Source organism: Oncorhynchus gorbuscha, linkage group LG04 (genome assembly GCF_021184085.1).
Source record: "Oncorhynchus gorbuscha isolate QuinsamMale2020 ecotype Even-year linkage group LG04, OgorEven_v1.0, whole genome shotgun sequence".
Classification (NCBI taxonomy): Eukaryota; Metazoa; Chordata; class Actinopteri; order Salmoniformes; family Salmonidae; genus Oncorhynchus; species Oncorhynchus gorbuscha.
In genome coordinates, this window is record NC_060176.1 from 25,126,007 (window position 1) to 25,198,095 (window position 72,089).

The 72,089-nt window shown below is 43.6% G+C and overlaps 3 protein-coding genes across 6 annotated transcripts in view; 2 read left to right on the forward strand and 1 right to left on the reverse strand.

Annotated features, from left to right (window-relative positions):
• LOC124033876 (zinc finger protein 507-like) overlaps positions 1-6,138 on the forward strand; it is an 11,157-nt gene extending 5,019 nt beyond the window's left edge. Inside the window, exons 5-7 of the mRNA XM_046346257.1 lie at positions 1,143-1,247; positions 1,702-1,836; positions 1,998-6,138. Of these exons, the coding sequence (XP_046202213.1) occupies positions 1,143-1,247; positions 1,702-1,836; positions 1,998-2,400 (643 nt within the window). The 3' untranslated portion in view covers positions 2,401-6,138. The remainder of the gene's footprint in view (positions 1-1,142; positions 1,248-1,701; positions 1,837-1,997) is intronic.
• Positions 6,139-14,396: 8,258 nt separating this feature from the next.
• On the forward strand, positions 14,397-51,943 carry LOC124033878 (probable C-mannosyltransferase DPY19L3). 4 transcript variants are annotated; one of them, XM_046346261.1, is made up of 19 exons: positions 14,397-14,688; positions 15,873-15,993; positions 20,752-20,879; positions 28,188-28,278; positions 30,457-30,578; positions 30,815-30,960; positions 31,267-31,390; positions 31,603-31,737; positions 32,961-33,092; positions 33,259-33,360; positions 38,704-38,777; positions 39,123-39,281; positions 40,173-40,301; positions 40,929-41,040; positions 41,330-41,386; positions 41,673-41,755; positions 46,935-47,067; positions 48,112-48,270; positions 49,055-51,943. In XM_046346261.1, exons 2-19 carry the CDS (start codon positions 15,882-15,884, stop codon positions 49,265-49,267), a joined length of 2,211 nt encoding a protein of 736 aa, XP_046202217.1. In that variant the 5' UTR covers positions 14,397-14,688; positions 15,873-15,881; the 3' UTR covers positions 49,268-51,943. The 4 variants fall into 4 exon arrangements, with proteins under 4 accessions (XP_046202217.1, XP_046202215.1, XP_046202216.1 ...); XM_046346259.1 differs by having other exon boundaries at positions 14,398-14,675; XM_046346260.1 differs by lacking the exon at positions 14,397-14,688 and adding an exon at positions 14,695-15,108.
• A 3,204-nt stretch (positions 51,944-55,147) lies between these two features.
• The window catches only part of LOC124033879 (neural-cadherin-like), a 221,459-nt gene continuing 204,517 nt past the window's right edge, over positions 55,148-72,089 (reverse strand). The window contains exons 29-33 of the mRNA XM_046346263.1: positions 71,350-71,614; positions 70,567-70,747; positions 67,711-67,955; positions 59,433-59,587; positions 55,148-58,288 (exon numbers count right to left, since the gene is read on the reverse strand). Of these exons, the coding sequence (XP_046202219.1) occupies positions 57,770-58,288; positions 59,433-59,587; positions 67,711-67,955; positions 70,567-70,747; positions 71,350-71,614 (1,365 nt within the window). The 3' untranslated portion in view covers positions 55,148-57,769. The remainder of the gene's footprint in view (positions 58,289-59,432; positions 59,588-67,710; positions 67,956-70,566; positions 70,748-71,349; positions 71,615-72,089) is intronic.

Here is a 72,089-nt window from a genome sequence, read left to right on the forward strand (position 1 = left end):
TTTCCAGGTTTCTGAATTTGTTCAGGTTTTCACTCTCAAAATCACACTTCTTTTTTTTTTAAATTGAAAAAAAAAAAAAAACAATTCAATGTTCTAATTCCACAACAATGATTTAATTAAATCACATCAGTAGACAATTTTTTAGGTCTGGTAAATATTTTGGGGAGGGTGTTAGGCATTGTTTGCCTAGTGGTATTTCTGTACTGTACAATATAGGGTTTGAAAAACCAATGCCCTCCCGATTGATACTAATCATCATCATTTTTTTTTCATCATTTTTTTGTGATGACTGAATTGCGCAGCGCAAAGATTCAACCGAGACTTTGGACCGTGTCTTCATACCCATTGTTGCTTTAGTTAGCATTCACAGGTCTTACCTAAACGTCTTACCTACCGGCGTCGTTCTTCTGTGAGGTGCTTCACGCGACAACCAGTTGAGAGCTGCGTGCTCTTGCTGCCCGACAGATGATGCCGCTCAAACTAGGCTAGGTTAATTTTAGTCATCCAGAAATTCACCGCTTTCCATGTTTCCGATGACACAATCCTATTGCTCACTCAAACCCATTAATAAATTAGAATGTCAATGTTATGATGCAGATCTCCAGCAGGGGGCAGTGAGTGTTAGGTAAAGATGAACATTGGCCGCAGTCTACAGCTGGAGTATTTCTCACACCGCAGCACCCGTGTAAGCGGATCGGCCCTGTACTCGAGGCGCCGTCAGATGTCTGGGGGGGGGGGGGGGACACACACATCTAGTTTGTTTTGATGTTTTCCCACTATAGATCCTCAATAGAGCTCTTTCATACAAGGGAGTGCAGTCTTTCTACCCTTATGCTTTGGTATCCTTGACACACTGCAGACCGTTCCACAGAGAAGCGCACGCCTTTTTAACTAAGGCCATCTTATCCATTTGAGCCACACAGTGTATCGCATCTCTGAGCGTTGTGCTTCCAGTTACACTTTGAGCTTCGCAACAAAATAGCCGCCACGGCAACAATGTGGCCCTCCAGGCTTTTCCTGCTGTACCAGCCGAAACAGAATAGTAAGCCGAGCTTAAACAGCCGAGCACAACACAAACTGTCAAACAACAGTCCTGTACAGAGATATTCCCTCCAACTCTGGCCCACTCTCTGGTACCGTAGGTGCTGCAGCTGTGACTTTGCCACGACCAACATGAACAGCCTGAAGAGCCACATGAGGAGACATCCCCAGGAGCACCAGGCTGTCCAGCTACTGGAGCAGTACAGGTGAGGGTTCAGCTTCTGGAGAGGTACAGGACCGGCTCAGGGTCATAGAGGGAAGAGCTGGGCAGGGGAGTGGGAGAGGCAGAGAAAGTAGGCCAATGTGCTTCGAAAGAGTGTGGGGATGGCGGAAAAAGCTGAAGTTTAAGAAGAACCCATCGACCATCAGAAAGAACTCCTACTGAACTCTCCTTTTAGTGTCGATATGGAGGATGTCTGGGTATGTAGAGTTGGCTGGAGCATAATGTAGAGCAGTACAGATAAGCAGTATCAGAGCATGTGTGCCACAAGGTCTTTCCCTGCGGAGTCTTTAGTGCAGCTGATCCCTTTTGATATAATGGAGTTGAGGGGATTAAAGTGAACCCAGAGTAGCATATTAAATCAGCTGCTTCTGCTGCAGACTTGAGCCCTTTCCTTTCTCCGTCTTCCCCACTCTCACTTACTCCTTTTGGTTTTTCAGGTGTTCACTGTGTGGCTATGTGTGCAGTCACCCTCCGTCCCTCAAGTCTCACATGTGGAAGCACGCTGGCGATCAGAACTACAACTACGAGCAGGTGAACAAAGCCATCAACGAGGCCATCTCCCAGAGCGGCCGGTGAGTCGGGGGTGATGGGGATTGGAGTTTTAACGGTCTGCCTTTACCATCTGAAAAGCTTCTGGTCAGACTGAAGCCTGTGTTTGGGTCCCAGTGAACAGGGATATGTAGGGTCATGTGTTTGTCTTGATGGTGAACCTGCTCTCTCTCCCTGACTGTAGTTCCCCCAGTGCCCCGCAGAAGGTTCCAGTAGTGGCAGAGCAGTCAGGTGTGGTGCAGGGTGGGAAGGAGGACCCAGCCCCTCTAGCAGGAATCCCTGTGGACAGTGTGGGAGCTGGCTCAGGGGCATCAACAGAGCTCATCCAGTGGTCCTCCAGAGAGCCTGCCCCCCAGAGTGAAACCCCCCAGCACAGCCCCCTCGGGATGGAGGGGGTCCAGTCCCGGGCCGGCATGGAGTATTGTGTGCTGCTGTTCTGCTGCTGTATCTGTGGCTTTGAGTCTACCAGCAAGGAGAGACTGATGGAGCACATGAAGGAACATGAGGGAGACATCATCAGCATCATCCTGAGCAAGGAGCAGCAGCAAGGAGCAGCCCAACCAGCAGAGGGCAGCACAGCACAGTGAGACAGCATTTAACCCCGTACCCCAACAGAGAGCCAGGAACCTACCCCCTCACTCAGACTGACTTAAGTCTGACCTAACAGGGAAGTACTGTACCTTGCATCTTGTTTTCTGGTTCTTAATTTCATGTACTTAAACAGAAGGTTACAAAAAGTGTCTCTGTTGGAGCTCAGACATATAGAAAATTCCAATTTCAAGGATTTGCAGTAAAATGTTATACCTGAACAAGTTCAGACACGTTTAATACCTCAGCAAACAGACCTTTCCGTATTTACAAATGGAGCTCAGTCCATTTTACTCAGCAAACATATATTGACCACATGGCAGCTTTTCTATTCAAATATTTTAATATAATTTAATATATTTAATCCTTCACATCTATAGTTTATCTGTGGCACCTGCACTAGGCTGTACAGAGATGCCATCTACTTGCATGTTGTGTTCATCATAGCTATATTTATATTTTAATATGGGTTAATACAACCTGGTCTCAGAGCCTTTCGTATTATTCTGTATGTAAATCTGAGACAATCGATATTGTACATTTTGCAAATTCTTAACAGCTGTTAGCCACCTAGCGAGAATTCGTAACATAGCATATATTTAGCAAATTTCGTAACATATTGTATGTTTTGCAAATTCGTAACATATAATATGAATTGTAATTCATAACATATCATACGAAATGGATGGTGGACTTCCACAAATTAATACATACTATGAGAAACGTAACCTATCATACTAATTTGAGTGTCCTGGATTTACCTTTTACTATGTTACGTCTAGCCTATGAGACCAGGCTGGTTAATAATATGTATCAATGTAGGCGTGTTGGTTTCCATTATGTCAAAGCGAAGGAGATTCCTTGTTTTGTTCTATTCACTGTTTGATGCTATTTTGACCTATTGGACCTCTGGAAAGTTATGGTAATGATGGGTCACTTGAGGGTGGTTTCCTAAAGCTGTAGGATAGATAGGCTGGCACAAGTTGTTGTTTTACCAATATTCACCACAGCATCAAGGGCTCTTGAGGCAGAAATATGTTTGAGCGGATTCTTTAAGCTACGATCAGTCTATGGTGCATATTAGTGGTCGCGCTAGACCCAGGTGTAATGGTGGCGAGATGGTAAATGGACATCCATTGAACTTTGATTGCAGCCAACACCCAACTGTGTTTAGCTTAGGCTACTTATAGTTACTTTAGTGAAAGTATTACTGTTCTGATTACGATCATCTTTTCTAGATTCATGTTTTAGTCAAATAATTGCCAAGTTTATCACTTGAATATGTTAAGCAATTTCCAAAGTTTCTCCATATAGGCCTAGCACTTGTAGATAATGGATAGATGGAGTGATTGACATCCTAGCACAGAGCAGTGTGCTAGTATACTAAACCTTTGTGAGAACAAAGGAATAGCAGGTTCAATAGCAGGTTCATTAGTAGCCTGTCTCTAATCTGTGCTGTATTGACCAATAGCAGAGGTTGATATATGACCAGCTTTTCAAGTGATAGGCCTATAGGCTACTGTAGACTGACATTTGAATATGGTGTTTTCCGTTTGACTGCCTCTGCTAAAGTGTTTCCGAACTTCACTCACCTTTCCATTTAGTTTCACACTAAACATGCTTGGTATGCAGAGTGGTGACATGGAAATAATTTCCATGCCCTTACTGTTTTTACATAGACAGATGGGTGTAGGAAATGATGATCAAATTAAATATCCATAATTCATGGGATTTCCCGGATTTGCGTTTGTGTCGCTCAATGTATCAAATAAATGTAATCATTATCTTCTGCACGCTGAAATTCTCATTATAAGCGGCAGATTATTATTGTCTCACGTTCATTTACAATTCAAAGTACTAATGTTAGGAAGACCGTGACGGTCTGCATTTAAACCGCACTTAATTCCCCCACCCGCCATTTACATAGTTTGCATTTTAATGAGTGGTTGGGTGAATTAAAGCAAGCGACAACCAGGGAGAACCTCATGCTGATCATAGATTATACGTGGCAGAACGTGGCCTATCAAGGTTTATGGCCGCCGCTTTTTGTATGATTCTATTCGTGGACGTACTGTAGTGCAGCTTCTTGCTGTGTCTTTCTGGGGGCCTAATGATCTTCTTACCTATGCAGACCATGAGACAGAGGGGTTACAGTGGGGGGAAAGGGAACTGTCTATGGGCCTAAATGAATTGATTTGGTGGTTTTGGGTCAGATGTGCAAATGGTTTTGGATAGATCTGACATCATATTTCTTGTGGGAAAGCTTCAGGTTATTTTAATGTTAATTTTGCCCCATGCGGAGTTGGCTAAATGTGTCATTTGTGAAGCCAATTTGTTATTTCTGTAGAGCTTATCTTTTGTTTGTTGGTTCAGTATTTACATTGTCACATGTAGGAAATTGAAACCTTAGATCCAGGATGAAATCTCTTTTGTTTCTATGTGTCGAGTGTGAAAAACAAACCAGAGAGCCTGGAACCTACTACCAGACCCCGTTCGAACGCACTTAAATATTTTTGTCTTGCCCGTTCACCCTCTGAATGGCACACATACCATCCATGACTGAATTGTTCTAATACATTTGTTCAGTAGCTTATGTCTGGTCTGCTGGCAAGATTGTATACTCAAGTAGGTATACTACCATGCTTGTTTATCTCCTATACTCCTTGTTATTTGTCTATTTGAGTCGGGAAATGTTAGATTTCAGATGGAGACGCATCCGTGTGAGTCTACCACTCTGTCTCCCCCCCCGGCTTTCATTTCAGAAATTAGGCTATGAACTGACATGAGAACCTGGATGGGAGAGGAAAGTTCTTTATAGGGTATGTGACGTCTGATGTGGATGATTTGGACATGTTCTTAGTTTGACTAACCAAATCTAATCCCCAGCTCCCTACTCATTCAACTGCAGGGTGCCATGTGATGGGTAACCGTCAATAGATTGTGAAATTTTCAAAGACATTTTGCTGTGATATTAATGATCATCCTGTCAACGTTTGTTCCTTTTTGATTTGAGGCTCTTGTAGTCATTCGATAGCTATTTGTTACAGGCTATGTCTGCCCGTGGGTGCTGTTGTGCGCCCATCTGTTCAGAATGATGTTCCCAGGAGGTCGTGGGTGTTATTCAGTCAAAGCTGAATAGCCTCTGTAACACCTCCCCTTTCTCTGTGATGTATCCAATCACTTGGTACTGTAATTTCCCACTTGGTTGGATCAATGTTGTTTCCACATCATTTCTTAAAATGACATTGAACCAACGTGGAATAGATGTTGAATTGATGTCTGTGCCCAGTGGGATGGGTCTGTACATAAATAGTTGAAATACTGTAGTATTGTAAACTGACTTTTTTATAATCTATTTTTAAATATATTGTAAAGAAAAAACACTAAGTCCATTTAAAAAAAAATTATAATAATAAAAACAAATTTGCTAACAATTTGGAAAAAGGCTGTGCTTTTTAATTGACTGTAATGTATTTGAGGGGAGTGTTTGTGTTTTACACTGAGCTGCATGCATTTCATGCCAAAGGAGAAAATGTGATATCTCACTTACGCTGTTCAGTTCTTACCGTGTTTCAAGTTCAGTGTGATGTGTGGACACAGGATTCACTCCGTTAGGTCACACAGAGCGATGCTTGCTATCTATTTATTTTGGTCATCATAGACAATATTATGTCATGACTCAGCCAGTGTATTTTTTTGTAATAAATACTTTGTGGATAAACTGTGTTTTTATTGAACTAGTGTATGGGTCGTTCCATATGATTTGAATCACTTTTTGACTGCACCCCTTTTTGATTTGAACTAAACCTTCCATACATAGAACACCCTCAATTCGTCAGGGCATTGGACTCTACAAAATCTTAAGTGGGTTCCACAGGGATGCTGGCCCATGTTGACTCCAATGCTTCCCACAGTTGTCAAGTTGACTGGATGTCCTTTCTAAACTGAAAAACCCAGCAGTGTTTCAGTTTTGTAGAAAAACCCAGCAGGTATTCTACTTCATCAGAGGTGTTTGTTTTGTCCCCACCATTGATTTAGACACAGCGTACTCTTGAATACAGGGTGGGTGTCATGCTTTGGCTGATGGATACTAAAAATGTGAAATAAAATGTCACCTTTCTAAATGATATCACAAAGCTGGTTGGAGGTCAGATAATGTTGACTCGAGTGAGAATATCAATTGTTTAAATTAAACTGTCAATCTTCCTTGGAGACCTGTTGACATAATAGAAATATAGATAATAATAGAATACACATTTCTTTCAAGTTGACATTTGATGGTGGGTGGACCAGCAGCTATCTTTCTGGTAATAATTGGAAGTTTATATTTCGGTTAAAATTTCAACAATACCTGCTAAATTGGAGTGGTCTGAAGGAATATGTCCAACCAATTGAATTTACCACAGATGGACTCCAAGTTGTAGAAAGATCTCAAGGATGTTCAATGGAAACAGGATGCACCTGAGCTCAATTTTGAGTCTCATAGCAAAGGGGCTGAATACTCATGTAGGAGGATGTGTGGGGGTGCTTTCCTGGTGACACTGTCAGGGATTTATTTGGAATTCAAGGCACACTTAACCAGCGTGGCTACTACAGCATTGGTTGAGAGAATGCCAAGAGTGCAAAGCTGTCATCAATGTTGCAAAGGGTGGCTACTTTGAGGAATAATTTGTTTGACACTTTTGTGGTGACGACATGATTCCATATGTGATATTTCATAGTGTTGATGTCTTCACTATTATTCTACAATGTAGAAAATACAAAAAAAATAAGAAAAACCCTTGAATGAGTAGGCGTACAAACTTTTGACTGGCACTGTATATAAACTCTTCAAAGAAGAAACGTCCCTTTTTCAGTACCCTTTCTTTCAAAGATAATTTGTAAAAATCCAAATAACTTCACAGATCTTCATTGTAAAGGGTTTAAACTCGGTTTCCCATGCTTGTTCAATGAACCATAAACAATTAATGAACATGCACCTGTGGAACGGTTGTTAAGACACTAACAGCTTACAGACGGTAGGCAATTAAGGTCACAGTTATGAAGACATAAGACACTAAAGAGGTCTTTCTACTGACTCTGAAAAACACCAAAAGAAAGATGCCCAAGGTTGCTGCTCATCTGCGTGAACGTGCCTTAGACATGCTGCAAGGAGGCATGAGGACTGCAGATGTGACCAGGGCAATAAATTGCAATGTCTGTACTGTGAGAGGCCTAAGACAGCACTACAGGGACACAGGATGGACAGCTGATCATCCTCGCAGTGGCAGACCACGTGTAACAACACCTGTACAGGATCGGTACATCCAAACATCACACCTGCGGGACAGGTACAGGATGGCAACAACTGCCGAGTTACACCAGGAACGCACAATTCCTCCATCAGTACTCAGACTGTCCGCACTAGGCTGAGAGGCTGGACTGAGGGCTTGTAGGCCTGTTCTAAGGCAGGTCCTCATCAGACATCACCAGCAACAACATCACCTATGGGAACAAACCCACTGTCAGTTGGACCAGACAGGACTGGCAAAAATTGCTCTTCACTGACGAGTCGGGGTTTTGTCTCACCAGGGGTGATGGTCTGATTTGCGTTCATCATCGAAGGAATGAGCGTTATACCGAGGCCTGTACTCTGGAGCGGGATCGATTTGGAGGTGGCGAGTCCGTCATGGTCTGGGGTGGTGTGTTACAGCATCATTAGACTGAGCTTGTTGTCATTGCAGGCAATCTCAATGCTGTGCGTTACAGGGAAGACAGCCTCCTCCCTCATGTGGTACCCTTCCTGACATAACCCTCCAGCATGACAATGCCTCCAGCCATACAGCTCGTTCTGTGCGTGATTTCCTGCAAGACAGGAATGCCAGTGTTCTGCCATGGCCAACGAAGAGTCCGGATCTCAATCCCATTGAGCACGTCTGGGACCTGTTGGATCGGAGGGTGAGGGCTAAGGCCATTCCACCCAGAAATGTCCGGGAACTTGCAGGTGCCGTGGTGGAAGAGCGGGGTAACATCTCACAGCAAGAACTGGCAAATCTGGTGCAGTCCATGAGGAGGAGATGCACTGCAGTGCTTGATGTTGCTGGTGGCCACACCAGATACTGACTGTTACTTTTGATTTTGACCTCCCCTTGTTCAGGGACACATTATCCCATTTATGTTAGTCACATGTCTGTGGAACTTGTTCAGTTTATGTCTCAGTTGTTGAATCTTGTTATGTTCATACAAATATTTCCACATGTTAAGTTTGCTGAAAATAAACGCAGTTGACAGTGACGTTTCTTTTTTTGTAGAGTTTATATACAGTATATATATATTACTTAAGGTCCAATGATGCAGCCGTTTTTATCTCAATATCCAATCATTTCTGAGTAACAATTAACTACCTTACTGTAATTGTTTTCAATTCAAATGGTCCAAAAAATAAAATAATAGCTTCTTAGCAAAGAGCAATTTCCCAAGCAATAATTTTGCTATGACTATCTGGGAGTGGTCTGAGTGGGGAGGGGAAAACTGAAAACTAGTGTAACTATGTGTAACTCTTATTGGTCTATTAACCCATTTTTACTGCCTGGTGATCTCAAAGCTCAATCCCCCCAAAACAGGCTGAAATTTCAAGCAGTCTTTTCAAACAACTCTTACATTAAAATGGCATAATCCACATTTTCACAATTCCACAGTATTATTCCAACCTTATAGTGTGGAAATATCTTTTTATAAACAGAAAATCAAGTTTTTGACTGCACTGGGCCTTTATAAAAAATATTTCTTAAAGAAATTATTAAATAGTGTGACAACCCTATTTGTAAGTTTTCAAATGATATCATACTCAACTGTTTATATTTTCCAGTGATGAAGACATGGATGTCTCATGGTAGGGTGGGGTATGCAAAATGGGTCAATTTTGAGCCACTCTATCTCCTGACTGTTTTGATATCCACAATGTCACTTTCTGACCACTTCTACCATGGGCACACATGAATGGAAGATTTCATTGATCACTGGACCTCCTGCCTTAAAGTGGCAATCTGCAATTGCTACATCCATTTTTTACCTTTTAAATGAATGACATGTACCCATCGATTCTTAAATAATATGCACTATATATACAAAAGTATGTGGACACCCCTTCAAATTAGTGGATTTTGATATTTCATCTACAGCTGTTGCTGACAGGTGTATAAAATTGAGCACCCCGCCATGCAATCTCCATAGACAAACACTGGCAGTAGAATAGCCTCACTGAGGAGCTCAGTGACTTTCAACGTGGCACCATCATAGGATGCTACCTTTCCCACAAGTCAGTTAGTCAAATATCTGTCCTGCTACAGCTTCCCCGGTCAACTGTAAGTGCTGTTATTGTGAAGTAGAAGTGTCTAGGAGTAACAACGGCTCAGCCGCAAAGTGGTAGGCCACACAGAACGAGACCTCCGAGTGCTGAAGTGAGTAGCGTGTAAAAATCGTCTGTCCTCGGTTGCAACACTCACTACCAAGTGTAATGCTCACCACCATTGGACTCTGGAGCAGTGGAAACGCGTTCTCTGGAGTGAGGAATCACGCTTCACTATCTGGTAGTCCGATGGACGAATCTGGGTTTGGTGGATGCCAGGAGAGTGCTACCCGCCCCAATGCATAACGCCAACTATACAGTTTGGTGGAGAAAGAATAATGGTCTGGGGCTGTTTTTCATGTTTCGGGATGGCCCCTTAGTTCCAGTGAACGGAAATCTTAACTCTACAGCTAACAATGACATTCTAGATGATTCTGTGCTTCCAACCCTTTCCTGTTTCAGCAATGACAATGCCCCCGTACAGAAATGGTTTGTCGAGATCGGTGTGGAATAACTTGACTGGCCTGCGTAGAGTCCTGACCTCAACCCCCATCGAACACCTTTGGGATGAATTGGAATGCCGACTGCGAGCCAGGCCTAATCTCCCAAAGTCAGTGCTCGACCTCACTAATGCTTTTATGACTGAATGGAAGCAAGTCCCCGCAGCAATATTCCAACATCTAGTAGAAAGCCTTCCCAGAAGAGTGGAGGCTGTTATATAAGCAAAGGGCAGGCCAACTCCATATTAATGACCATGATTTTGCAATGAGATTTTTGACGATCGCGTGTCCACATACATTTGGTCATGTAGTGTAACTTGTAAATGCATCATGAGCTTAGGTCACCCCATCAGAACCCAAAATATAAGTTTGCTTTACTCCATTGTTTTTTAAACAATGTACTTGCATTACCTCAAAACATGGTTGAACCTATACTTTTGATACAATGGATTGTCAGTCTTTTCCTCTATAGCTCTGTCTATGAATTTGATAGTGGTTACATTTCTCCAGCCCCATCCCTCAGCTTTTCACCAAAAAGTTTCTACTGCAGATTGTCTTTTTAAATTCTACCACAGAAGCTACATGTTAGATAAGGAAATCCATCAACATGGGTGGTCCCCATCTCATAGTGGTAACAACAGTTTTGCAGTACTGAGGGAAGAAGCAAGCTGACTGTATTGCAAGCAGTGTTATTTTCAGGTTCACATATAGGCGAATTCAAGCCTGGGCTCACAGACAGTGTGGGGTATCCAGACAATATTAAAATGCAGATGAGCAGAGCAAATTGATCTGGAATTGGAATCAATAAGGTAAGGAAAGCTCTTTTTTCATATGGTTGTACTTCTCCCCTCGAAAGTGCTGTAACCCCGAGCTGCTAGCGTCGTGATAAGCAGAGGATGGGTTCTCCTCATTGGGAATCAGAATGTCTGCTTCTATAATCCCTTCATTTTACATGAAACCCCGACCGCTTCTCAGAACAGCTAAGAAAAATAATTTCACCAACTCACTCGTTTACAAGATCAAGCTTTTACCTAAAGCTTTAATGTGCCCCGTGAAAGTGGAGATCAAGACACAATTGAAAAAAAAGAAAGAAAGAAGGACTCTGGACTCACACTCAATTCAAGTGACTCTTAGGCCTTTACAGTTGTGTAACATTTAGATCCCAAGTTGCCAAGCTCTAAAAACCCTGTTTTCTGTTCAAGTAAGTAAAAAGAAGAAATCACTGAGAATTTTCTATCCCATGGCTTAAGAATTCCAATAGGGTCTTCTGGGAAAGATGGAGGCTTAACTTTAATAGGCCAAGGCCTCTCACTTTCAGTCTTGCTTCTTGAACTTCGCAGAGATGGCATGAGTGGGTTGGGGAATTGAGAGGAGAGGGAGCAGGGGAGAGAGTGTGCAACCTACTTTTCCTTTGTGCTTATCAAGAAATAAACCAAGACAAACAAGCACCTTCCATGAAAAAAAAGGATAGCCATTAAACATTTACGCTTTTCTTGCCCCATAATCCTATGCTCCTACAAGCGGCCTGCCAATTTATTTTCTTAAATCTCTTTGATAATCTTCAGCCCTTTCATGTCAGCAGCTGCACTTTCTATTTTTTCCATCTGAATGCCCAGAGATTTCTCCTTGTCCTCTACAATGTCTGATATCTCAAATAAATTCAATGGGGTCTCCACACAATGTAATGATTCAATTTGGACTTGTTTATTCCCCATCTTGGAGTGACAGGACTTGATCTTTGAAAATGTATATGACACAATAAATTATGGAGTGGTCATTATTTCCGATCGATGATAAAAGTAGGAGATGTGTTCTAATGGAGACTTTCAGATTCAAATAACAACCAGGTCAAAGAATAGTCTATGCGCTGTCCTGGTGTTTATGGGGAATTCATTTCCACCTACGCTGATGTATTCACTTTGAGTATGATAAAGATGACGTGCAATTGAATTCACTATTTTCATTAGGAAACTGGTATAGTATTTAATAATAACTATCCAACAAAAAATGTACAAATATCAAACCGAAAACCCACAAATCAATGTTTAAAAAATGACAGTGTGTGCGTGCGCGCGTTCTCTACTTCTCTACATAATTCTGACATTGTTAAAGCACCTAAAATTTAAAAAAAACATGCTCGCCCTGTACATTTAAAAAATATATATATAATAGTAGAGATTTATTGCGTTATTCATAAATAATTACTATCAGCATATGCATCACAACCATAAACATACAAGTATTTGCCACTATTATTGTCACATGTACAATATTAACACGTATAGTACCAGTCAAAAGTTTGGACATACCTACTCATTCCAGAGTTTTTCTTTATTTATTTTTTTACTATTTTCTACATTGTAGAATAATATTGAAGAAATCACAAATATGAAATAACACATATGGAATCATGTAGTAACCAAAAAGTGGTTTACAAATCAAAATATATTTGAGATTTTTCAAAGTAGCCACCCTTTGTCCTGATGACAGCTTTGCACACTCTTTGCATTCTCTCAACCAGCTTCATGAGGTAGTCACCTGGAATGCATTTCAATTAACAGGTGTACCTTGTTAAAAGTTCATTTGTGGAATTTATTTTCTTAATGCGTTTGAGTTAATCAGTCAAGTCTATATTATGGCAAGAACAACTCAAATAAGCAAAGAGAAACGACAGCCCATCATTACTTTAAGACCTGAAGGTCAGTCAATCTGGAAAATGTCAAGAATTTATACAATTTCTTCAAGTGTAGCCTCAAAAAACCATCAAGCGCTATGATGAAACTAGCTCTCACGAGGACCGCCATAGGAAAGGAAGACCCAGAGTTACCTCTGCTGCAGAGGACAAGTTCATTACAGTTACCAGCCTCAGAAATCGCAGCCTGATGGTCTGATGAGTGCAAATGTGAGATTTTTTGTTCCAAACGCCATGTCTTTGTGAGATGCAGAGTAGGTGAACGGATTATCTCCGTATGTGTGGTTTCCACCTTGAAGCACGAGGAGGAGATGTGATGGTGTGGGGGTGCTTCGCTGGTGACACTGTCTGTGATGTATTTAGAATTCAAGGCACACTTAACCAGCAGGTCTTCCACAGCAACAGGACAATGACCCAACACACATCCAGGCTGTGTAAGGTCTACAGTGGTTGCTAAACTACAAGTTTTGAGATTATGCTGTAGAATTTAGAGGTAATTTGTGGTTTAGTACAGTACCCTGTGTCACTGTTTCATTGCTCCAGACCAGCACAAGGGAGAGTTAGAGCACTGATTATGATTTTGGGTCCCAAGGCACTAATGTGTCTCTAACTCATAATGAAGGGGCAACATAAACCAAATAGAAACTGATAATTGTGCACAACTTCAAAATTGAATTTAATTTAACTGAATGATGAGGATGAAGAAGGTGATTGAATTTAGAACAATAGTGTAAAAATAGCTATTCCTCTGTCCTGCACGCGCACACCCTGAAAAAGACACTTGTTTTGTTGTTTCTACTCATCAGTATTATTTACTAAAACTGTTGTTACACTAAGGTTTTTATTCTTAAGAGAAACAAAAAATGTTCAATTATATTCCATGATATTCTTAAGATATATCTGTTGACTGATAATAAGCAAGTGATCTCTACTAAATAATCAAGTCGATGGCCTAGTGATATAGCCTCACACGACCTCAAGCAAATTGAGTAGTTTTGGATGAGTCGGATCACATAGTGAAGGAAAAGCAGTCAACAAGTGCTCAGCATATGTGGGAACTCCTTCAAGACAGTTGGAAAAACATTCCAGGTGAAGCTGGTTGAGGGTATGCCAAGAGTGTGCAAAGCAGTCATCAAAGCAAAGGGTGGATACTTTGAAGAATTACAAATATAAAATATATTTAGATTTGTTTAACACTTTTTTGGTTACTACATGATTCCATATGTGTTATATAATATTTTTGATGTCTTCACTATTATTCTACAATGTAGAAAATAGTAAAAATAAAGAAAACCCCTTGAATGAATAGGTGTCACCTAACTTCCCCGGAAGCTGATAGTGGTGGTGGTACATTTTATACATCCAGAATGTAGCCTAAGTGTTTACAATTGTGTGACTTGCTGTCTTTCTATAATTGATGATGACATTCAGGATAATAATAAGCAATTCGACGTGTGGCGCTGTGCTATTGTGTGTTCTATGTGTGGATTTTTGTAGGACCAGAATTATTCATATTCATTTATTTATTAATTTATACATAAAAAAGTATCCGTTTTTCATCTCTGCATATTAACCAAATATTGTATTTTTTCTCGTGGTGGGTGGCATAGAAGGCGCCGGGTCTGAAAATGTGCTACATTGTTTCAAGCCTTTACACGACTGAACTAGAGACTCTACGCATGTATCGAGTGTCGGTGGGAGGGAGAGAGGAGAAACCTTTGGACATCCGATAAGGGATTGCAAGCGCTGTCGAGGGTGAGGCATACATGTATGAACAAGTGTAATCAAATCATTTTTTGTTGCTATCAAAAACGACATTCACTATCGACCGAGCATGAAACCGATACTGAGGCTGTCCATTCGAAGAGACCGAGATTAGCGAGTGATGCGTTCTGATATTTCATGACATTCTAGCAGCGGCGTGAGTAGGAAATGCCGCTGCAATCCAGGCCTGTGTGATGAATGAAAACAGAGAATGAATGAAAAGCAAGACAATTGTGTAGTTTGTTTGCGGTTTTTTCATGGGTTATCACAACAACAACAAAATGTGTTTGTGTTTAGTTGTTTTTCTTTTTGCAAAACTGTAATGGCAGCATAGGATGATGGAGACGCGACACACTTTCGATAGACAGTCAGTCACTATTTGATGACATCAAGGGACACGTTGATGTGCAGTCTGTCCCATGAGGTAACGGTGAAAACATTGCTCTTTGCTGTTCAAATGAAGTCAATGGCACCTATACAATGACACATGGTAAATACGAAAGATGCTTTGCATTACACTGTTCGTGTCCATTATGATTCCAATTCCATAACCTATATAGGATGTAATACAATGGGACAATAGCCTACTGAGGGAGGCACGTACCGCCTCAGTCAAGCAGCATCTGAGTTGTTTTAACTGGTCATTTTCTAATTGTGTGTGAATGGATGGTTACTTCTTATGCATTTAAATGTACTTTCTACTCTCTCTCGTGTGTGTCTGTAAATTGTTAAACACTTACTGTGTACCTATGTTTGCCCTCTGTTGCGTGCCTTTCTTTGTTTGCTGAAATCCATACTTTTGAGTAAAATGTTAATCAAATACAACTACAGCCTTGTTTCCTTGTTGAGATTCAATTGGCAGACGTGCATCCGCGCTGAGTTGCCATTTTAGAGCAACAGCAATGAGGAAACAGTCTGTGATTTGTATTTGATTAACGGTTTTTTATAAAGTATGGATTTCAGCAAACAAAGAAAGGCATTCAACAGCAGAGGATATGCATAGGTACACGGTAAGGCTTTAACAATGAAACATGTTTATGAATCGGCGCATATGGATTAGAGAATCGGAGTCAGAAAAATCTAGTCTGCTCTCAACTCCGTGGAGGACTTTGTGGTCCTTGGCAGGGTGTGTGTGTGTGTAGGTCCCTATCTTGTGTGGAAGACTAATAGCTGCCCCTCCTTTTTCAGTGAGCCACCATGACTGCCCTTAGGCAGAGGAAGGGCAGCAAAGGAAGTAAGGAGCCTGGTCCAGAGGTCCTGAACCAGAGGTTCTACCCTTCAGCAGAGCCCCTAGAGACGACTTCAGACGGTTAGTGTTATGCTCAGTATTCACATCAACATATTGGACCAATCCCTGTGTGACAGCCGCACCGCGTGTTACACAGTAAAAAACTGCTTTACAGATAGCACATATGCACCTTAACGCTCACTTTAAACAATACGTAATGGAGTTAAGAACGTACAATGAGCTCACTCCACATCTATCTTGAAATGCTCTCGGATGGAGCCATCCAATTGGTATTTGGGTGGCTCAACCCATTGGAGCGTTGTCAAGAAGGACAGTTTAGAAGGGGTGAGTGTAGGGATGGGTACTGAAACCTGGTATTAAACGGGACCCCTTACCGTGTACCTTATGAAAGACTGTAGTATCGATAAGCTCTGACATTATTGGTTCTGCTTTCGGTACTGGAGAAATTTAAGAAAATACATTTCCTGTTTATTATTGCTACGTAAACGTTATCTTGCACATTTTATCTCATCAACCGTTTCTAATTTGCAATAAGATTAAGACGTTTGTTTAATGCTTTTTTCGCTATTCCCAATCCAGAAGAGAGATCTCTCTCTCACAGACTACAGCGTGCGCACACACACACCAGAAAGACCCTGCTCTTAATTAGTGACGATGTCCAAAAGTGTGGTTACTCTTCACCAGAGTCGATGCTGACAATGCTCGTTGCAACGAGACTTTTTTGCTTGTAAGGGCAGAAACACGAGCAATCTTTCCAAACATCGATTGAAAGTGCATTGTGTACAGGCAGAGAAATGCACACTTTTCGACTGCCTAGCTCGTAGTTAATCTCTCGTTGCCCGATCTACGCTAGGTATGTATGCTAGCAGCCTAGAGCCCACACACAGAGTTAACTAGATTATGCGAACATGGGTTCATGATCAGAAGGAACCATTAGACAGCTGAATGAATTTATGAATGTTAAAGTTGCAGCTACAATGAACCAAACCACTCCTCCCTCTAATACCACTGGTCCAAGCCAAAGACAAGCCCAAAGCCCCTTCACGCTGGCAGCTAGTGGGAGGATGACTGAGGAGAGGGTGAATGAGTGCCACCTAGCCATGATCAAGTGCATAGTGAAAGGCCTACACCCCTTTGCAACAGTGGAGTCAAAGGGCTTTAGGGAACAGTCTGTCAGTTTATATTGAGTTGTATTTGTTTTTAGGATATAGTAGTGTAAAATGGTTGTATGTTAGTCCTATCACTCAACAATACAATACACAACAACACAATAATTCAACACATGAAAACTATGTTTTTCTTTTACTGTAGAGAGATGAGCAAGGCACTCAACCCCAAATATACCCCTCCCTCCAGGAGTTTCCTCATTGACACGTTAATTCTTACCTGGTATGAGCTGAAGGATGTGCCGAAGCTGGCCATCACATCAGAAGGGTAGACCAGCCTCTGTCAGGACCACTTTCTCACGGTTACAGTACACTACACAAGCCAGGGCAGTGTAAAACAGAAGGTCCTCCACACCAGGGCAGTGTACAAATCACAAACTGGTGAAGTAGTGACAGAGGAGATCTCAGACATTCTGGAAGAGTTTGTGGTAGAGCCAAGCAAGATTGTAGCTTTGACTGTTGATAATGCTGGCGATATGGATGTTGCCATCAAGAGGCTACACTTTATAACAATAGGATGCTTTGCGCACACATTGAATCTGGCAGCGCAGGAAATCTACAAAGTGACTTCCATTGATAAATGGGCAGCTCGAATCAGAGCAGTGGTCGTGTGGTTCAAGAGATCCTCCATGTCCAGCCCCAATCAGAGCAGTGTTCGTGTGGTTCAAGAGACCCTCCAAGCAGCAGCTCCTTGGTAAGAAGCCAGTTCAATCTATTAAAATTATTATTTTGAAATTCCCACATTTAACATTTGAATTCAATATCCAAGTGTGCGGTAATGAAATGTATGTTGTTTTTTGTTGTAGTTTCAGGCCTTCCGCAGCACGCACTCATCCTTGATGTCAAGACCAGATGGAACTCTATCTAATGATAGAGAGATTGATGGAGCAGTATCCAGCCATCCAACCAGCAGCCTTGGACCCACGACTGCAAAAGGCAATGACCAAGGGCAACCTGGACCGTCTGAAGGACGAGGACTTCCAAAAGGCTGAGGAGTTTGTCCAGCTCATGAGAATCCTCTATACATCCACAATGTGTGTGTGACATGTGAAAAGAATGCCACCTGTGGACAGATCATACCCATCCTCGAAAAACTCGAAGAGCAATTCACTGTGAAGCGTGAAGATACAACGTTTGTGGCAACCATCAAAGAGAAGGTGTGGGAGAACCTCTCCGAGCGCTATCAGGATGAGGACATTCAAGCCTTCCTGCATGAGGCCACAGCAATGGACCCCAGATTTAAAGGGAGGTCGGTGAGTGACGCCACCTGGGACAGGCTGAGGAAGGCAACTGTTGAGGCCAATGTGACAGGAACAACACCAGGGCTGTCAGAGGAGCCGGAGCAGTCACACAGAGCACCTGCAACAGGAGGAGGAGTCTGAAGGAGAGGAAATGGAGGAGACAGTCCCTCCATTGTACAAAACAAGGAGTGCCTTGGAGGAGCTGTTCTCACAGGAGGACAGGGAGTTGAGGTTGACGATCCAACAGGACACCTCGTCCCTCAACCTCAGCGAGCGTGTTGACCTAGAGGTGGAGCTCTACGAAGGCCTGCCTCCCGTCCCCATGACTGAAGATTCTGTGATGTGGTGGTGGGAGAAGAGGGCTACTCTGCCCCTCCTCACAAACATTGCAACAAGATAGCTCTGTGCTCAAGCCTCCTCCACCCCTAGCGAGTGGGTCTTTTCGACTGCAGGGGACACAATGAGCCAAGAGAGGTCCCGACTTCTGCCAGAGAAGGCAAATATGTTGATCTTTCTCCAGAAGAACTGCTAGTCATTTTGCAGCCCACCTGCATCTCTCAATTATCTTTTGCTGGAAAATATTTTTTTTAAATCTAATTTGTTTTACATTTCCATCATCACAACATTAGTCTATAATAGTGATTTGTTCAAAATATTGCGGTTTCTTTTGCTGTAAATATTTTTTTCTTGTTCATTTTACATTTCATAAAATAAAGCAAAGCCATGTTAATTCTGTTCTTAATTTGTTTAGTTTTCCCCCCCCGTGAGAAATAACAAAAATAACCAATAAGAATACCGTTAAAGTACCGGATCGATAAGCGGTATCGGTAAGAGTAGTAAATACCGTTAAAATCTTAGCGATACCCATCCCTGGGTGAGTGTAATGGAGTTAAGAGTGTACCGTAAACTCACTCTGCTGCTAGCTTGAAATGTTGCAGACGAAGCCATCCAATTGGTACCTTTTTTAGGGGGCGCAACCCATTTGAATGTTGTCAAGGAGGGTGGTCACGTGTTGCGTAGCCGTGGATCACCGGTTCGAGCCCAGTATGGGGCAGTCAGACAGTGGAGGAAGCTACGCTGTTAGCAGCACAATGACCCCAGTCACATATATACACTAGCGATACACATAATATAGAAATGAGGACGTGATGACCCTTTGCTTTTTGTTTTCTAATATCCCGTACATAACTTTATTGCGGAAATACAATCTTGCCGTTTGATATCATCGTTTCTCTATGTTGAATGCATGCTTCATAGTTTAGCGACCCGCACAGACAGCTGTGTGTTATGTGTTAGGCTAGGAGGTGGTTGTGTTGTACTGACCAGTACCCGGTGTTCGCGGGGTCCGACCTGTCAATCAACCTGCTATCTGCCAATCACGGGAATGCCTGGAATGTTCTGATGCCGGGCATCCTGGTGGTTGGCGGAGTGGCGTGGAGGGGGGTTGGGCAGGGGGGTGGAGCATTGGAAGTTAAGACCAGGTTCAGCCTTTGTTCTCTCTCTCTTACGTCTGGGTTTCACAAGAGGAGGTCACGATTCGCTTGTGGGTTATCTGTCATCTATTTGGCGTGTGCTACGGCCCAAACAGTAGCCTGTGTAAAGTTGGTGTAATAAACCGTCAATTCGTAAACTCAAGCCTCTGTCTGGACAATTGTTCATTTATGATCTAGTCAGGTCATTACAATAGTTTTTACGTGGTAACAGTCACTTGTATACTTAACTCCATCTAACTTTTAATTGAACCATTTATGAGCAAACAGTAAAAGTTCTATATAATGTCTTGTTTACTGCCGTGTCTCTCGTCACCGGCACCATGTCTGCGCAGCATGGATGCCGGCTGTGTTCTGGTAAAGGAGGTCCGAGCGGATTTCCGATGCTCTATTCACCGCAGAGGAAAAAAAAATTGTGTTAAAATAGCAAAGTACCTTTTCATTCATTGATTTTTTGTTGTTGCGTACAGCTAACGCTAAAATAACTATGCATTTAACATATATTCTCTCTGTCAAACCGCTTCTTTTCAGGGTGACGTATGTGCGTTCTGTTCCTGCACCTTAGATCTGTTTTTTTTTAAGTTGAGACATTAGGACAGTCTGTTTTGTTTTTCATTTCAATTAATGAATAAATTTTGTCTTTATTAAAGCACTTTGGTTTATTTTCTCTAGTCATAATTTGTATTTTGCACATTTGATAAATAAAACCCCTACATTTTTCTTTGCACCCTATCTCAGTATATCCTGTTTCCTCCTTGGTCATCCCTAACATCCTGTTAGGCATGGTGTCACATTGGTCAACATAAGATGCTTATAGTTGCCTCATAACGCATACGTACGAGAACCTTGTTTAGCCAAAAGATTTATAGGCTATCAATGGAGACATGAATATAGTTTTGTGTTATGTTATTCTCTCTTCAGGCGTATGGACATGGAGGACAGTGCTGTGGGTTGCCATAGGTTGGACTGTGGGAATTAGTCTTGGCATGCTGTCCTGCATCTATGTGGCTACTCTCCATGAAAATGACCTGTGGTTTTCCAACATTAAGGTGAGAATCCCCACAGATGACCTCACTCTGTCACCATTGTTACTTGACTGTCCTGCACCCCACCCCTCGTCAAGTTCACATGTTGGAATCATATCGTCAAGTTGTTGGCAACAATGAATAGGGTATAGAAAGGAAGAGATCTTGATTACGTGTAACTCATATGACATATCGTGAGTTATGATCTATTTCCTTTGTTGGATTTCCTGAAGACATAAACACCTCAAGGTGAAACAGACGGATGGGTTCTCCACGCCTTTCTAAACAGATTGTTTTTCAGCCCTTTTATAACCAAAGTCCGGAAATTCTAGCCAGCGGTTGTTACCAAATCCACCCTGAGCCTTCCAGAACAGTAAAAAAGAACATGTGATTCTGCCCAAAGATATTATGTTCAGTCTGACGTGAAGTGCCTTTCCTGTAGTCTGGGACGTCATTAAATGGACCACATTTTGAGCTTCTTGTCAAGGCCTCCCTCCTCAATAATTCCCGGGTGTTGATTTTGTCAGGAGCAGTGGTAGTCGACAGTTTTTTTTTCCCCCCCTCACGGTGCTGTGTTTCCTCTTTGAGAGTCCAGGTGTATACCCCCCACACAAATGCACAGCACAACTCGGCCCACTCATCCAGGTCGCGAATAATTTGCCAGTGTGTCATGGATATCACAGCTCACACCGAATTGAGCTGACCTGCGTGGATGCACATATTTGATTCTATTCTGTTTCTTTTGTCTTTGTGTTGTGTTTTTGTCCCCCTTCTCTGCCTCTGTCTCTCTGCGAACGTAGAGAAGGTAGACAGATGTTCTCATTTATAATAAATGCGGGTAACTTTACAGAGCTGGCAGTAGCGACTCCCCTGTATTCAAACTCTGTGTGTTTATTTAACACAGTGTTCAAGAGGGTGACATCACTGCACATTGTGAGCCGAGCAGTTTCCCAGAAAAGTGTGTGTGTGTGTGTGTGTGTGTGTGTGTGTGTGTGTGTGTGTGTGTGTGTGTGTGTGTGTGTGTGTGTGTGTGTGTGTGTGTGTGTGTGTGTGTGTGTGTGTGTGTGTGTGTGTGTGTGTGTGTGTGTGTGTGTGTGTGTGTGTGTGTGTGTGATGCCTGATGCCTGTTAATGCAATTCTAGTCGTGGCTTTTAAATCCCCACTGTGGAAAAAGCAACAACACTGAACAGTGGTATCCTATGACTACCGGTACTACCTTGTATGATTCATGCTTTAGTTCAGACTTCGGGTAGAGATGACCATGACTGGAATAAGCAATGCTCTCCTTATGTTTCATCAGCTATCCTCAGGAACAATGTCTCTTGACTGAGTCAAGTGGGGACTGAGTGCAGGAAAACATGCTGAATATGAATTTCCTTGTCTCTTGGAGTCAGTGGTGATTGTTTGTTGCAGTTAATCTATTGGGACTTGAGGGCTGCAAGGGAGAATGACGGTCATGTCTGCTCTGTTTTGGGAGTCTGCTTGTTTTGTAAGAGACCGAATTGAATGATTCCATATTGTTTTTAAGCACCGTCCGCATGTTGGGTCAGTGTTGGCTCAGCGTTGACTGAATGTTACAGTAGCGTGTTTGAAAGGCAGACATGTCTCTTAGTTATTTCCTATGGGACATCTCTGTTCGCAGAGAAGCAGCTGCGTCCGGGCCTACTAAATTCACCACGTGTCATGTCCATGACAGTTATAGCACCTATCGACGCTTATTTCTGACCACTTCTCTCGCTCACTCCACTTTTAGAAATACTTAAGCGGTCTGACAAATGGTTTTCCAAACGATGTTCCAGGCTTTTTGTCTATGGCTTTTCCTCTCTCTCTCTCTTTTTTTAATAGATGTGCCCGAGAGGTCACCAGTTGTGGTTGTGAGTTGATTCACCTTCCCTATCCGGCGATTTCAGTTGTCTTCCAGAACACAGACCGAACTGGTCCCTGTTTGCTTCAGATTGTTTTGCTTTTAAAGCCTTTTTTTAATGGCCTTGTAAAACCAATGTGATTGCTTTCTTTTCTTTTTTTCCATCAACTGGTTATTAGACTGAGATTGGGCAGTTAAAAAAGAGCGACTGAGAAAACAGAAACGGAGTGAGGGGCCAGTTTGGTTTTTTTCAGACTGTTTGCTGGACCATGAGAGGAGCGAGCTTGGAAGTAAGCCTTGGTCACATGGAGAGGTTCTAATCATGACACCGCCTGGCTACTTTCTCATCAGTGAGTGACTGCTGGATGTTAGAGGCAAGACCTGTATGAGAAACCCTGCATCCAGACATGGAAATACGCAAGAGAGGACCGTGCAAGCTGGAGCGTTCCTGGGACATCTCTCAATATGATATGTCTGCTGAAAGTTGTGTTGAAGCACGAGGGGGTTTAAGGGTCAGTGAAAGGGAAGACTCTGGGAGAGATTCCCAGAATTGGTACCGTCTGAGCATTCCACCTCTGTGGCCTTGGCAGACTGTTGTCATGGCAGCAGGGTTGGTATTGGCTGTGCTAACTGGGCTGGCTCATGCGTGGTGTGTTTACTCCATACATGAGAACCTTCTGTGGTTCTCTCACCTCAAGGTAAGCTGTTATCTGCTAATGTCAAGAATCAAATGTTTTGGTCACATATACATGTCTAGCAGATGTTATGGCTGGTGTAGCGAAATGCTTGTTTCTAGCTCCGACAGTCCAAGTAATATCTAACCAGTAATATCTAATAGTTTCACAACATAATCCAAAAAACACACACATCTAAGTAAGGAATGGATTAAGAATATGTACATATGTCAGAGCAGCACTGGCCTAGTATAGAATACAGTATATACATATGAGGTGGGTGATGCAGTATTTACACACAATTAAAGTGACTAAGATACTGTAGAATGCAAGATACGGAAACATTATTAAAATGACTAGTATTTAATTTCCTTAAAGTGGCCAGTGATTCCTAATCTATGTCTATAGGCAGCAGCCTCTGATGTGCTGGAGATGGCTGTTTAACAGTCAGTGGTGTAGTATACAATACAGTATAAACAGTTGAAGTCGGAAGTGAGGTTTCGGGTAGCCTTCCACAAGCTTCCCACAATAAGTTGGGTGCATTTTGGCTGATTCCTCCTGACAGAGCTGGTGTAACTGAGTCAGGTTTGTAGGCCTCCTTGCTCACACATGCTTTTTCAGTTTTGCCCACACTTTTTCTATGGGATTGAGGTCAGGGCTTTGTGATGGCCACTCCAATACCCTGACTTTGCTGTCCTTAAGCCATTTTGCCACAACTTTGGAAGTATGCTTGGGGTCATTGTCCATTTGGATGACCCATTTGCGACCAAGCTTTAACTTCCTGACTGATGTCTTGAGATGTTGCTTCAATATATCCACGCAATTTTCCTTCCTCATGAAGCCATCTATTTTGTGAAGTGCACCAGTCCCTCCTGCAACAGAGTGCACCCCCATAACGATGGTCATTATGGCCAAACAGTTCTATTTTTGTTTCATCAGACCAGAGGACATTTCTCCAAAAAGTACGATCTTTGTCCCCGTGTGCAGTTACAAACCATAGTCTGGCTTTTTTATGGCGGTTTTGGAGCAGTGGCTTCTTCCTTGCTGAGTGGCCTTTCGGGTTATGTTGATATAGGACTCATTTTACTGTATATATCGATACTTGTGTACCCGTTTCCTCCAGCATCTTCACAAGGTCCTTTGCTGTTGTTCTGGGAATGATTTGCACTTTTCACACCAAAGTACGTTCATCTCTAGGAGACAGAAGGCGTCTCCTTCCTGAGCGGTATGACGGCTGTGTGGTCACATGGTGTTTATACTTGCATATGATTGTTTGTACAGATGAATGTGGTACCTTCAGGTGTTTGGAAATTGCTCCCAAGGGTGAACCAGACTTGTGGAGGTCTACAATTCTTTGGGGAGGATTTCCTTTGATTTCCCCATGATGTCAAGCAAAGAGGTACTGAGTTTGAAGGTAGACCTTGAAATATATCCACAGGTACTCCTCCAATAGGCTAATTGACATCACTTGAGTCGATCAGAAGCTTCTTAAGCCATGACATAATTTTCTGGAATTTTCCAAGCTGTTTAAAGGCACAGTCAACTTAGTGTATGTAAACTTCTGTCCCACTGGAATTGTGATACAGTGAATTATAAGTGAAATAATATGTCTGAAAACAATTGTTGGAAAAATTACTAGTCTCATGCGCAAAGTAGATGTCCTAACCTACTTGCCAAAACTATAGTTTGTTTATAAGAAATTTGTGTAATGGTTGAAAAACGTTTTAATGACTCCCAACCTAAGTGTATGTAAACTTCCGACTTCAACTGTACATATGAGATGGGTGATGCAGTATGTAAACACAGTTTAAAAGTGACTAAGATACCATAGAATAGTTTGCAGCAGGGATGCACGATATATCGGTGAACATATCAGAATCGGCCGATATTAGCTAAAAATGCCAACATCGGCATTGGCCCGATGTCTAGTTTAACGATGTCTAGTTTAATTTTGCGGTACACGTTCAACACAGCATTCCTGACCTAGCCCACAATGTCTGCCTTGTGGATCGAGCAGTCAACAAGTCGAGCAGTCATTTGAAAGAGTAACTCAAAGGCAAAATCCATTAACGCCAAGATAATGGAATTCATTGCACTTGACAATCAACCGTTCTCTGTCGTGGGCGATGGTGGTTTCGCACCGGTACACACTACTAAGTGTGCTATTTTTCAGATGTTGCCCTACAGGAGTTGCACAGTAATAGTGTCACTGCTATTAGCTTCACGACTGACATTTGACCAGCGATATCAACCCCATGAGCAAGCTGAGTCTGACAGCACAATGGATCATCGAGGATTTCGTACTGAGGAGAGTCGTATTGCATGCTCATGAATGTGCTGGTTGTCATACCGCTGCTGCCATTTCAATGGCATTTGAGAACATGTGTGAAACATGAACACACCAGCTAGGTCCAACTGACTGGAGAAATAAGCTCCTCAACTGCGCCTGCAGCAGACGTGATGCCCTCTGTCATGGCATTGAAACGCCTGCTCAACAAAACGGCTGACACAGGCTGTGAGTAAGCGATTTGGTGGTATTCTCTCTTTACTGTGTCACCACCCTGCTTTATGCTATGTTACTTTGATGCAGACAAGAAACATGGTTTACGTGAAATGTTACATACACAGTTGAACAAGATGGAAACGGACACAGTGACAGTGCGCACTGAGGGAGAGAGGCCACGGACAGACAGAGCTGAAACTTTACTGTTTGACATGTATGATGAAATCCTGGTTGAGAATGAAACGACTGAACTAATGAACAATGAAACAGCACAGCAAGTAAGTGAAAGTAGGTTTTGAATATGTTTTACTGGTAATGGGGACATATGTAAATCCCAACAAAATCACATTTTGGTGTGTGTAACTGTTTATTTAACTTGGCAAGTCAGTTAAGAACAAATTCTTATTTACAATGACGGCCTACCCCAGCCAAACCCAGACGACACTGGGCCAATTGTGCACCGGCCTATGTGTCTTCCAATCACTGCCGTGTGTGATATAACCTGGATTCGATCCAGGGACTGTATTGACGCCTCTTGCACTGCGATGCAGTGTCTGTGTGTTTTTTTAACTATTTAACTGTACTAGAATGCTTAAAAGGCCGCTAAAATTAAAAATATTGGTTATCGTATCGTGTTTTTTTTGTCAAGGAAAATATTGGATATCTGTATCGGACAAAAATGTCATATCACTAGTGCATCACTAGTGTGGAGTGCAGTTTACACATATGAGTAATGCTAGATACGGAAACATTATTAAAGTGGCTAGTGATCCATTTCTAAAAATGGCCAGTGTCTATGTCTATAGCCTCTGATGTGCTAGTGATGGCTGTTTAACAGTCTGATGGCCTTGAGATGGAAGCTGTTTCTCAGTCTCTCAGTCCCAGCTTTGATGCACCTGTACTGACCTCGCCTTCTGGATGATAGTGAGGTGAACAGGCAGTGGCTCGGGTGGTTGATGTCCTTGATGATCTTTTTGGCCTTCCTATGGCATCGGGTGCTGTAGATGTCCTGGAGGGCGGGAGGTTTGCCCCCGGTAATGCGTTGGGTAGACCACACCATCCTCTGGAGAGCTTTGCGGTTGTGGGCGGTGCAGTTGCCGTACCAGGCGGTGAAACAGCCCGACAGAAAAAGCCCGTAAATATTTTGGGGGTTTTAGGTGTTAAGACAAATTTCTTCAGCCTCCTGAGGTTGAAAAGGCGCTGTTGCTCCTTCTTCACCACACTGTCTGTGTGGGTGGACCATTTCAGTTTGTCAGTGTTGTGTACGCCGAGGAACTTGAAGCTTTCCACCTTCTCCACTGTGGTCCCATCGATGTGGATAGGGGGGTGCTCCCTCTGCTGTTTCCTGAAGTCCACGATCATCTTCTTAGTTTTGTTGATGTTGAGTGGGTAGTCATTTTCCTCACCTCCTCCCTGTAGGCTGTCTCATCATTGTTGGTAATTAAGCCTACTACTGTTGTGTCATCTGCAAACTTGATGATTGAGTTTGAGGCGTGCTCGGCCACGCAGTCATGGGTGAACAGGGAGTACAGGAGGGAGCACGAGTGTTGAGGATCAGTGAAGAGATGGTGTTGTTTCCTACTTTCAACACCTGGGGGCGACCCATCAGGAAGTCCAGGACCCAGTTGCACAGGGCGGGGTTCAGACCCAGGGCCTCTAGCTTGATGATGAGCTTGTTAAATTCAGATGTTAAATTCTGAGCTATTGTCAATGATCAGCATTCTTACATAGGTATACCTTTTGTCCAGATGGGACAGGGCAGTGTGGTGGCGATTGCATTGTCTGTGGATCTATTGGGGCGGTAAGCAAATTGTCTAAGGTGGCAGGTAAGATGGAGGTGATATGATCCTTGACTAGTCTCTCAAAGCACTTCATGATGACATAGATGAGTGCTATGGGCCGATAGTAATTTAGTTAAATTACCTTTGCTTTCTTAGATACGGGGACAATGTTGGCCATCTTGAAGCATGTGGGGACAACAGACTGGGATGGGGAGAGATTGAATATACAGTGGGGGCAAAAAAAGTAGCGTCATACCCAAGAAGACTCAAGGCTGTAATCGCTGCCGAAGGTGCTTCAACAAAGTACTGAGTAAAGGGTCTGAATACTTATGTACATGTGATATATATATATATATATATATATATGTAACGTAACAAAATGTGGAAAAATTCAATGGGTCTGAGTACTTTCAATGCACTTTACCTGTTGTTCATATGGAGAACTCATCTTTGTTTTTTGTCTGGTTTTTATTTTTTGTAAATTTATTTTCATCTCTACTTATATTTCAGGAAGTTGAGCGTGAAATCTCCTTTCGGACAGAATGTGGCCTGTACTACTCGTACTATAAACAGATGTTGAGAGCTCCCTCCATACAGCAAGGTATGGTACAATGGCAATCTACTCACAGTACATATAGGCTAGCCCCCCCTACTCCCACAATCCCCTCAGGTTATTCTACTAGTCATCTCAGGGAAAAGAGCACAGAGGCTACTGAGAATCATAACCTTTTATGGCCACAAGTGCTCTTTCAGAACTCAATGCCCTGGAAATGAGCCCATTCACTTTTAAAACATTTCCTTCTCTTGTAAACTCTGGACAGTCATCTTTTCGCCCTCATTAAATAAATGTATTTGAATTATGCAAGCATTTGCCAAAAGAGAGGTCCATAAAAATAGCGAGACAGAGGGCATTGACATACCCCTCGGTCCACTTGTCTGTCTGGTTGTGTCCCTTCATCATTATGTAATGAGGGAGGTATTTGACCAATGGCTTGTTATGTAACCATGGTAACAAAGCTAGTTAAAAGGGAGACAATGAAGAAAAGGAAAAAAAAAACTATGGCATTGTAAGTGACCTGTCATACTTGATCTTTTAACAGCACATCTCAGGATAGGGTGCTGTTGTATTTATGCATGGATATAGCGCAGTCATTTTGCCTGGCTCTAATCAAAGGCCTGGAGCGAAACCTCAGATCTTTTGTTGCTATTTTCGAGGTACTGTTTGCCCATACAAAACGTGATTCAATTAACGCTCTAGCCCAGCAGACTGGAAACATGATCACACTTTGTTTACATGATTCCATCTGCCCAAGTTAGCGTGATCTTATCCGGCTTCACAACTCAGCAGAGTTAATATGAGATCAGAGTGATGTGTCACCGTTTTTTAAAAATTGTTACGCAAATGTGGAATTAGTATCTCACACCCTATAACTCTGGAGAAGTTAGTCTGTTTAGGTTGAATGAGTAGCTGTATTACTCTATATACTGAAAGTGGACCAGTCACAGAAAGTTTAATGTAAGTGTCCAGTGAAAATCTCACTTTTTAAAAGTTAAAGACCGTTTAAAAAATATATTTTTTAAAGCTTGCTATTTCCTCATAAAGGATGATGACATCCTCCTGAGGAAGATGAGCTGGCCAATCAGTTGTCTATTCGCGTTAATATTTTTAATGACCGGTTACTCGCCTACACAATAAAGTAGTGAGGAAGAGGAGGAGCTCCGCTGGCTGTTTGTGTCTGGAAGTAATTTAGCCAGTCATTGTAGCCATTGGCACTCTGTAGCTGCAATTTTCTGTAGTTTTCTCGTGTCAATTAACTTTTTACATTCCTGGATTACTCATTATACCAATAAAGTCAGATTTAATCAACAAATACGATAGTCAGTTTAAAAAAGGTTAAGGGTGTAAGACTGTGTACATATCTGGCTGCGTTGGCAAAATCACTACATATCCCAGCGAGCCAAGCAGGGAGAGGCTGCCCATTGTCACAGTTCCACGACCAGTCAGAAACATCCAGCTAACCCTATGCCAATGATGCCAGTGGATCTCAAAACTGAACTTGGATCCGTGTTCAGTAGCAATGATATCCTTCGCCACCATTGTCTTACAACACGACAGATCGCTCGAACCAGTCAACAAAACCATAAAAAAAAAAAATCAAGTTTCTTTCCAGCGAATTTCTTAGTTACATGATTGTACGTCTAACTAACAAAGAAGTTTTAAAGTTGTGGGTGCAGTATTTATGAAGTTTGGCAATAAGGATGAAAACTAATTAGCGTAGTTCAGCTAGTTTAGCCAGGGAAAACCGGGGCAAACGAGCTCGGGGCAGGATATACTGTAGCTGGGCGCCCATGTGCACTAGGCTAATTAAGGGCACCGATTGTAGTTTTTATGCCATTATATCAGGAAAAAAGTTTGAACAATTCAGAGACTGAAACGAATACATCAGATGACTGGAGCAAGTCGATACCCAATCCCGAAATCAGCTGTCACTGCCAATAGTAAAACAAGGCTTAAAATGACGTTTGATTGAACCTGAATCTAGAAAATGAATGGTGAAGTCGATTCCGGACACGTTTAGGCTCCTCCTCCTCACGGCTCTGTTCTGTTGTTATTCCAACACAGAAAAAAAATGCATTTTAACATACATGATTACCAGTTTTTGGAAGGAGAACTATTTCACTTATATTGTAATTAATTATAGGTCATAATTCATAAATCTGGAAACATGGGACAGTTACCTTTTAAGAAAGAACCTTATTTCTGTCTGTATGTGATCAGGTCTTTCAGAGCTCATCAATGATAACGCCACTGAATCCAAGAGAACCATCAACCTCCTGCGACGCATGAACATCTATCAGGAGGTGTTCCTAGGTGTTCTCTATAGGATTCTACCCATACAGGTAACACAGAGAGCCCACGTCTACTAACGAGGCATTTCAAATAATAATGGAGATGATTGATAAGATGATAGGTCATTATTTCATGGTGTGTGTGTGTGTGTGTGTGTGTGTGTGTGTGTGTGTGTGTGTGTGTGTGTGTGTGTGTGTGTGTGTGTGTGTGTGTGTGTGTGTGTGTGTGTGTGTGTGTGTGTGTGTGTGTGTGTGTGTGTGTGTGTGTGTGTGTGTGTGTGTTTCAGGCCTACCTGGAGCCAGTGTATTTCTATATCTACACAGTGTTTTCCCTCCAAGCGGTGTATGTCATAGCCCTGTTCATCACCAGCTGGCTGCTCAGTGGTTCCTGGCTAGCAGGAGCTCTCACTGGAGTCTGGTACATCCTCAACAGGTATACATCTCACCATGCACACCCAACTAATGATTCATTATAAGTCTAAACTTATTGGCCTGGTCCCAGATCTGTTGGTGCTTTTGCCTACTTCATTGTCAAGTTAAACATGACACAAGTTCATACGGACTTGGCAAGAGAGCAGAAACAGACTGGCATACAGTTTATACAATTGTAGCTACTGGACAAACCTGATGAGCTACTGCAAGCTGTCCAATCCTAAAATCCCCCCTTCGACCTAAGATCTGAATGGATATTTTAAATGGTGGTGGTCTTGAGTGTTCCACGTGTGTGATTGTGTTCCAGAGTGGACACAACGCGGGTGGAGTTCACCATCTCGCTCAGGGAAAACTGGTCCCTGCCCTTCTTCGCCCTCCAGATAGCTGCCATCACTTGCTACCTGAGGCCTCACCTCAAACCCATCCAGCAGGTAGACACTCGCCTAGCAGAGGACACCATCATCTCCTCTGTTCTCTACACGCATACAATTAGACCAGAATAGGAGAATGAAGAGAACATCTGTGGAAATAGACAATGAATCACTATCGAATGAAGTGTCTAATCTTAGAAGTTGTTTTGAGGTCAAGTGGCTGATTTCTAATGGGATCTGTGGTCTTCTGTCCACTCCTTTCCTGTGAGCAGAAGGTGGTGTTGTGGCTGATGTTCCTGGCCACGTTGTGTTTCTGCCTCACCTGGCAGTTTAATCAGTTCATCCTGCTGGTTCAGGCTCTCATCATCTTCACCCTGGACTGTCTGGACCTCATCTCCACAGAACAGGTCTGTGACATCATTCCTCTCTCATCATGCACATTACCATCACAGCATTCAGCCAAACATATGTTGCTTTATTTTGTTCATAGGCCAGATTCAATCCGTCACAGATTTAAGGACCTGTGCATGATATTAGAGAGATCACGTTCGCTGTGGATGGCAGCTCAAGCAATCAAGGCTTGAGGGTTAAGAGTTGAGCCGGGATCTGCACATGAAGCTAGGTTCAGGGTTTTGGTTAAATACAATTTTATTTGTCACATGCGCCAAATACCACAGGCATAGATTTTTCTGTGAAATGCTTATTTGTGAGGCCTTTCCCTACAGTGCAGAGTAATAGTATATTCAAGGAGTACTGGTACCGAGTCAATGTGCAGGGGTACGAGGTAATTGAGGTAATATGTACATGTAGATAGGGGTCAAAGGGACTAGGTTATCAGGGTAGATCAAAAACCATAGTAGCAGCAAGGAATGTGAAAGTGTGTCTGTGTGTTGGACTGTCAGTGTACTGTGTGGGTAGAGTCCAGTGTGCAAGCGATTCAGTGATTTGCGGATAGAAGCTGTTCAGGAGCCTTTTGGTCCTAGACTTGGCGCTCCGGTACCGCTTGCTATGCGGTAGCAGAGAAAACAGTCTATATCTTGGGTGGCTGGAGTTTTTGGGGCCTTTCACCGCCTGGTACAGAGATCCTGGATGGCACACAGCTCAGCCCTAGTGATGTACTGGGCCTGACACACTACCCTCTGTAGCGCGGATGCCAAGCAGTTGCCATACCAGGCGGTGATGCAGCCAGTCGAGATGCTGTCGTGGTGCAGCTGTAGAACTTTTTGAGAATCTGAGGGCCTATACCAAATCTTTGAGGCTAGGGTTACAGTTGAGGTTAGTGTTTGTAGTAGGGGTTGAGGGTTGAGGTTTACAGTTGAGCCAGGATGTGGACATGAAGCTAAGGTTAGCGTTTTAGTTAGGGTCGAGCCAGGATGTGGACATGAAGCTAAGGTTAGCGTTTTAGTTAGGGTCGAGCCAGGATGTGGACATGAAGCTACGGTTAGCGTTTTAGTTAGGGTCGAGCCAGGATGAGGACTTTGTAGCTCAGTGGATAAACCAGGGTGCTCATAACGCCCGGGGTAGTGGGTTCTATTCCCAGGACCACCCATATGTAAAATGTATGCTCATATATGTAAGTCGCTTTGGATAAAAGAGCCTGCTAAATGACATTACCGGTACCTCTCTCCAGGTGACCTGCCTGTACCTAGTCCAGGTAAGCAGCCTGCTCTCCGTGTGGCTGCTGCAGTTCTGTAACTCCATGATCCTAGGCTCTCTGGCTCTCAGCTTTATTGTGGCCGCTCTCTTTGTCAAGCACTTCCAGGTGAGCCCAAGCACATACTGTATGTTCCTCCTAAAACCCCAGGGATTTGACTGGTTTATTTTACAGTCTTGGTATACAGTAAGTGCAACATCTGTGGTCATGATACACTGAAATGCTGTTTGTGTTTTTGAAAGCTCTTTGTCTTTTTGCCTTGTGTTCCATGGAGAGAGGGCTGAAGACTGGTGGTCTCACAGTGCGGCTGGGAAAGCTGCTCCTTCACACCGTCCTCGTCCTTGCACTAACATTCACTATTAATTATTTAGCCAAGGTGAGCCCTGAGACATGTACTACATCCTCCTCCTCCTCTTGTCACCAGGAATTAATAACAAGTCATCTATGTGTGTTATGGGCTGTGGAGAAGCCAGGAGAAAGGCACACAGGAATCGGAAGGACATCGTGAAAACATTTACAGTACCCGTCAAAAGTTTGGACACGCCTACTCATTCAAAGGGTTTTCTTTATTTTTTACTATTTTCTACATTGTATGAAGTCATCAAAACTATGAAACAAAACTAACATTTGGACTCATGTAGTAACCAAAAAAGTGTTAAACAAATCAAAATGTATTTCAGATTCTTCAAAATGATGACAGCTTGCAATGATGACACACTTTTTTTTGGTGTTTTTATTTTATTTTTATTTGACCCCTTTTTCTCCCCAATTTCGTGGTATCCAATTGTTTTTTAGTAGCTACTATCTTGTCTCAACTCCTGGGAGAGACGAAGGTTGAAAGTCATGCGTCCTCCGATACACAACCAAACCAAGCCGCACTGCTTCTTAACACAGCACGCATCCAACCCCGAAGCCAGCCGCAGCAAATGTGTCGGAGGAAACACCGTGCACCTGGCAACCTTGGTTAGCGCTCACTACACCCGGTCCACCACAGGAGTCACTAGTGCGCGATGAGACAAGGACATCCCTACCGGCCAAGCCCTCCCTAACCCGGACGACGTTAGGCCAATTGTGCGTCGCCCCACGGACCTCCCGGTCGCGGCCGTTTACAACAGAGTCTGGGCGCGAACCCAGAGTCTCTGATGGCACAGCTGGCACTGCAGTACAGCACCCTCAACCACTGCGCCACCCGGGAGGGCCAGCTTTACGCACTCTTAACATTCTGTCAACCAGCTTCACCTGGAATTAGTTTTAAACAGTCTTGAAGGACTTCCCACATAGGCTGCTTTTCCTTCACTCTACGGTCCAACTCATCCCAATCCCAAATCTCATTTGGGTTGAGGTCAGGTGATTGTGGAGGCCAGTTCATCTGATGCAGCACTCCCATCACTCTCCTTCTTGGTAAAATAGCCGTTACAAAGCCTGGAGGTGTGTTGGGTCATTGTCCTGTTGAAAAATAAATGATTGTCCCACTAAGCACAAAACAGATGTTAGTTTGTAGCGCCACCTTTTGTTGCGATTACAGCTGTAAGTCGCTTGGGGTATGTCTCTATCAGTTTTGCACATCGAGAGACTGACATTTTTTCCCATTCCTCCTTGCAAAACAGCTCGAGCTCAGTGAGGTTGGATGGAGAGCATTTGTGAACAGCAGTTTTCAGTTCTTTCCACAGATTCTCGATTGGATTCAGGTCTGGACTTTGACTTGGCCATTCTAACACCTGGATATGTTTATTTTTGAACCATTCCATTGTAGATTTTGCTTTATGTTTTGGATCATTGTCTTGTTGGAAGACAAATCTCCGTCCCAGTCTCAGGTCTTTTGCAGACTCCATCAGGTTTTCTTCCAGAATGGTCCTGTATTTGGCTCCATCCATCTTCCCATCAATTTTAACCATCTTCCCTGTCCCTGCTGAAGAAAAGCAGGCCCACCACCATGTTTGACAGTGGGGATGGTGTGTTCAGGGTGTTGCTTTTACGTCAAACATAACGTTTTGCATTGTTGCCAAAAAGTTCAATTTTGGTTTAATCTGACCAGAGCACCTTCTTCCACATGTTTGGTGTGTCTCCCAGGTGGCTTGTGGCAAACTTTAAACTACACTTTTTTATGGATATCTTTAAGAAATGGCTTTCTTCTTGCCACTCTTTCCATAAAGGCCAGATTTGTGCAATATACGACTGAGTCTCCCACCTCAGCTGTAGATCTCTGCAGTTCATCCAGAGTGATCATGGGCCTCTTGGCTGCATCTCTGATCACTCTTCTCCTTGTATGAGCTGAAAGTTTAGAAGGACGGCCAGTTCTTGGTAGATTTGCAGTGGTCTGATACTCCTTCCATTTCAATATTATCGCTTGCACAGTGCTCCTTGGGATGTTTAAAGCTTGGGAAATCTTTTTGTATCCAAATCCGGCTTTAAACTTCTTCACAACAGTATCTCGGACCTGCCTGGTGTGTTCCTTGTTCTTCATGATGCTCTCTGCGCTTTTAACGGACCTCTGAGACTATCACAGTGCAGGTGCATTTATACGGAAACTTGATTACACACAGGTGGATTGTATTTATCATCATTAGTCATTTAGGTCAACATTGGATCATTCAGAGATCCTCACTGAACTTCTGGAGAGAGTTTGCTGCACTGAAAGTAAAGGGGCTGAATAATTTTGCACGCCCAATTTTTCAGTTTTTGATTTGTTAAAAAAGTTTGAAATATCCAATAAATGTCGTTCCACTTCATGATTGTGTCCCACTTGTTGTTGATTCTTCACAAAAATATACAGTTTTATATCTTTATGTTTGAAGCCTGAAATGTGGCAAAAGGTCGCAAAGTTCAAGGGGGCCGAATACTTTCGCAAGGCACTGTAACTGGGAGTCTCCTGAGCATCTGAAAGCATCTGAAGTTCTTCAAATGTAAATTATTTAATTTGGTTGCTTTTCTTATTTTCGTGAAAATGTTCCCTGCTGCCAGCAGAGCCTAGCACAGCATTGTGCCATGATAAACTTACACAAATGCTTGTCTAGCGTTGGTTGTAACACATATATTTTGAAAAACTGAGATGACAGTGTTGTTAACAAAAGGCTAAGCTTGTGTTTGAATATATTTAATTCATTTCATTTGCGATTTTCATGAATAGGAAAAGTTATGCTAATTATGCTAATTTGTTTGAGGCTATGATTACGATCCCGTATCCGGGATTGCTCGTCGCAAGAGGACTAGCCTAGTTAAATAAAGGTTACACACACACCACACTGACCAAAAAGTTGTTTTTGTTGGCATTTACGTATGTCCCCATTACCAGTAAAACATAATCAAAACCTACAGTATTTGGCCACGACCGGGAGGCCCAGGGATATCCTTGTCTCATCGCGCCCTAGCGACTCCTGTGGCGGGCAAGGCGCAGTGCACGCTGACCAGGTCGCCAAGTGTATGGTGTTTCCTTCGACACATTGGTGTGGCTGGCTTCCGGGTTGGATGGGCATTGTGTCAAGAAGCAGGGCGGCTTGGTTTGGTTGTGTTTCGGAGGACGCATGGCCCTCGACCTTCGTACTCTTCCGAGTCCGAATGGGAGTTGCAGCGATGAGACAAGACTGTAACTAATACCAATTGGATACCACGAAATTACCATGAAAACTACAGTATTTCTTTCACTTACTTTTTGTGCTTTTTTGTTGTTCATTTGTTTAGTCATTTCATTCTCAACCAGGATTTCATCATACATGTCAAGCAGTGAAGTTTCAGCTCTGTCTGTCCGTGGCCTCTCTCCCTCAGTGCGCACTGTCACTGTGTCCGTTTCCATCTTGTTCAACTGTGTATGTAACATTTCACGTAAAACCCTGTTTCTTGTCTGCATCGAAGTAACATAGCATAAAGCAGGGTGGTGACACAGTAAAGAGAGAATACCACCAAATCGCTTACTCACAGCCTGTGTCAGCCGTTTTGTTGAGCAGGCGTTTCAATGCCATGACAGAGGGCATCACGTCTGCTGCAGGCGCAGTTGAGGAGCTTATTTCTCCAGTCAGTTGTTCGAATGGACCGAGCTGGTGTGTTCATGTTTCACACATGTTCTCAAATGCCATTGAAATGGCAGCAGCGGTATGACAAAAAACACATTCATGAGCATGCAATTCGACTCTCCTCAGTACGAAATCCTCGACAACCCACTGTGCTATCAGACTTCGTGTGCTCATGTGGTTGATATCGCTGGTCCAAATGTCAGTCGTGAAGCTAATAGCAGTGACGCTATTACTGTGTAACTTCGGTAGGGCAACATCTAAAAAAATAGCGCACTTTGTTAACGTTAGTGTGAAAGCCAACATCACCCACGACAGAGAACGGTTGATTGTCAAGGGCAATGAATTCCGTTATCTTGGCGTTAATGGATTTCGCCTTTGAGTTGTCTCTCTGAAATGTTCTTACTCTTTCAAATGACTGCTGGACTTGTTGTTAGGAATGCTGTGTTGCAAGTGTAGCGCAAAATTTTACGTGGCGTCATTACGTCATGTACCTACGTTATATAGGTATGAACGTCATGTACCTACGTTATATAGGTATGCACGTCATGTACCTACGTTATATAGGTATGAACGTCATGTACCTACGTTATATAGGTATGAACGTCATGTACCTACGTTATATAGGTATGAACGTCATGTACCTACGTTATATAGGTATGAACGTCATGTACCTACGTTATATAGGTATGAACGTCATGTACCTACGTTATATAGGTATGCACGTCATGTACCTACGTTATATAGGTATGCACGTCATGTACCTACGTTATATAGGTATGCACGTCATGTACCTACGTTATATAGGTATGCACGTCATGTACCTACGTTATATAGGTATGCACGTCATGTACCTACGTTTATATAGGTATGCACGTCATGTACCTACGTTATAGAGGTATGCACGTCATGTACCTACATTATATAGGTATGCACGTCATGTACCTACGTTATATAGGTATGAACGTCATGTACCTACGTTATATAGGTATGCACGTCATGTACCTACGTTATATAGGTATGCACGTCATGTACCTACGTTATATAGCACGTCATGTACCTACGTTATATAGGTATGAACGTCATGTACCTACGTTATATAGGTATGCACGTCATGTACCTACGTTATATAGGTATGCACGTCATGTACCTACGTTATATAGGTATGCACGTCATGTACCTACGTTATATAGGTATGCACGTCATGTACCTACGTTATATAGGTATGCACGTCATGTACCTACGTTATATAGGTATGCACGTCATGTACCTACGTTAAATAGGTATGCACGTCAGCTTTGACATCGGCGTTGGAATAGACATTGGGCCGACGTTGGCATTTTTAGCTAATATCGTCCGATTCCGATATATCTTCACTGGTATATCGTGCATCCCTGGTGTTTCTTTTTCGTGGTTTTGATGTCGTCACTGTTATTCTACAATGTAGAAAATAGTAAAAAAAACAAAGAAAAACCCTTGAATGAGAAGGTGTGTTCAAACTTTTGACGGGTACTGCATTTCCAGCTGTTTCAAAATGCAGCATGTAACTGAAACCTACATGGGAATAACTATGTGTCTGTCATGTACATTACGTTAACTTGCATCTAAGGAATGTTTAAAAAAAAAAAAATAATGTCTGGCTGTTTCATGTTGACTCAGACATGCATAACCTGACCTTTTATCTATTTTCCTTGTGTGTCTTCATGTTTGTGCAGCAAGCGTTGCAGCTCCGATCTGACGAACACATCTTTAAATTCATCAAGTCCAAATTTGGCTTGGGGCCTACCAGGTAGAATGCACTGACTTCTTTCATCAGGTTTAAGTGATTCACTAATTGACACTTACCCAGTGTAGAATCCTGAGATAAAACCCCTTTCATTGATCGCATATTAAATATTATTTATACACGCAGAGGAAATGTGCTGTGGTATTTCAGATTAAGTATCCAGCAAACTGAGGGAAACAACTGCTATGTCAATTCTCAAAGGCACAGTGTAATAATAGCTTGCCAACATGTCTCTCTCTCTCTCTCTCTTTGTGTGTGTCTCTCTCTCTCCCTTTGTCTCTGTGTGTCTCTCTCTCTCTTTCCCTGTCTCTCTCTCTCTCTCTCTGTGTCTTTCTGTCTCTCTCTCAGAGATTTCGATGCCAGTCTGTACCTGTGTGAGGAAGCCTTTGGGCTGCTTCCCTTGGACACGTTTGACCGCTTGGCTGGCACTCTGCTGGCATACCCTTACCTCGTCACCCTGATTGTGCTCCTGGTGATGCTGGCACTGGTAACACTGGCCAACCTCTGGTAAGGTGGATTTTCTTCTGTGGCTGTGGACTGAGAATGACGTTCGGACACAGCCCACAAATGGGTTGAGTCATGACCCGGACAGAACGGGTCCCTGGCTTCCAAGCGCTCTCAGCCTTAATTCCATGTGGCTATTGCAATACTTATCCACATTTTGTTGCGTTGTCATTCATTTTCTTCATTCTGTTTCCTTAAATTCCTTCACCATCTGTCATGCTGAGGCCTGTCTTATCTGGCAAAAAAACAACTGAGAAAGAGTAGAGTTCAAGAAGTTGCTTGTTGGTAACCCCACACATCTATCACATAATAATGATTTTGAATTAGTCATTCATTATTTCTCCTTCTTAATAATTTAGTAAAGAGGCTCTCCTTTTTGTATTTGTATATGCTTTAATTGGACATTTTCCCAACTGACGGGGAGGTAGATGAGGAGGAGACACCGTAGGAGTCTTTGCACATATAACTTTGATTTAGCCGCTCGAATGCCGCTGCTGTCAGTTTCGTTATCCTCTAGCTGTGTGGAGACCTACTACAACATATTGATAGTAGTGGTTGGCAGGCAGCATCACAACAATCCTCTTGAGTCCTCTCCCTAAGTCCCTGTAAATATCTGAGCATGTCACGTCTCACTGTGTTGTTCTTTCTCTGTTTGATGTGAGCGAGAGAATCCTGCTCCTATCCTTTTTGTTTTGTCCTGTTCTCATTCCAGTTATCAGAACCCAGTCTGGACACCCAGGCACTCAACCCTCCCACAAGCTAATCATTACAGGCTCATTTCAAATACACCAGTTAACCTTTCGGAGGAGAGCGAAAGACAAAACGGAATAATCTGCTTAATGTCTCTCTCGCCTTTTTTATGTATTATGCATCTTATGTTTTACCTATTCTCAGTGATTCTTCAGTGGTCGGGCGGCCGCCGAAAGGCCGGTTCGAGGAGCGGCCGATCTGTATGCGGGCAGATGTCGCCTACAATCTGTTACACACCGTCTTCTTCGGCCTCCTGGCGCTCAGCACCATGAGGTGAGCTCCGCTGCTTGTTCAAGAGGATATCTCTCCGGACATGTCTGGAATTTTGCTGAATGACCAACATCTACTTTCTTTCTTTATCTCTCTCTCTCTCTCTCTCTCTCTCTCTCTCTCTCTCTCTCTCTCTCTCTCTCTCTCTCTCTCTCTCTCTCTCTCCTTCTTATTCTTTCTGTTTAATCTACCCATCTGTCCTTCATCTTGAGTGGGCCTGCCCCTGTTCATTTGACCCCCCTCCATTTCTCTCTCTCTCTCTCTCTCTCTCTCTCTCTCTCTCTCTCTCTCTCTCTCTCTCTCTCTCTCTCTCTCTCTCTCTCTCTTATTCTTTCTGTTTAATCTACCCATCTGTCCGTCATCTGAGTGGGCCTGCCCCTGTTCATTTGATCCCCCCCTCCATTTCTCTCTCTCTCTCCAAACCCTCTCTCTCCTTATCTTGCCAAACGTTTTGATCAACACGCCATTTCCAATTTGTGATGTTTATTTTGCTGCCTCATAATATACGGAGAACGCCGCTGATAATTTTCCTCATAGCGCCAAGTATGTTTTGCAAAGGTAAGAAGAACAAAAAAGTTGACATAAGGTTGTTCTAATCTTTTAAATACACTGTTGCTCTCCTCTCTTCAGAATGAAATATCTGTGGACTGGCCATATGTGTGCCTTTGCTGCCTATGGCGTGTGTGGCAAGGAGCTGTGGTCCCTCTGCCTAAACACGATCCACTGTAACACTAAAACAAAGGTAAAGGCAACAGCTCAGATCCCTAAGGTTTCTTTTAACAGACGAGTGAGCACAGTACCTGTTTGCAGGTTCTGCATTCCACCATGAGATGGCCCAGCCCTACACTGAGGCAATAGGAACACATTGAAATGGTAGCTTGCTTGTACTGTGCTGAACAGTTACAACCTTATCCAGTAGGTGGCAATATGGTAACAACCGATTTACACCAAGATGTCTGTATAGAGAAACAAAATGTCACAGCAGATTGTAATGTTCACCCTGGTTATTTATTTTCTCTCTCATTTTGCAGCTGAGGCTGATCAGGTACACGGTTCCACTTGCCATTCTGGGATTTTTATGTTACAAGGTGAGACATTTGCCTTGCTATTTCATCACAATTTGCAGTACAATATTTTCTCACCCACAGAGATTGCAGTAAATGTGAACTGATATGGAGTTAAAAATGGAAGCGGCTACCGGCTGGTGGCTCTCTCCTCCTCTCCTCACTCTATCAACAGTACAGATGAATTGGCAGTCATTGGGATGTGTGAATGGGATGTGTGAGTTATATGAAAGTTATTATTGTGAGCTGATGTGTTTCTGTGGAGTTTGGTTATTTAAAGGTCTTTTTCCTTCGCGGTGTTTCTCTGTAGTTCTTGCCCAAACTGATGACGGAAGTATCAGAACTGAGAGAATTCTACGACCCTGACACCGTTGAGCTGATGACCTGGATTAGGTAAAAATCATGCAGTTGAAGTCGGAAGTTTACATACATTTAGGATTGGAGTCATAAAAACTTGTTTTTCAACCACTCCACAAATTTCTTTTTAACAAACTATAGTTTTGGCAAGTCGGTTAAGACATCTACTTTGTGCATGACACAAGTCATTTTTCCAACAATTGTTTACAGACAGAGTATTTCACTTATAATTCACTGTATCACAATTCCAGTGGGTTTACATGCACTAAGTTGACTGTGCCTTTAAACAGCTTGGAAAATTCCAGAAAATTATGTCATGGCTTTAGAGGCTTCTGATAGGCTAATTGACATTAATTGAGTCAGTTGGAGGTTTACCTGTGGATGTATTTCAAGGCTTACCTTCATGGTAAAATCAAAAGAAATCAGGCAAGACCTCAGAAAAAAAGAATTGTAGACCTCCACAAGTCTGGTTCATCCTTGGGAGCAATTTCCAAACGCCTGAAGGTACCACGCTCATCTGTACAAACATTAGTATGCAAGTATAAACACCATTGGACCATGCAGCCGCTCAGTGTGGAGACGCGTTCTGTCTCCTAGAGATGAACGTACTTTGTTGCGAAAAGTGTAAATCAATCCCAGAACAACAGCAAAGGACCTTGTGAAGATGCTGGAGGAAACGGGTACAAAAGTATACCTTCTATCCATAGTAAAACGAATCCCATATCGACATAACCTGAAAGGCCTCTCAGCAAGGAAGAAACCACCATAAAAGCCAGATTACGGTTTGCAACTGCACATGGGGACAAAGATTGTACTTTTTGGAGAAATGTCCTCTGGTCTGATGAAACGAAAATATAACTTTTTGGCCATAATGACCATCGTTATGTTTGGAGGAAAAGGTGGGAGCCTTGCAAGCCGAAGGTCACCATCCCAACCATAAAGCACGGGGATGGCAGCATCATGTTGTGGGGGTGCTTTGCTGCAGGAGGGACAGGTGCACTTCACAAAATAGATGGCATCATGAGGGAGGAAACTATGTGGATATATTGAAGCAACATCTCAAGACATCAGTCAGGAAGTTAAAGCTTGGTTGCAAATGGGTCTTCCAAATGGACATTGACCCCAAGCATACTTCCAAAGTTGTGGCAAAATGGCTTAAGGACAACAAAGTCCAGTTATTGGAGTGGCCATCACAAAGCCCTGACCTCAATCCTATAAACAATTTGTGACAGAACTGAAAAAGCGTGTGCGAGCTAGAAGACCTACAAACCTGACTCACTCACACCAGCTCTATCAGGAGGAATGGGCCAAAATTCACCCAACTTATTGTGTGAAGCTTATGGAAGGCTACCCGAAACGTTTGAATGAAGTTAAACAATTTAAAGGCGATGCTACCAAAAACTAATTGAGTGTATGTAAACTTCTGACCCACTGGGAATGTGATGAAAGAAATAAAAGCTGAAATAAATCATTCTCTCTACTATTATTCTGACATTTCACATTCTTAAAGTAAAGTGGTGATCCTATCAGACCTAAGACAGGGAATTGTTACGAGGATTAAATGTCAGGAATTGTGAAAAACTGAGTTTAAATGTATTTGGCTGAGGTGTATGTAAACCTCCGACTTCAACTGTAGATGCACACGTGCGTGGATGTCAAACAAACGCAAATCAGGTTAGCTTTGTTCCACAGATCAAATTCCACCGTCGTTGCCTGTGACTGCATGTGTTTATGTGAAATGTAGATTTGGTGAGCTTGTGGCGCATGAATAAGACATGGAGGTCTGGCGAGGACCCAGCTGTTGGCAGTGGTTCAGCCCGTGGCCCAGGCCCCTGTGGAAAGGGTTTTTATCAAGCCAATCAGTCCTGATGTGATCGGAGATGGATGTGAATTTGGCGTGGCTCCTTGGCTCTGAGAGAGACTGACTGGGGAGGACCGACCTTAAAAAGACGCACTCTGTGAAATGACACAGGTTCTCTTCCTCCAGAGAAAATCCAATTTGCTCGGCGGATTAGCGTGTAGCGTTACCTTCACTGGTGCTGGCGCATTAAGCCTCTTGCCATGCGCTAATTACATTTAAGATGAAAGAGTTAAGCGGGGATCGTGTTTCATGAGACTCGGGCAGAGCAAAGCTGCTCTTGTTTGTACATTATCACAAATTCAGAGGGAATGTGAGCAAAAAAAAACATAGGAACATATATTTCTGTCTCATTCACAGTGTTTACATGAAGTACTCATTGATTTGTTACGGTAATCTTGCCGGGGAACGTACTCGAACATACCTTCTATCCATGGGCACTTTTTAAAATAGTTACATAGTAAGTAAATCTGAAGAATTCGGGAGATTTAAACAGTGCAACAGAGATGTTAAGGAGAGAAGAAGAAGACTTGTTTGTTTCTTTTTCAGTTAAAGCGGAGTCGGTAAGTCTGTGAGTCCCCTCCAGCTTCCTCCTGCTAACTGCACATTCAGAAGTCAGTGGTAGCTCGCCATTGTGTACGAAAATGCTTGATAATTTCTCTCTTGACTGTGCCGGCTCCACTCGTGATGGTGCCCTTTTAAGTTGGGCTGGTGTCTTGTCATTCCTGTCTTTTGACAGCATTGTGAGGCACCGTCATCACAGACACCCTTATCATTTAAGCGTTGGCTGCTATGCAATTAATTTCCCCTCTTTTGTTCGGTGGTTAATGTTGTCACGCCATCCCCTTTGATTCTGGAAAGCTGAGTTATTTCAGAATGTTGCCTTGTTTTTGAATAATGAAGACAAATGAAGCTTTTGTTTTCCCAGGGAAACGTCTGTCGCTGTAAGAGCGGCTGTTCACGACTGGAACAATGAGGACGTTTTCGCGCTGTAATACTGTGTATTTCTTCATGTTTTTGATACGCTCATATCCTCCACTTTCACTCCTTGCTAATTGTCGTTCTGTCAGCTTGATTTTTTTTCTCTGCCTTATAATTTGTCGAAATTTGAAGTTTTCCCCTTGTTATACATAGTCTCCAGAGGACCTCAGTAGCAGTAAGTAAAACTCTTGTCTGTCCTCGTGTGAACCACAGTTATTCCCCCCCTCAGGATAATATCAATGGGAAGCTGGTGACTTCGCCCACTGTGAAATTGCATTATAATAACATTTTTGCCAACCCTCCCTCTCTCAACCGTTCAGTCAGTCACTCAATCATCATCACCCTCCGCTCAGTCTCTGGACTCTGTGGCGGTTGAATTGGCCACTATAGTGGCTTGTTGGTGTAACAGCCGATTATCTGTGGCGGTCCGTCTCTTCTAGCTGGGAGCAGAGCAGATCGGCCAGTCAGATAGGATGAGCGGAGCTGTAGGATCTTAGGATGGACGTGACAGGCCCATCTCTGTTTCGATCTCCGTCTCTGCCGTACCTGAGCTCCCTACAAATCTCAGCCGTTAGCATCTCAGAGCTGTTAGCATCCCCCTCCCTCCCATACCTGCCTCTATTGAACTCATGCCATGTAGACATTTTAGTAGGCTGTCCTCCTCCTTTACTCTCTGATTCGTAGGCACTGAAACTTTCCACCCATCTGCTCTCTTTCTCTCTCTGCTGGCAGCGCTACCACTTTAAAGTCTGCATCAACAGGTGTACAATGGTGTTAATTTACTGCATGACATAGTCCCACCTCTGCATGTAGCATAACTAACACACAGGCACATTCATGCATACCAATTTCACGCTTAATCACCATCCGTGTCCGTCTTCTCCAGCTATTAACAGCATTAATACATTTTTATAATGTCACCGGGGCGGCGGGCGTTTAGATAGCAGAATATAAATCTGAAATGAAATAGAAATCAGCTGAGGTCTGAGGAGTCCCACTTGAATATGCAGTAATTAAACACAAACTCCCACAGAGAGGAAGGAAGTGACCCGGAAGAGCAGGTCACAGGTCAGCCCCATCACACACAGCCCAGGGTGGTTGGCGATTAGCCTCACAAGCTGCTAATGTTCCTAATGGGGGCGTCCTATCTCTCCCCCCAGAGCCCAGAGGGAGCCAGCGGTCTCAACCTGTCCCCCCTTTTCTGTGATGTGGATTTTAATGGCAAATCAACATGAGGTTTGGGGGAGGAATAGAGGAGCTAATAGCTGCTGTGAAAGAGGCTCTGCTGTGATCTCTTACAGAGTTAGTGAGCGATTTGATTTATTTTTCTAATATAGATAACACAATGACTCCTCCACCAGGGAATAGTAAATTAAACTGAAATCATTTAATTCTACGTGTGTGTGTGTGTGTGTTTGAGCAAACTACCCTTTTCTTATGCTCTTTTGTGCTGTTCTCGACTGCCTAATTGATTTGTGAAATACCCGAACAACAGCTCCACAGGTGGTTCTCAACCAACTATGCGCACACTGTGCTGCTTATTTCTGCCTGAAATGACCTGATATCTCAGTTATTACCAACAATTACCACCAACATATTTATTACTAGAAATGGTTGCTATGAGTGGAAACGCACTCGCTCCCCACACGAGTGTATCCGTGCTATCAGACTTGCCCGGTTGAGGCTTGTGATTATTATTATTTTTTAAACGCCCCCTGAGTTGTGTAGCTGGTCAGAGGGAGTCTCAGGCATGTACCGGTGTAGGATGAGTCACTGCGTCGATGAGCGGAGATCAGTGTTATGAGACCGAGCAGGCCCAAGGTTGGGCTGCGGCAGTAACAAGGCTCTACTTAAGAGTCAGCCTCTCTAGGCTGTACTCATATAACAAATTCCACACCGGGCTTTGTCCTTCCTGTGAGTCCTCACCCACCACCTCCTCTAGAACACCTTGAGAAAGATTCTTTGGCGAAAGAAAGTTAATCATGGTTTATTTTTTCCTGATAACTATTTGATGTTCCCAGCAGCCTTTAGTAGGCTGCCCCTTTCGCTAGCCTTTCAGTCTCTCCTTGAAGTTGTTCCAGTATTTGTTCTTTAAATAAAATGAAAAGTGAAAGTCTTAACCTTCGCAGACATATTATCGTCAAAAGAACTTGATGGCGTCGAGTAAAGGACACCTGCAGTGTGCAAGTACAGATGTCCGTGTGGTAACTCACCTGCTGCTGAGTCACGAGGAAGCCAACAAAAATAACACTGCCTTGTTAAATACACAAATACACCGTGTTCTACAGCGTGTTCACGTCTTCTACCTCTGTGTGGCATACAGCAGTATCAACGCCAGTCTCCCAAGAAAAACACTTCTTCGACCTTGTATTCCAGCTCAAATACCCCCAAGAAGGCAGTGTTTGCTGGGAGCATGCAGCTGCTGGCTGGGATCAAACTGTGCACAGGGAGAGTCCTGACTAACCACCCACACTATGAAGACCGAGCCCTGAGAGAGAGGACCAGACAGGTAAAACCAATCCTTTATCCTTATCCTACTTCTATACTTAATTAGTTTATTTTACATTTTAACACAAGGCCTGGCCTGAGAGGGAGAAATATGGAGGACACCTGTAAAATATGTGTTGACCAGGGTTGGCGGTCAATTCCATTTTTTAAATTCAGGCCAACCAGGGAATTAAACTGTCCACTTGGAAAAGAAAGGGCCGTGTTCCAGTCATCTCCAGAAATGGAATGGCATTCAGAAGGCATGACCTCACCTGGGTGGTGATCCTATCAAGGAGAGGACACCACTTCTGTGTACCCGTGCTGTGAAATTAGCATGGAGGGGACGTCAACCGCGGCCGGGGGAATGGAGTCACATAAGCTTCAACATGAGAGTGTGCTGTCAGTCACTTTGTATATTTCCTGTCTGGCTTTCCCCTCAGTTTTACAGAAGCGCGTGACTTTATCAGCCAGACGACGCCGTGTTTTCATCTCACCCAGGGATGGCAAGTAGCGTTTGTCAGATGCAGAGATTAATCGTGGTGGTGTGAACCGTCTTTAAAGCTCGTTAGACAGCGCAGCACGTGGAGCTAGGTGAGGGGGAGGCGGCCAGACAGGCAGAGAGGAGACGGTGCAGGGCTGCTGGATGGTTGGGTACAGAGCGTTCTGCCACTCTCCGAGTGGCGCTCTACAGCGTGTGGTGCTGTGCCGTGCGGCGGTGTGGGGCTCACGGAGCTCTTTCAGGCAGAGTTCTGACTAATGAAGCTCTGCAGCTGTGGGAGGGAGAGGGAGGGGGGCTCCTCAGGTTGGGGGCTCTGGCTCTGCCTGGGGGACGTGAGCAGAATGTTTCCTCCACACCACCCTGCTGCGTGTCTGTCTGCCAGTCAGCGCCACAGAGGCGTCAGCCCCCAGCATCAGCACGGCCCGCTGTTAACACTCATCGCAAAGTCTCTCTTAGCCCTCTATCAATAAGTCATGCCTGTCTGTGTGTTTGTGTGTCTGAGCCCTGTGTTGTGTTGTCCTCCATGTTTACGTGTGTGTGTGTTTTCTCTCCTCCTGGTCGTTTCAGGTGTATCAGATCTACGCCCGGCAATCCCCGGAGGAGGTCCACAGGATCCTGCGCGCGGCGGGGGCTGATTTCGTGGTGATGGAGGACAGCGTCTGCTACGAGAGGAGGCATGGCCGGGGCTGCAGGCTCCGAGACCTGCTGGACCTGGCCAACGGACACGTAGGTGTCGTTTCTGTTCTGTAACGGCAGGAGTTGGGGTTCTGCGATGCCCGCTCGTTCAGTGTTTTGATGTGTACATGTTTGTTTAAACAGGAGGCAGATTATTTGGTTAAAATATATATTTTTTGGAGAGAGTCGATAGGAGGAATATTGATTGGACTGCTTCAGTATGAGAGATAGGGAATGACGGATAGATTATTTGGGTGTTTGTGAGATTGGGATGGGGAGGGTTGTTTGGGTGTGTGTGTTTTGCATGTGCTCCCTATAAATCACATGTTGTCTGTCAGCCTCTGTCACTCATAGACACTTCAAAGTATGATTGCTTTGAAAGGGCTCAATTACAGGCAGCGTTGGGGTCTGGAGATTCATCCTCCTCTGATCTGCGTCTCACCGCTGGTTGAAAGATGTATTTTCTCTCCTCCCGCTTTTGATGCCAGGAATAAATGAGTCACTTTTTTGGTTGTTTGGATTTCTGGAGGCATGCTTGCCTTGCATAGTCTCATCCTTCCCGAGTGGTGCATGTGGGGTTAGTAATGTTTCACTGCATGTGATCCCCACGTCAACATCACGTAGAGATTGGCTCAACTCTTACAAATCTTTATTGAGAGAATAACAAAAACCGATTTAAAATGTTTGTTTTTTTGTCAATTATTGAATACCCTGGATCCTTGTGGTTTGTTATCCCCATCTTACCTTCATGTACAAATCTAACTCAAGGGTACTATCTACTTTTGACAATACATTATGTCTGAACAGTTGAATGAGTCTGTGTTTTTTGTATTAGATCATGGATGGCCCCGGGGACAACGACCCAGACTTGGTCCACGCCTCCCATCCTCGCTTCTGTGAGTCCGTCAAGACAGGCGGCCCTGCCTACACAGCCCTCTTCTCCCGCGTGTTCCAAAACAAGACCTTCCACGTCTACAAGCTGAAGAAGGGCAAGAAGAGAGCCAAGGCAGACAGAGAGCCGGTGGCCATGGAGGATAAAACCCAGTAATAAGACCCTGGGTTACCCCATAAACAACGCCTCACCCACCCATATCCAGCCCGCCGCCCAGTCTCCGACTCAGCCTCCTGCTCCCTGCCAAGTCGATAACCTGATGACTGCTCTCAGCTCTATGGTCTACCCGACTTCATCTGGAACCACGGCTGCACTCTCCCACCCGCCGCCCTCCCTCCCTCCTTCCATCCCTCCGTGCGCCACGGCAGCCCGAGGCAGGTAATCACGTCCGGCTGACACGGCGCTGATTTGAGCAGCGTCTGATTGCGGCGGGCGAGCAGATGAGCACATGCATATCAAACCAGGGCTTTGTGTCAGGAAGCTCATGTTTAAACAGGAGAGGAGGGATGACGGCGCATCACAACAACATTCACGGCTCCCTCTCGCTTTCACCCAGACTAAAGGCAGAGCAGAGAAGAAAGAGGAGAGGGACCTTTGAGAGGGGGCTGATTGAAAGCTAGAGCAGCGTGGGTAATTATTGCGAAGGCCAGTCTGGTCTCTTTGGTGGCCGGGTCTGCAGCCTGACTGCACAGCTGCACCCTGTGCCATTTTCCTTCATTTTAATTTTAAAAACCGTGCCATGTCTCGTCTCCACTTGTTAATGAGGACTCCTCTTTCGATACTCTCTCACTCAAACACAAGGTTCTGCATACGTTGTCAGTTGCGGTGCATCAAGGGGAAGTGGCATTCTCATTGTAATGCATAACAGTCATACCACTGTGAAGAGGATTTGCTTGTTCATTCCGTTGCATTGAAATTGGATGTTTAATTTAGTTGGCTGACAACCTTTTTTGACGAGGGAGAAGTCATTCCATTATGTTTTCCTAATAAGTGCATACTAATGTAATGTTGAGCATTGACATAGTTCATTTTCATATTTATTAATAATTCAGTTTAGATGCATTGGTCATTTAAAGCAACAGTATTTTAATGGAAATTAAATGAGAAAATGTTTATTAACTGTGTGTATTCCCTCAACTCAACACCCCAGAATCATACAGTATTCTGTAGAAGGACTGCATTGTGGGTAAACCATGACCACTGGTCAATGTTGAATTAGGTGAATGGTTGACATATTCATGGTCACTGGTCTATGGCTAACATACAAATCCAAGTATTTAGATTTTTTTTCACATGTTGGTGCATTACAACATGTTGGTTCATTACAACATGTTGGTGCATTACAACATGTTGGTGCATTACAACATGGGATTGAAATAGATTTGTAATTTTCTGTCATTGATTTACTTTTTTAAATTCCGATTTTAATAAAAAATTAAATAACTAAAATATAGTTGTTGCACAAGTATTCACCCCCCATCCCCTTTGTTTAGGCAGGCCTAAATTAGTTCAGGAGTAACATTTGGCTTAACAAATCACTTAAGTTACATGGACTCAGTAAGAAATAATAGTAGTTGACGTGATTTTGAATGACTACCCCTTCCTCTGTCCCCCCTACATACAACATCTGTAAGGTCCCTCAGTCAAGTATTGAATTTCAAGCACCGATTCAACTACAAAGACCAGAGGGGTGTACTACAAAGAAAGCTACAGTAGATCTACTTAGGGTTTTCTAGAGCTAGCCAGCTTCAGTTACTTTCCCATTCCAGCTCAGGCTTCCATCCGACCTACGATGGGGGATATTGCTCGTCCGTCTGCCGTCTAACTCGAGCAGTTAATGTCGCACGTGGCTAGTCAAAACACCAGACTTTTCATTGAGATTGCGTTTGTATGTCGCACGTGGCTAGTCAAAACACCAGACTTTTCATTGAGACTGCGTTTGTATGTCGCACGTGGCTAGTCAAAACACCAGACTTTTCATTGAGACTGCGTTTGTATGTCGCACGTGGCTAGTCAAAACACCAGACTTTTCATTGAGACTGCGTTTGTATGTCGCATGTGGCTAGTCAAAACACCAGACTTTTCATTGAGACAATTCTGAAACATCAATCCATGGGAAAGTCAGTGTCACATTTTCATTTGTGCCGAAATCAAATTGAAAGAAAAGTTATCTAGCAAATTCAGCAGGCTTTCTTGTGAAATAGACTTTTAGAAGTGCTGTCTGTATTTTATTACTTGGGTGTGGTTATTAACACACAAATACCTTTTCCCCCACTCCTATTGATAAAATAATTGTATTAAGTCATAAATGTTTTACTGTGCGTGATGTTTCAAATGCATTTGTCAATACTACATTTGTAATGTAATAGGTATTTTAATATGGTCCCACTTTATTTGGATAGTCCCATCTGCAGATCCTCTACAGATGGTCATACTGTCAATATGCTATCAAGGTCATACTATCTGTTGTTAAGCAACTGTGGTTACGGTTTGGTTAGGGTTATGTTACGGTTAGGGTAAGGGCTAGGGTTAGTAGATCATTTAAATGTTACAGCTGCTCTAGAGACACCCCCCCAATTATTTAAAAAAATAAATAATAATAATAATCCAAAACTATAGTAATACTGCAACAACAAAAATACATGTCAAAGGAATACACTTTCTGGCCTAAATGCAAAGCCTTATGTTTGAGGCAAATTCAACACAAAACATCACTGAGTAACTGTACAGTATCCTTATTTGCATCATGTTATGGGTATGCTTGAGACTGGGGAGTTTTTCAGGATAAAAATAAATAGGATGGAGCTAAGCACACGCAAAATCCTAGAGGACAACCTGCTTCAGTCTGCTTTACACCAGATGCTGGGAGAGGAATTCACCTTTCAGCAGGACAATAACCTACAGTTGTGGACAAAAGTTTTGAGAATGACAAATATACATTTTCACAAAGTCTGCTGCCTCAGTGTCTTTAGATATTTTTGTGATATTTTCTTTTATTGTGGAATACTGAAGTATGATTCCAAGCATTTCATAAGTCTCAAAGGCTTTTATTGACAATTTCATGAAGTTACATTTACATTACATTTAAGTCATTTAGCAGACGCTCTTATCCAGAGCGACTTACAAGTTGATGCAAAGAGTCAGTGTTGACCCTTCTTTTTCAAGACCTCTGAAATCCGCCCTGGCATGCTATCAATTAACTTCTGGGCTACATCCTGACTGATGGCAGCCCATTCTTGCATAATCAATGCTTTGAATTTGTGGGGTTTTATTTGTCCAACCGCCTCTTGAGGATTGACCACAAGTTCTCAATGGAATTAAGGTCTGGGGAGTTTCCTGGCCATGGACCCAAAATATCAATGTTTTGATCCCCGAGCCACTTTGTTATCACTTTTGCCTTATGGCAAGGGGCTCCATGCTGGAAAAGCATTGTTCTTAACCAAACTGTTCCTGGATGGTTGGGAGAAGTTGTTCTCGGAGGATGTGTTGGTACCATTCTTTATTCATGGCTGTGTTCTGAGGCAAAATTGTGAGTGAGCCCACTCCCTTGGCTGAGAAGCAACCCCACTCAGGATGCTTTACTGTTGGCATGACACAGGACGGATGGTAGCGCTCACCTTGTCTTCTCCGGACAAGTTTTTTTCCAGATGCCCCAAACAATCAGAAAGGGGATTCATCAGAGAAAATGACTTTACCCCAGTCCTCAGCAGTCCAATCCCTGTACCTTTTGCAGAATATCAGTCTGTCCCTGATGTTGTTCCTGGAGAGAAGTGGCTTCTTCGCTGCCCTTCTTGACACTAGGCCATCCTCTAAAAGTCTTCGCCTCACTGTGTGTGCAGATGCACTCACACCTGCCTGCTGCCATTCCTGAGCAAGCTCTGTACTGGTGGTGCCCCTATCCCGCAGCTGAATCAACTTTAGGAGACGGTCCTGGCGCTTGCTGGACTTTCTTGGGTGCCCTGAAGCCTTCAAAACAATTGAATCCACTCTCCTTGAAGTTCTTGATGATCTGATAAATGGTTGATTTAGGTGCAATCATACTGGCAGCAATATCCTTGCTTGTGAAGCCCTTTTTGTGCAAGGCAATGATGACGGCACGTGTTTCCTTGTAGATGACCACAGTTGACAGAGGAAGAGCAATGATTCCAAGCACCACCCTCCTTTTGAAGCTTCCAGTCTATTATTCGAACTCAATCAGCATGGCAGAGTAATCTCCAGCCTTGTCCTCATCAACACTCACACCTGTGTTAACGAGAGAATCACTGACATGATGTCAGCTGGTCCTTTTGTGGCAGGGCTGAAATGCAGTGGAAATGTTTTTTCGGGATTCAGTTCATTTGCATGGCAAAGAGGGACTTTGCAATTAATTGCAATTCATCTGATCACTCTTCATAACATTCTGGAGTATATGCAAATTGCCATCATACAAACTGAGGCAGCAGACTTTGTGAAAATGAATGTCTCATTCTCAAAACTTTTGGCCACGACTGTACGACGCAAGGCCAAATCTACACTGGAGTTGTTTACCAAGATGATAGTAAATGTTCTTGAGTTGCCAAGTTAGTTTTGGCTTAAATCTGCTTGAAAATCTATGGCAAGACTTGAAAATGGCTGTCTAGCCATGATCCCCAACACCTTGACAGAGCTTAATGAATTTAGAAAAGAATAGAGGACAAATATCGAGGTGTGCTCAATCCAGGTGTGCAATGCTCTTAGAGACTTACCCCAAGAAGACTAATTGCTGCCAACGGTGTTTCAAACATGTATTGACCCAGGTGGGTGAATACTTATCTAATCAAGATCAATTCATGTTTTATTTTCCATTCATCTAAAAAATATAGATATATTATTACACTTTGACATTACAGTATTTTGTGTAGACAAATTAAATCCGTTTGAATCCCGCTTTGTAACACAATAACATTTGAAGAAATCCAAGGGGGGTGAATAATTATGATCGGCACTGTAGTCTAAGTCCTGATGTAAACCAATTCAGACTTAACAGGGTAATGTCAAATGATTCAATACTGTAAATGGTTAATGTGTGTTAGTTTATTGCATATTGGCGATATAGACTGCATCATGTTGTTGTTTAAAGATTTAACAACTCGAGAATGAAAGTGCCTTCAACATTGTCTATTTAATCTCTGTGTTGGTGTAAAATGTGTCTAGTGTTATTGAACCGAACAGTTGCTTGCAGTGCTGAAAAATGAAATTCTAAATGGTATACATGTCATTTTCATAGTTGTATTTTGCATGATTTAAGCTTTGTCAAACTTTACAGAGGAAAATCTTACAGGGGGGTTACATATCAAATAGGCATCATTTTGGGGATTGAATGCAGATTGTTTACATGAATGTTTCCAATATTCTGTCGACCGCATCAGATTTTGTACCATCTGAAAAGCATTCCAAGTCATGATGACAATTTTCTATGGGCCAGTCTTCTTCATTACTTAACACTGTGTTTAATCTAGAAGACGCCCCTCTGCTATTCTGGTGCTTGTGATATTTCCTCTCCTATTGTTCTGTGTCTGTCTGTTCACCCAGTAAATGGGTTGGTCCTGTTTGACGTGCCTGTGGAGAAATTGCACTAGTTGGTGTGGCATATCATGTTTTATGTTGTTTCATCTTCCTTGTGAATGCAGTTTACCATTGATCAGTGTTCCATGTTCTTATCGAAAGGGACTTTGTTTCCTCTGTTGCTTTGTATAAAACATTTTTTTTCTCTTCACATTTGGTATTCTGCTGTCATTTTTTTCATTCGTTTGATGTTCACACCAAAAAATTAATTGCAAGAGAATAAATGCAATGATGGAGATACCAAGTCCAAAAACAAGAACTTGCTTGAGGCTTTCACTTTCTTTTCTTGTCCTGTATACCATAAACCAGGGATCATCAACTAGGTTCTGCCGCGGGCCGATGAAAATAAATTAATAATAACAATCATTTTCTTGAGTGGATGGTCGGGGGTATGGAACATAATGACAAATTTAACCGCAAGAAGCCCAAACAGATATATTTCAAACCTTGCTTACATTTGTATACGATCACAGACTATATCATGAGTGGGAATAGTTCATTAAAATAATTTGGAGACGATTTCCTGGTGTTTTTAACTTCTTCTTTTTTTATGTCCAACAATGAAATTTCAACAACATCTAAAAAAAAATGGCTCAGATAACTTGGGCCGCAAAAATAAAACCACACGCGGGCCAAATTCGGGCCGACAGTTGGGGAACCCTGCCATAAACTCACATCATGCTGTATGCAAACAATCAGGAAAATCACTGATTCAAATAAATGAATCTTTATTGAGAAAAAAGATTGATGCAAATACAAAACATCAAGATATCTATATTTAAAGCTGGTCATGATAATGATAAAAAAAAGACAAGTTCACTTTTTTTCTTAAAGAAGCAGTACGTGATCCATAGTTCTTCCATTGACACATCTAAAAAAGCAATGACTTAATTTATCTCTCTATATACAAATGAGGTAAAAACATAAAATTCCACAATATGTCTGTATCCATTAGACAATGTTGAAGCCATTTATGATACAAATTAAAGTAGAATCTCTCTCTTCCCAACCCAGAGTGAAATTCTGTGAATCCCAAACACAATCTTCACATTTGAATCATTATTATTTTTACTAGCTCCTCTATAAGCCAGGTTCCTGGCCAACCGTGCTCGGAAGATGAATCAGAGCTCCATCCCTTGAGGAGCTTTTGTTGTCTATAAAAAAGCATTGCATTGCGGCAACGTTCCACACCCTCATCTCCCCATCCTATTTTAAACTCACGTTGTGGCTGTCTTCAGAAAATTGGCACGTTTGAAATCCGTAATCAGAAATGTCGACTTCTCAATCGACTTTTAAAACTCCCATGATCCTTTGGTTTACAGCATGACAGCGCCGCCATCAACTCCCATTAGGATTAGTGTTCTGATGTGTTTTAACACACTCCTACCCTTTACTGTTGTACCGTCACGCTCAACATGCAGCATCTCTGCAGTGGAAAGAAGGAGACTAAATCAAAAGAATGAGAAGGGTGTGCTGACGCCACCTCGAAATACATGAAATACAACGTTGGCGTTTAGTCTATCGCAGAGGGAGGTCACGTTTCTTTTCTATTTATTCCATTTGCTGTGCAACAAACCATTTCCAAAACCCTTTCCCGTCCCCTTCTCTACTCCCCATGGAGCTTCACAGCTCCTCACACAAGCACATTTAACTCCGAGTCCCGGAGGTGCTTTAAACGAGCACAAACTCTCCCTCCTTTCCACTCTTCCTCCCTTCTGCATTATACGGCTAATTTCACCTCCACGCTGCACTCCTCTCCCAAAGCAGAGGTGAACAACACAAATGCAGTGAACGCTGGCTTCTGGAGGGTTTTTTAGTGTGGACAGATCCTGGTCCTGGTTTAGGTCCTGGTTTATATGATAGGGGGGGGAACTGTTTGTGGGGGTAAGTGCATCATCCTCCAGCTTTGGGGAAGATAAATAGCTGAACCCCCCTTGGTGAGATCCTTAGTGTGACTACCCATGTAGCTGGATCATTTCCTTTCCAACACTCTAACTGCTGGGCTCATACTGTTTACAGTGAAAGCTCCCGCCACCTCTTAAACACAACTGGTAAACACTCCCTTTCAGACAAATATCAGTGAACACAGTGAGCTCTGTCTGCCTCCACAGCACCATGGCAACAACAGCGAAGGTCAGAGGGTGTCCACTGTCCATTCTATAGGAGGCTTCGGGGTGCCACCCTCTCTGCACTTTCTTTCACCTTGGACCGCCATTCACGACGAATTAGTCATTTTGTATTCATATCATGGTCTTCAGCTGCAATGGTGGTGTTCAGAAGGTTTGGTATTCCTGAGAAAGAAGGTTAAAGCTGAGAAACAGAAAAGGCCCTTTCCTCAGCTCCTCTGTCCTTTCCTTTTCTTCTCTGTGGCTTGATTTCTGAGCTCTCTCCCTCCGGTGAATATAAATGAATAGAGGGGAGAGTGAAGTGAATAGAAAACCAAATCAGGTAAGGAGAAGTTTAGGATATGACTCACGAGCACAACTGTAACTGTTGACTGCACACCCAGCAAAGGTTTTTTTTTTTTTTAGAAAGAGAGCCCACTGGAAGGTCACAGAAAAAAATCTTCCTGTATCAAATGTCTAAGCAGTTTTTTAAAACACTGATGTATCACAGACATAGAGAACGGAATACGGTATATCAAGGTCCAAGAGGTGCCAGGCAATCCTCGCAATTCATTTCACTGACAAATATAATAACATTTTCACCCGAATCATTGTCAACCGCAAGTCACTACAATAGGTGTGTGTGCCATGCTCGGTAAGTGCCATAATTAATCTGTCCGTGTCATTGATTGGCAGCTCCCATTATCCAGAGAACCGCGAGTCTCAGCTATAGGCCCGGTTAGGTTTAACGTCAGTCCCAGCCTCGCTCTCGGCCCGTTTAGAGGGAAAAACCCTGTGGAGAATAAGTCACTCTCAGAGAGGAGAGAGGCCAAGCTCTCCAGCAGTCTCTCTCTCCTTCCTGAACTTCTCTCTCTCCTCCTATGCTTCCAATTAGTTTCCTGTAGCTCTGTAGTTTCCTGCTGTTTGGTGGTCTCTGCAATACAGTAGCTTGGTCTGTCTCCCTCAGCGTTCAGAGGTCACTGGCCTCGGTCTTCTCGTAGAGGGCTTTGAGTTTCTCAAAACGTGGGCCCCAATCCTTCAGGGAGTCTTGGCCCCTAGCCGTGTCCTCCTCCAGCCCGGCTGAGCTGAAGGAGCTGAGGGACCCGGCCAGCGAGCCTCCCCCCTCCGTGGAGAACACCTGCAGGGAGTCGAAGGGGGCCGTCTCTGGAGCCTGGTCAGCATCCCGGATGATCTCACACAGGTAGCGGGCCAGGTCCTGGCTGGAGAAGGACAGGCTCTTTCTGGCCAGCAGGAGGGGCCTGCTCTGGCCCTGGGCAGGGGTCCTGGTGGGCGGCACATCCCTCCGCAGGGTGGTGGTAAAGGAGGAGAGGGCGGTGTTGGCGCCCAACCTGCTAAGAGTGTCCTGGGGCTGGGGATGTTGGTGCTGGGTGTGGTGATGTTGGTGGATGGCCCTGGAGCGGCTGTACTGGACAGACTGGGCCGGACTGGGCTGGAGAGACTTCTGTAGCTCGGCCATATCATAGGCATTCTACACACACACAGACACACACAGACACACACACACACACACACACACACACACACACACACACACACACACACACACACACACACACACACACACACACACACACACACACACACACACACACACACACACACACACAGGGAGAGAGGATGGAATGTCAAAATAGAATGGAAAGGAGGAACAAATGGACAGATGGAGCAATAGAGAGTATTTCCGAATGTTATTAGGATCCCCATTAGCTGTTGCCAAGGCAGCAGCTACTCTTCCTGGGACTCAAACAGAAGTAAAACATCATAGAGCAGGATGGTGAGAGTGAGGAGGAGGGAAAAAAAGAGTATAGCAGAGTTTCCTCGGCGGTATCCCTTTTTCTCCGTATGCTCTACCTGTCTTCATTTCCTCCCTTAGAGAGCAAAATCCAGATTCATTCTCTGCTAGTGGAGAGGTGACAGATCGTATTAGCCGAATACACCAAGTCATCTGAGAGAACGAGAAGGGGGCGAGGGGAGTGTTTTCACTTCAACAGAGCACAGGGAAATATTGGACGAGGGCTGGAGAACATCCATTTTTTTTTATATAACACACAATCACTTCAACGCTCATTTGATTCCGGCGAGACTGATTCACCCTCTTTACCACGGCAGTGCTTCACTCTGGAGAGATGGAAGCCCGGGCCCGGGAGAAAAGGAGGATGGAGGAAAGTGGAGGAGTAAATGACACACGCGTGGGTGTGCTCCGTAATGGATTACCTGATGAGAAAAGTGTGCAAAGCCTGTGTGCTGCTGCAGCGTTCACGTCTAAAGATCCACCAGAGGACCTAAAGTATTGCGGCATCACCAAGCATCTGATAATCACATTATGTCTAATTGTGTGTAAGGAGATTGTGAACATACAAACACTCCACTGGTTGCTTTCTAGTTGGAGTAGGAGGTGAACCAGAAGGAGAAGGTGTTACAATGGCATGGTGGGGAAGAGGAGCGTGCTTGAGCAAGTGTACTACCCATAATGCCTTGCCTGTAATCCAAACGGAATTATTTCACTTCACAGATTCAGTCTGGGACTGTCTTCATTGAAACTGTTTGTGACAAGGGACCAAAAGGCACATTATCCCATTGTGTGAAGGAGACATAGATGTGTTAGCTCTTACCTGGTCCTCCTCTCCTCCTCCTTCCTCATCGTAGTTGAGCACGTTCTCTCTGATATCCTCCCAGCCGTCATGGTGAGCTGACACGTGGTAAACGCCCTCCTTTAGGCCCTTGTAACTGCGCCAGCGGGTGTACAGGAAGATGCCCAGCAGCAGCACTAGGGGGCACCGGAGAGCACAGAAGGAGGAAGAGACAGACGTACACAGAGAGAGAGAGAGAAAGTTCCTGGTTCAGTTTGATTAGAAGTGACTGCGTGAACTGTTTCCACTGCGTTGATTTGACATTGCATTATCAGCATGATGGCTGGTGCTGAGAGGCCTGATAGGCATACTGCTGACAGACTGCTATGACGTCTTGCAAATAAGGGCTCTCTTTGCAGAGTGGCAAGTGGTACTCTCAAAATCAATTCTCCCCTATAGACTGCTGTGACCTTTAGAGTATATTATGTACCCATACAGTACTTCTCCATAAATCTCTCTATCCTGTACCCCTCCCTCCCTCCCCCTTCCATCACACCTTATCTGACTCAACTTCTCTGCTTTGATCAATCCTCAGATTTCCTCTCTCTCTCTCTCTCTCTCTCTCTCTCTCTCTCTCTCTCTACCAACCTCTCTCTCTCTCTCTCTCTCTCTCTCTCTCTCTCTCTCTCTCTCTCTCTCTCTCTCTCTCTCTCTCTCTCTCTCTCTCTCTCTCTCTCCAATTATCAGGGCAATCTCTGAGTGTACTCTCACTCGTCAGAAGTTAGGTACCAGAAACAAGCTGCAACACCGGCAATTTATATTATATATCAATTTACGAAGACAATGTTCACCCTCCTCGCACACGTGTCATAAGAATATCAAGTCGCTTTTTAGAGGGCTTTGTTGCGCTGGGTCTATTGCACGGGAATATGCAATCCCATGTCTGTCTGTTTCTCTATCTATTGCAACATTACTGAAATGTTGCAATTGTCTTAAGACAAGCAATGCTCATCTAGGTGAGAGTGAGGTGTTAAAGAAAGTCTCCGAGATTGACACGCGATGCTGTTCTAGTTGTGTGTTCTGAAGGCCGCCGTCTCTAACTCCAAAACACAGTGTTTGAGTATGACTGTCTGTCATCACTTGGATTGAGAGTGTTGTGTGATTAAGAAAGGTTACTCTGAAGTTAGGTTCAGGTCAGAGCTCATAGAGACTTCCCTATTTGGTTGTGTGTCTTCAAAGGCCCTCTCCGATTGAGAGATGTGTGCCTGTTCTCTGCCGGAGCTGAACTGTTGCTCTGATTACCAAGCAGAGGAGGTCTGAGTGGCGGGCTAGCTGCAGTCTGCCTCCGAGCCATTTTTTCCCCCTCTCATCTCTTCTCCTCCTCTCCTCTCCTCTCCTCTTGTATCAGAACCCCAACAAAGCCTGTACTATCGATTGCATCACCCAACTAGCGACCTCACACAAGCTTGTCCATAACACCTAAGATAGACAACATGCATCCCAACGTCTAACACACACCACAGTCTATACCAGGCTATGGAATAACACACAAAAAAAATATTTATTCTGTCTACCACACTCATGAAAATGTAATTTAGACACTGGCATGTGCATCATGTTGTGTCCTGAGATATATAAAAAAGTTATATCACTGAAGAATGTTTGCTTGTTTTTCTGCACCACTTGGGGTCTTTTTGAGTGGAAAAAGGTTGTAATTTACTAGTCATGAAATACCTAATTATAAGACAAGTGTATAATTCAACCAAGAGCAAAGCATACTGTTTTGCATACCCTATGGCAGAATACTGAAACAGTTATATTTCTGATTCAATACAAATTCATATTGTGTAATGATAGCTAGATTATTTATGCATGAGAACAGTATATAGTGTAGACTTTTCTCATCTCAGACCCATATGAACATGGATAGAGGAAGAAAAGCCTGCTTTCCCTCTATCCCCTGTTACACCATAGTGAGAGCATCCCCGTAGTGAGAGCATGGCGAGATGAGAATCTCTAAATAAATCAATCCTAGTCAATAATGAGCAGGCTCAAGGCCATCAAACTATAATGCTGTTTACTGCAGCGAGCCTAGCAAAGCCTGCTCTCGCTCCCTCCACTCCTCAATCTATTACTCAGTGTGTGTCTTTCCATTTCTCTCTTTCAATCCCTTGTACCTCTAATCCCTTTCGCTGTCTTTCGGTGTCTGTGTACCTCTCCCTCCCTGCCATCCCTCCTTTCTCTGTCATTCTCTCTCACTGTATTTCTGTCCTCTCTCATTGACTCTCTCTCTCTGCTCCACTTTTTACTCATCTCATACCTCTATTGGTTCCAGGTTATCATTCACTGGCTAAATGGTTTGTCATATAACCCTCATTCCATCCCTAGCAAAGAGCCAGCTGAGGCTCCAAACCCACAGTGTAGACTCCATTGGATAACCCTTTCGGGTTCCAGATAGAACCCTTTTTGGTTCCAAGTACAACCCTTTTGGGCTCCATGTAGAATTCTCGGTGGAAACGGTTCTACATGGAAGCCAGGAGGGTTCTACCTTGAACCAAAAGGGCTCTTCAAAGGGTTTTCCTGTGGGGACAGCCAAATACACTTTTTTCTAAGCGACACACAGTCCAGAGACACATTTAAAAGGCTCCAGCCAACATCACCGTATAACAGCTGTGGCATTTATGCCTGTCACCGTGGAAACTAATCCGGATACAGGAAGGACAATAAAGAGGAGACATAAAAGAGGTATATTTGTATTCCTCTCTCTGACTGAGACTACTTTTTCAATCCCACCTCACAACAGACTCAGACTTTAGGATGAAAAGCTAAACTAATCTGGAACCGAGTGCAGGACTGAAGGGATTTGGCCGAGCCTACACTGCACACACGAATACATACACACACACACAGGGAAGTCCGACTGACTTCCCTGTCTCTCTCTCTGTGTGTGTGTGTGTGTGTGTGTGTGTGTGTGTGTGTGTGTGTGTGTGTGTGTGTGTGTGTGTGTGTGTGTGTGTGTGTGTGTGTGTGTGTGTGTGTGTGTGTGTGTGTGTGTGTGTGTGTGTGTGTGTGTGTGTGTGTGTGTGTGTGTGTGTGTTTGTGTGTGTGCACATCAGTTATCCAGAATATCAGTCAACACCTTGAAATATTGGAGAACCAAGCTGTTCCATTCCTTTCAACCATGAGTTTTCAGTGTGTCGCCTCACTTGCCAGATTTACAGTCTCTTAGAACCTGTTGTTACACACACACAGCTGGTAGACAACACTCTGTACCAGTGTAGTTAGAAACATTCTCTCTGTATCCCTATAGCTTAATGATGGATAATTGATGTTGTATCTTGCTAGAGATCAATACTTTTCACAATTAGTCAATAACAGGTTTACTGTGAATTATTGGACAAACAATATAGATTATGCAGACATCAATCAACAAGCAGTTTCAGTAGCAAAGTAGGAAGAAGACAACATTAAAGACAAAGAAACCTTCAGAACAAAGGTTGAATCAGAACAATGGGAATGATAGAGAAAGACGAGGATATGAGTATGGAAAACAAATTATGAAGACAAACGTGTTTTGAGAATAGTGTTTTATTATAAATGTGATTCAAATATCTTAAGGCACGGAGCTTTACATAGTGACAAAAGGATGCTTGTAACTCAATTCAAAGGTACATGAAATAGTATCGCACTACTCTAACGTTCGTCCAACATATTTATATATTCATTAAAATAATGTGATTCTATACACCATACACAGGTAGGAATTTGACAAGTATGGGGACATTTGAGGAGAGCAGTGTAACGATGTGCGCTGAGAGTCGGGAAGCAAGTTCAGGGAGTGAGTGTTTTAATCAAATAAATAAAATGCCACATCAAACCAAAAAACACAAACAACGCACAGACTTAACACTGGAACAGAAACCATAGCGCCTGGGGAAGGAACCAAAGGGAGTGACATGTATAGGGCAGGTAAATCAAGGAGGTGATGGAGTCCAGGTGAGTGTCATAATGAGCTGATGGTAACGAAGGTGACAGGTGTGCGCCATAATGAGCAGGCTGGTGAGAGAGCACACGTGACAAGCAGATTCAACTGCGTCACAACAGCATTTGAGCTATTTGGTCGTGGCAGAAACAGGACCACTTGTTGGTTCACTGATTTCAGCCCTGTCCTCTAAAAAAAAAAAAAGATCCTCGCACTGACTAAACCATTTGGGGATGCCGCTGAGTAAAATACACTCTCACAAACAAATGTTTAGAAATGTCTCACTAAGTGATTCAGCTAGAAGTTGGTGATGTGTCTTGCTATACCATTTCATTCAATAAAATTAATTGAGAAGTACATCAATCTCTCTATTTCAGATAAGACGCCGTGTGCATTGTATTGTGTGGATTGTATTGTGTGGATTGTATTGTGTGGATTGTATTGTGTGGATTGTATTGTGTGCATTGTATTGTGTGGATTATATTGTGTGGATTATATTGTGTGGATTATATTGTGTGGATTATATTGTGTGCATTGTATTGTGTGCATTGTATTGTGTGGATTATATTGTGTGGATTATATTGTGTGGATTATATTGTGTGGATTATATTGTGTGGATTATATTGTGTGGATTATATTGTGTGCATTGTATTGTGTGCATTGTATTGTGTGGATTATATTGTGTGGATTATATTGTGTGGATTATATTGTGTGGATTATATTGTGTGGATTATATTGTGTGCATTGTATTGTGTGGATTATATTGTGTGGATTATATTGTGTGCATTGTATTGTGTGCATTGTATTGTGTGGATTATATTGTGTGGATTATATTGTGTGGATTATATTGTGTGGATTATATTGTGTGCATTGTATTGTGTGCATTGTATTGTGTGGATTATATTGTGTGGATTATATTGTGTGGATTGTAATTGTGTGGATTGTATTGTGTGGATTATATTGTGTGGATTGTAATTGTGTGGATTGTATTGTGTGGATTATATTGTGTGGATTATATTGTGTGGATTGTAATTGTGTGGATTGTATTGTGTGGATTATATTGTGTGGATTGTAATTGTGTGGATTGTATTGTGTGCATTGTATTGTGTGCATTGTATTGTGTGGATTATATTGTGTGGATTATATTGTGTGGATTGTAATTGTGTGGATTGTATTGTGTGGATTGTAGTGTGTGGATTATATTGTGTGCATTGTATTGTGTGCATTGTATTGTGTGGATTATATTGTGTGGATTATATTGTGTGGATTGTAATTGTGTGGATTGTATTGTGTGGATTATATTGTGTGGATTATATTGTGTGGATTGTAATTGTGTGGATTGTATTGTGTGGATTATATTGTGTGGATTGTAATTGTGTGGATTGTATTGTGTGGATTGTAATTGTGTGGATTGTATTGTGTGGATTGTAATTGTGTGGATTGTATTGTGTGCATTGTATTGTGTGGATTATATTGTGTGGATTATATTGTGTGGATTGTAATTGTGTGGATTGTATTGTGTGGATTGTAATTGTGTGGATTATATTGTGTGGATTGTAATTGTGTGGATTGTATTGTGTGCATTGTATTGTGTGGATTATATTGTGTGGATTATATTGTGTGGATTGTAATTGTGTGGATTGTATTGTGTGGATTGTATTGTGTGGATTGTATTGTGTGGATTGTATTGTGTGGATTGTATTGTGTGGATTGCCATGCACATTGTGTTTCTAGTATAGTGATTCGGGGTGCAATCTGGTTACATTCACCATTAATAGGATGATGTGTGTGAGGCCTCTCCATCTCTCCCTCTCAGTTCAGAGTTCTGACTCACTGTGTTTTTATAAGGAGCCCTGGCGTGAGGAGAGGAAGCAGTAAGACACTGCTCGTCAATTCACTTCCACATCAGCAACCCTGAGTGTTTCCACGGATACGCAATCACCAAACAGAGCCTGGCACCACGCGGCCCAAGCAGTCCAGCTCCATGGGTAGCTAGGCTCTTCTCACGGATGGAGAGGTTAGGCCGGCCACCACAGCATGTTACCCAATCAGTTACCCCTACTATGGAGTCAAACAGGGATTTATTCTGTACATTCCACCACGTAGGGGGTTCGATCTGTAAATTCCTACTTCTGTACACTGTGGACACCTGTGCCTTTTACATTTGTCTCTTATCATTGAGGTCACTGGACAACCTTGAAACATCTGCAGACTAACCGACCCTACTCATACAGTAGATGACGTCATTATACTGTAATCGTTGATCGTGCCCATGACGAGCCCTCGGGCACAGTGGTGTAAAAGCCAGAGCATCCTGTAGTCACAGGTTCGAGCCCGCTGGGTGGCTAAGGGGCATACTGAGACATACAAACAAATACTGAGACATACAAACAAATACTGAGACGTACAAAACAAATACTGAGACATACAAACAAATACTGAGACATACAAACAAATACTGAGACGTACAAAACAAATACTGAGACATACAAACAAATACTGAGACGTACAAACAAATACTGTGACGTACAAACAAATACTGAGACGTACAAACAAATACTGAGACGTACAAACAAATACTGAGACGTACAAACAAATACTGAGACGTACAAACAAATACTGAGACGTACAAACAAATACTGAGACATACAAACAAATACTGAGACATACAAACAAATACTGAGACGTACAAACAAATACTGAGACATACAAACAAATACTGAGACGTACAAACAAACATAGCCAGAGGAGAGGCTGCAAGTCTGCAGAAAAACAAGGCATTATTGGCTATTCAAATTGTGGGGGGAAAAACACAAATATCAGGAGGTACAGTATCTGGAGAGATGTCCTCTCTGCCCCTCAATATAAGGCACCTTGGCAGCACACACCCGGCGCACTACACCTGCTATTTTCTCTGTGGCTCTACGGGCCTAAATTGGTCCTTTAGGGCTACACACTGATCATTGATCTAACAAGCAATACCTAAAAGCTGGACCCTTTAACTGAGCCTAACACCACCCTCCTACAAAACACCCACACACTGCAGTCAAAAAGGCACAGCTTATTCCCGACAAAAATATTTGAGCTTTTAGTCTATGACAGCAAAACTGAACATTGGGGAATTTTCACAGGTTCAATTTTTCCCTCTCCAGTATAGTTCTGGCAAGCTTTACCGAGACCTGCTTTTCGGACTAGAGGAGTAGGCCTCTTGCTACTTCCTCACAGCTGTACAGTAGCTAGCTGAGAATGCGTGAGAGAAGGGAGAGGTTCCTTCAGCACCCAGCGGAGGAGAGAGGTGGGTGAGAGGAGGAATTGGAGTGGGTGAGGAGGTGGAGGCGTATAGCGTTCACGTCATGCCATAAACCTATTAGCCGTTAAGAAAAGGAAGCCTCAGAAGGAGATGCTTTTTGTTCGGCTTAATGTCAAGAGACCCAGAGCCCTTTACACTCCCAGTTATTCAACTGCTTTGATTCACTCCAAACAAACTGGATTGAAATGCAGCTGGGAAGGAAAACCTCTCTCTTGATACTTACGTTTCTGTGCGTGGAATGCTTGGCCAATTGAAATTCTATCCAAAAAAGCCCTAGTGCATTGATCTCACTTTCTTTGGGCTTCGGGTAAACAGCACATTGTGCGCCTACAGATCAAGTAATGAACACTTAAAAAGCAACAGTGGCTGTGGATGATCAAGGTCATGTTGCCTTTAAAATTAAGCAAAGGTACGAGAGGGGAAATGATCATTTCGAGCTTAGCAATCATTTTTTTAGGTCTGTTTGGAGCGACGGCTGAAGCTGAATGTCCAATGAGGGTAGAGGGGAGGACAGCGGGAGACAGCCAGCACATTAACATCTGATCTAGTGACTGACTACGACTGGCTGACACTAGATTGACCAAAAGGTACGTATCAAGGTGGACTACTGAGTACTGGTCAAAAGGTCAAAAGGGACTGATTTGCACTGCCTGTTATAACTAGAGTAAAAGCTGGACCTTGCTACCATAACACGGTCCATTACGCTGCCCACACACTGTCACTGTATGACTCAGGCAATTTCTACTAGACCTGTCAATGGACTTACAGCACAGTGCTCTACTTCAGCTGATAGAACGACAGGGGAGATGGTCGCGACAAGAGGTTGAACGGGATGGGGAGAAGAGCAAAAAAGGGAAGGCTTTGATGTCCAGTGTTACCATGGAGATGACACAGACAGGCAGACAGACAGACAGAGGGGTGGCAGGCGGACAGACAGACAGAGAGACAGACAGACGGGCAGGCAGACGGGCAGGCAGGTGGGGCGGTCAGTCACCAGAGCCAGAGTAGGCAGTAGTTGGTATAGCTACCTAGCAGAGCCATGAAGCAGATGCAAATGGCGAACAGGGAGCTGAAGCTCAGGCCCACGTCGTCTCGGTAGATGGCCAGCGCCACCTCGCAGTGGCGCCCCCGGTAGCCCTCGAGGCAGTGGCACGTGAACTTGGAGGGCGACTGTGCCACGCAGGTGCCCCGGTGGCACGGCCGACTGGCACACAGGGTGTAGACGCAGAACTTTCCAGTACCGTTCACCTTCACCATGTGGCCAGGGGGACATCTAAAAACAAAAGATGGAGGGAGGAGTGAGAGGAAACAAAGAGAGAGATAAAACAGAGGTTAGATCTCTCCTTTCTGATTTTCTGCTTCTATTTTGGTCCTCCGCTGTGTTCTGAGGTTTACACAGTGCGTTGGTCAAAATCAATGTATCTCAATGAAATAGTTACTCATGATTTAGACTCTTTTCCATGTTACCTGCATCTTGCTTCTCCTTCTGTGAAAACAAATGTTACGGTGTGGTTGCTCTGTGATTCAGATACGCCCAGACACAGAGACACACATCGGCGTACACACGTATGATGTGAAACCAGTTGGACTCCTGCAGAACTCACACAGAGCATTAAACCAGGCTGACTCCTGCAGAACTCACACAGAGCATTAAACCAGGCTGACTGCTGCAGAACTCACACAGAGCATTAAACCAGGCTGACTCCTGCAGAACTCACACAGAGCATTAAACCAGGCTGACTCCTGCAGAACTCACACAGAGCATTAAACCAGGCTGACTCCTGCAGAACTCACACAGAGCATTAAACCACGCCGACTCCTGCAGAACTCACACAGAGCATTAAACCAGGCTGACTCCTGTAGAACTCACACAGAGCATTAAACCAGGCTGACTCCTGCAGAACTCACACAGAGCATTAAACCAGGCTGACTCCTGCAGAACTCACACAGAGCATTAAATCAGGCTGACTCCTGCAGAACTCACACAGAGCATTAAACCAGGCTGACTCCTGCAGAACTCACACAGAGCATTAAACCAGGCTGACTCCTGCAGAACACACACAGAGCATTAAACCAGGCTGACTCCTGCAGAACTCACACAGAGCATTAAACCAGGCTGACTCCTGCAGAACTCACACAGAGCATTAAACCAGGCTGACTCCTGCAGAACTCACACAGAGCATTAAACCAGGCTGACTCCTGCAGAACTCACACAGAGCATTAAACCAGGCCGACTCCTACAGAACTCACACAGAGCATTAAACCAGGCCGACTCCTGCAGAACTCACACAGAGCATTAAACCAGGCCGACTCCTGCAGAACTCACACAGAGCATTAAACCAGGCTGACTCCTGTAGAACTCACACAGAGCATTAAACCAGGCTGACTCCTGCAGAACTCACACAGAGCATTAAACCAGGCTGACTCCTGCAGAACTCACACAGAGCATTAAACCAGGCTGACTCCTGCAGAACTCACACAGAGCATTAAACCAGGCTGACTCCTGCAGAACTCACACAGAGCATTAAACCATGCTGACTCCTGCAGAACTCACACAGAGCATTAAACCAGGCTGACTCCTGTAGAACTCACACAGAGCATTAAACCAGGCTGACTCCTGCAGAACTCACACAGAGCATTAAACCAGGCTGACTCCTGCAGAACTCACACAGAGCATTAAACCAGGCTGACTCCTGCAGAACTCACACAGAGCATTAAACCATGCTGACTCCTGCAGAACTCACACAGAGCATTAAACCAGGCTGACTCCTGTAGAACTCACACAGAGCATTAAACCAGGCTGACTCCTGCAGAACTCACACAGAGCATTAAACCAGGCTGACTCCTGCAGAACTCACACAGAGCATTAAACCAGGCCGACTCCTGCAGAACTCACACAGAGCATTAAACCAGGCTGACTCCTGCAGAACTCACACAGAGCATTAAACCAGGCTGACTCCTGCAGAACTCACACAGAGCATTAAACCAGGCCGACTCCTACAGAACTCACACAGAGCATTAAACCAGGCCGACTCCTGCAGAACTCACACAGAGCATTAAACCAGGCCGACTCCTGCAGAACTCACACAGAGCATTAAACCAGGCCGACTCCTGTAGAACTCACACAGAGCATTAAACCAGGCTGACTCCTGCAGAACTCACACAGAGCATTAAACCAGGCTGACTCCTGCAGAACTCACACAGAGCATTAAACCAGGCTGACTCCTGCAGAACTCACACAGAGCATTAAACCAGGCTGACTCCTGCAGAACTCACACAGAGCATTAAACCATGCTGACTCCTGCAGAACTCACACAGAGCATTAAACCAGGCTGACTCCTGTAGAACTCACACAGAGCATTAAACCAGGCTGACTCCTGCAGAACTCACACAGAGCATTAAACCAGGCTGACTCCTGTAGAACTCACACAGAGCATTAAACCAGGCTGACTCCTGCAGAACTCACACAGAGCATTAAACCTGGCTGACGAGCAGCAGTGACGATGAGCAGCCTGCAGGCTGTTGAAAAACAACTGTGTCTTTCGACAGCCTCTTAAAATCACCACCATTACCAGGATCAGAGAGAGGAGCTAGAACAGAGCCTGAGTCAAATTGCTGCCCACACACTGCCTGTCAACATTTGACTCAGGCATGTTTACAGCCAGCCCCGCAGGACTGAGGTGTATCAAAGGGCCAGTTTTTTCCAGGCCCCCTGCACTGTGCCTCTGAATGATGGGGAATGAGGGGATGTTTGTCGAAGATTAAAGAGAGGATGAGCCACTGGCTTCGGAGGCTGTAGTGCTTGAAGAAGACCGAGAGGGCCTCGGTGTGTTTGCATAAATTATAGAGAGAGAGATTTGATAATTGTGTTCGATTGTGCGTACCTGCACTCATGGACTCTCCAGAGGTCAACGCAGGTGAAGGGGGGGCTACACTGGTTCCTCTTGCAGGAGTCGGAAGAGCAGCCCACGGAGAGCCCCTGGGAGCTGACCACAGAGATCCCGTCTCTGGACTGGCCATCCAGAGGTACGTATCGACCGTTCAGCCTCAGGTCCCGCATGCAACCTTAAGCGAGAGGAGAGGACAGAATGATAATCAAGCACACACACACACACACACACACACACACACACACACACACACACACACACACACACACACACACACACACACTTACTTTCTTTGCCATGGTCTGACGCGTTTACACACTAGTCTTTCAGGGCTTTTAAAGTCCATTTAATAAACACGCACACTGTCTGTTTCTGCCTGAGGCAAAGTTGGCTGACCACCCTTGTATTTGCACATTCTACTGTCTATCTCCCTGCATGTCACATGCCATATCCACAGCACTGCAGAGCACTGCACTGCACACTCTCATAGCCACCTCACACTTTATCCATCTCATACCAACCTCCCCTAGGGCAGCCATCATCCCCTAACTCTAAAGATGCATTTGTGTGAATGATTTATTCACCAGACATATGAATAATTTATCATCAGCAATACAATACTTTGTAATCTCACTAAAAAGCGGATTATGAATTGATAAAGCCCCTAATTCTGGCTGCACTTTAGAATGCTCTGTTCTCCATCTGTCACTAACTGTCTGCCTCGCACACCCAGCCTAGCCCTTTCCCATCATGCCCCATTCCCTGCAGTCTTCTCACCCTGGAAGCTCTTGTTGGAGCCTGAGGGGAAGGCGTTTCCCAGCATCACCAATGTTGGGTCGGTGATGATCTCTCGGCTCCGGCCTGGAGCTGCGCTGGCCTCACGTCTGCCCCCGCCCCCATCCAGACGCAGGGTCAGCTCGTTATCGTGTCGATCCAGGTAGACCTCGTGCCACTCACCATTGTCCAGGCGATAGGAGGGCAGTGTCAGGTTGTAGTCTCCGTCTCCCAGGTTATAGAAGACAGCCAGTAGGCCCTGGTAGATCTGGAGGAGAGGAGAGAGTTATAGAAAACAGACAGTAGGTCCTGGTAGATCTGGAGGAGAGGAGAGAGTTATAGAAAACAGACAGTAGGTCCTGGTAGATCTGGAGGAGAGGAGAGAGTTATAGCAGTAGGACAGTAGGTCCTGGTATATTTGGAGGAGAGGAGAGAGTTATAGAAGACAGACAGTAGGTCCTGGTAGATCTGGAGGAGAGGAGAGAGTTATAGCAGTAGGACAGTAGGTCCTGGTAGATCTGGAGGAGAGGAGAGAGTTATATAAAACAGACAGTAGGTCCTGGTAGATCTGGAGGAGAGGAGAGAGTTATAGCAGTAGGACAGTAGGTCCTGGTAGATCTGGAGGAGAGGAGAGAGTTATATAAAACAGACAGTAGGTCCTGGTAGATCTGGAGGTGAGGAGAGAGTTATAGAAGACAGACAGTAGGTCCTGGTAGATCTGGAGGAGAGGAGAGAGTTATAGA

Bases quoted from the DNA above. Each gene is read 5' to 3' on its own strand.
- LOC124033878 (XM_046346258.1), top strand. From the start codon at position 23,127: ATGGAAATACGCAAGAGAGGACCGTGCAAGCTGGAGCGTTCCTGGGAC. The intron at 41,756-46,934 runs GTAAAAATCATG...CTTGTATTCCAG, and splicing joins GAGCTGATGACCTGGATTAG to CTCAAATACCCCCAAGAAGG. The intron at 48,271-49,054 runs GTAGGTGTCGTT...TTTTTGTATTAG, and splicing joins TGGACCTGGCCAACGGACAC to ATCATGGATGGCCCCGGGGA.